The 60948-nt window shown below is 31.9% G+C and overlaps 1 protein-coding gene across 3 annotated transcripts; it reads left to right on the top strand.

The window, feature by feature from the left end:
* Nucleotides 1-213: 213 nt before the first annotated feature.
* LOC127738221 (cohesin subunit SA-1-like) lies at nt 214-49728 on the top strand. Of its 3 annotated transcripts, none has more exons than XM_052249398.1 (30): nt 214-293; nt 15628-15732; nt 16514-16598; nt 17196-17345; nt 17862-18035; nt 18594-18798; nt 22769-22920; nt 24104-24177; nt 25447-25570; nt 26534-26632; nt 28358-28437; nt 28853-29075; nt 29342-29456; nt 29688-29791; nt 34248-34337; nt 35680-35769; nt 36559-36618; nt 38111-38254; nt 38986-39056; nt 39794-39881; nt 40249-40329; nt 40702-40948; nt 42286-42419; nt 42944-43045; nt 43551-43619; nt 45301-45377; nt 46351-46482; nt 47139-47311; nt 47792-47963; nt 48734-49728. In XM_052249398.1, the coding sequence occupies exons 2-30, from the start codon at nt 15656-15658 to the stop codon at nt 48741-48743; spliced, it is 3402 nt and encodes a 1133-aa protein (XP_052105358.1). In that variant the 5' UTR covers nt 214-293; nt 15628-15655; the 3' UTR covers nt 48744-49728. The 3 variants fall into 3 exon arrangements, with proteins under 3 accessions (XP_052105358.1, XP_052105357.1, XP_052105359.1); XM_052249397.1 differs by having other exon boundaries at nt 220-293; nt 15619-15732; XM_052249399.1 differs by lacking the exon at nt 214-293 and adding an exon at nt 336-360.
* The last annotated feature ends 11220 nt before the right edge of the window (nt 49729-60948 follow it).

Raw genomic sequence — 60948 nt, 5'->3', positions numbered from 1 at the left:
GACTAAACGACGCCATGTTTGTTATGTGACTCTGCCGTCTAAACTACCTATCAAAAAAGAAGAGGTGGAAGAGAGCCAGAAGATCTTCCCTATTTAAAAAAACAGAAATGGACCTCTTCTGGCTCACTACCGAAGAACAAAAAAACACGCCCAATGTTTCCCTGGGATAGTAGTCAAAGGGGAATAACTCGGATGTATTTTTCAAGGGAAGTAATCTTTTTCTGATCACGTGATCATTGTTTATACCGAAGGAAACCCGCCAACCTGCAGATGAAACTGATGGAAGATTGATGGTAATATCAGCTTCACAAAGCATTGTCGTGGTATTTTTTTCAAAGGAAATTAAATCTTCAACCTTTGGTAAAATGCACATTGTATAGGATAGATATGTGCTTAGCTGAGAGTGTTTTAGATGTGATAATGATATTTTTCTTTGTTCGTGTCATTAATCACTGTGTTTTTAAACATTCCTTATCTGTTCTGTAACATATAATGTCACACCTGTAGTCAACGTAAAATACTGTCTAAATGAAGCATTATTTTTAGGATATGACCCAAATTGTCTCGAAAGCATACCGTTTTTTATTGGTGTAAGGGAGACAACTCCAAAAATGTTAGGTAATCAAAGTAGACCGGGTCTATTTATTTTTTATTTCAGTTTAGGTAATGACTTAAACAGTCTGTAGGACGACACTTTTAGGGCACTCTTAGCATAGATATAGAGGCACTGTAATAGATAAGGATTAAATTAAATATACCTGACTCCATTTTCAGAAAACGACATCTGTAACAAACATAAACTTTTAGCTACCGCTTTACAAGCAGAACCAAATACAATGAAAGTCCCAACTATGTATTGGCTTCCGAAGCTACACAAAACACCTTACAAATATAGATTCATTTTGTCTTCAAGCCATTGTTCCACTACTAAATTGTCTATTCTTCTTACCAGTACACTTGGTACAATCAAAAACCTGATAATAAATTGTTCAAATAAGGCCTTCGAAAATAGTGGAATTAATTACTTTTGGAGTGTCAAGAACTCGTTGGAAGTACTTGATAAATTGCATGCATATATTGGTGATTTTGAATCTGTTCAAAGTTTTGATTTTTCTACCCTATATACCACATTGCCTCACATTCTCATTAAGAAAAAATTCACACACCTAATTAAATGGGCATTTAAAAAGTCAGAATGTGAATATATACACTACAGCTCACGTGGATTTTGCTATTTCCACGTGCCCACCACGGGCGTGGGCATTGAGTGGGCACTCTCTGTCCACGCGTGTCCACGTGCCCACGTTGTCCACGCGTTGCCGTGGACATTTGCCCACGCGTGTCCACGGGTATACGAGTGGGCGGAAGTGAATCGATCCATGTCTATTATATGTTTTATATGAGTCAGTAAGAAGCTTTAAATATAAAAAAGAAGATGTGGTATGATTGGCAATGATCGAGACAACTCTTTACAAGGGACTAAATTTGACAAATAAATATTAAAAAACGAGCTGTGTTTTGGCATGGGTATTTCAACTATCTGTTATTATAATGAAGAATCCTAATTTAAATATAAATTAAGTTATGTTTATGATGACATGATCTTCCTCCATCGATACTTATTGGTGTATGCATAATGTTACAATCGTAGCGTTAACTTGTGTCAGATATACAATCGTAGAATTTATAATTAATCCTAGGATATTTTATTGAAAGACATAAACATATATTCAGAAGATTTATTTTTTTAATTAATAATCACAGTAAGACAATTAATTTTCACCTTTAAAATTGACCTGATTTAGATATGGAAGCTGTTCGGAGATGCAGCTTAAATGATTATTTATAAATAAATCTTTTGACCAATCATAATGAACCAGTTGAACCTAGATCCTCAAATTCCATACCCTTTATGAGGTTGTTTGTAGCGTATGTTAAGCAGTTTCTAGATCCCCATGGTGTTGTTAAAAATAACTACTGTGTGTCGATTTGTGTAGTTCAGGTAATACACGAAGATCGACTACAATTCAAACGTAAACGAAGTGTAACGGGCTATTGTCAAGTATCCGGTTATTCACCTGTAGTGCTAGACAAGTAATGCGAGTGGTATGAGGGATCTGAATTAAAGTGAAAAGCAAAAAAAAAGTATTTGGTGATTAGGAGGGGGAGGGGGGTTGTGTGTTACTGTAGAAATATATGATCATATGGGTTAATTGAAAAAAAAATTGAAAAAAATAGTCACATCTTAAAACTCGTGAAATTGACAATAAGGGATGTTCAGTAACAATTATAAGAACACCATTGGATGATTTTGTTTTCCCCGTAGGAGATGGGGATGAAAGTAATTTCTGATTGATAAGTTCCATTTTCAGCAATTTTAAGTTTCACTTATTCTATTAACCTTTATAATATCTTCTATTTCAGCTTACTTATAACGGGCGCATGCCCCCCAGACCCGGCGGGTAAGTCGGGGTCTGGAGAACCCCTGGCTATTTTTTTTAGAAGGGTGTTGCAGAAACACAATTAAAGGCATTTCTAGCATTAAAGGGCCGGGACAATTTTTATGAGATGGGAATTATATGCTGTTAATGTGAGAGACTTTCGACCATCGTTACAGCATCCTGTTACAATGATTTTTTTTTAATTTTGGTTAGTTTAAAATAACTGTATCCCTAAAAGGTGGGGATTCTACGCCCTGCCCTGTGTCCAAGCTAAATATTCAGTGGAATCGTGACAATCACCATAAAACTATTCTTCCGTGTATGACCCTGTTTCCACTCCGGGACGGGGTGTATTTTCATTTTGACAATAAATTGATCTAATATGCAATATTTCATTTTCCTTTGCAGATACGTACTGTGGTTGTAACTTGTACGATGTACAGTTTATGACATATAAATAAGTATAGTTTGAACAGAGAACATTTACCATCTGCGTTATGGGGCAGTTCTTACACATGATTTTCGTGAGGTTATCCTTGACCTACAAATACATGTATATATCCTGATTAATTCTCGAGAAAGTATTTAAAAAAATGACTTTCTTAAGATTATCAAAAGAATTCATCACAAACAAGAAACTGACTGTGTTCTTTACATGCCACATATGAGAATGTAAGGGGGGAGGGGTAGAAGAATAGAGAATAATGTGGAAAATTAGAGAATAGAGAGGTGCTTAAATATACTAAGATACACGACTTTTTATTAGTTGATACTAACTAGCTGTAAATAAAAACGAGTTCATTCAAATCTGCACGTGTCGTTTTGTTGTTAGAAATGAGGGATTAATGAATCACGTCCGGTTTGTGTTTTTGTTTTGCATTTTTTTTATAGTTTGTTCTTATGTTGTGCTGTAACGCCACTTTCCTAGGTATGGGGAAAGTTCATCGTTCACAGACATGTTTAACCCCCCCCCCCCCCCAAGCCCATTACGCATTCTTTATGTGTCTGCCCCAAATTAAGAGCCTGCAGTTCATGTTGTTGGTTCAGGTCTTTTGTACATTGTTTTGTTATAAGGTAGGATGTTGAATTTCTCAATTGAATTGTTTCATATTTTTCATGTCGTGGCAGCCGACTAAACGGTATGGGTTTTTCTCATTGCTGAAGGCCGTACAGCTTTCTATCTTTGCTTAAATCCACTGCATGTGAACTTTGGTTGATAGTTGTCTCATTGACAATCTTACCCCATCTACTTATTTTTACATTTGTGACAATGCTTGACGTTTCATAGGCAAACTTAAATTATCCAGACAAATCTTTGAGTTTTATTTACACGTAGAAACACGAGAATAATTCAACATCAAAAACTTTATGACGAAATATGAAACGTTTGTGTACATTACATGCCACAAATGAGGTTGTGGATGGGGGTTTACAGAATAGAGATTAAGGAAGCTAAATAAAAAAAAACAAGGAATAGAATAGAGAATACAATAGAGAATAAAGAGGTGCTAAATATAAAGATAGAGAATGATGGATAACAGAAAAAAAAGATGAGAGATAAAAGATGAGCAACGTGTTCAGCGACTGACAATCTGCGCTATGAATGCTATTTCAAACGGTCGTGTTTTAAGTACCTGTCTCAACTAATACATTTCTACTGAAGCCAATTACCTACTTAATCAGTCGTAACTAATCCCTACTAATAAAATTATGATTGCTATCTGTTTTATTACTTTGTTTACCTTGAATTTAAAAGTTCAAATACTGAATTTAAATGTTCCATTTTTTTATGACTCTAGTCACCTTACAATAAACAATTAAAGTAGCGTTGGTTATTTGTTAAAATTTTACCTTTCATTAAACAGTAACTACAAAGCTTTCGGAGTTTTTGTGTGTGAAATAATAAAAAAAAAAAAAACCCTTGTAAGATTGACGAATTATTTTTTTTTGTAGAACCTCATTAAATCTATTGTTCGCATCATATTTTAAACAAAACGAAATTCTAAATTATTGACAACATCAATTGAGAATAATTTAGTATTTTAATTCGCTGTAAATGTATGGTCCTACATTAAAATCAAATTAATATTTATTATTTGTGTGCATATTTTTTAAATGGAACTTAACTTTGCAAGTCCAAAGAACTGTTGAATATTTTAAGGATGCACTTACTTGAAATTAAAAAAATAAGGAATTTTAAATTAATAACTGAAGTCAAAAGATTATAACTTGAGGAACAAAATAAGTTAAAAATGTGGATATTTTACGGAGCTCCTTTCCGAGATATTTGAGTTTAAAAAAAATGCGAGAAAAGGCTGACTCTGTGTTTTTACCTTATTAGCATTGCTATTATTTGGGTCTCAAATCGAAAGAAAATAAATAAAAAATCTGCTTTAATTCTGGTAACTGACCTTTTATGAGCCATTGAAGTCTTTTATGAAAAGAAAAAAATGGTTTTAAGGGGCAAAATATTTTACCCTGTATCGTAGGAAAAATGCACAGGAGTCCGAACATCTGACACAATTTCCAAAACCTCACCCAAACTGAAACTAGCCATTTCGTTATAAAAAAAATCATATGCATCATTTTTTTTTAATTTGATGTTTCATATGAATTTAATAAGTTTACCAAAATTGACCATCTCGTTCTACAACTTCCGGATATAATGCATGCATTAATGTAGATGCATGTAAGGCATTCAGATTATTTAATTTTGCACCTGTGGTATAGTCAGTAGATAAGTACATTGTATCAAGACTGAAAGCTTTAAAGAGGTTAGCTTATCAAAACATGAAATTGAAATTATTTACAGTATGACATACGCATCTTATGCATTAACATGCAAGTCGTTTGATTTTACGTTATTTTCTCTGTTATTTGTTTAATCTGCAATTAACTAAACTGAAGACTGGTCATAATTAACGGAAGTCGGAACAAAGGCAAACATTCTAGTAGAAAAAAAAAACCTCCCATTTCTCCCCCAAAAACAACCAACAATAAAAAACTGAAATAATCAAATGCAGACATAAAAAAGGTGAGCAATTTAAATGAAAATGCTTTTTCGAAATAATTAGCTTTTAATTATTATCATCATCACCAACATCAGAAGTTCTTTTTAAATGGCTTGCTAATAATATCATTTTAGTTGCACACGCTTTTTATGATAGTGACTCTGTCCAAGCGTGAAATACTAATTTCATTCAATTGACGCAGGTGAACTATTATGTACTGCGCATGCCACGTATACACAAATCAATAAATCAGGTAACTTTGTATTACAAAGCTTTGAAACATAAAATTGACCTAAATAAAAGAGTTCAACGATTCCCTTGAGCATGGAACAGAAAACATTGTCGTGAATTGGGTTATTATTAATATACTAAACAATGCTTGTTAGATCAACAATAATTTGTTAGTATTCAATCATGTTAAAAAGTAATCAAACAATCAACAAAATGGAACACAACGAAAGACAATGAACGTAAATTTTATTAGAAAAAATATAAAGTAAAAAAATCAAAAAAATCGGTGGTTTGATTCCCACCTCTTGTGTTGACCCTCTGTACCTGAAAAATAAAAATAACGGCAGTTTAAGCTATAGAAATCTTAAACAGGAAATGAATGTTGTTAATAAAAAGTCGTAAATTTGCATCGGATTCGCGTCCGATATTGTGCCCACGGACGTCCACGAGAACGCGTGGACTTCCGGTCCACGCTGCCAATGTCCACGGCCGTCCACGCGACGGAGTGGGCGACACGCCCACGGTGGGCATCGGGCGTGGGCAAACGCGTGGACGCCCGTGGTGGGCACGTGGAAAAAGCAAAATCCACGTGGCCTGTTGTGTATGTTCAAACTCTTTTAGGTCATTTTTTAGTAGCAATAAACAAAAAAACTATGTCAATTGGACATGCTTTGATACTATATATGCCCTTGAATTTTTACTAGATAACATTTTTGTTCGCTTTGGAGATTCCGTATATCGTCAGGTTATCGGAATTCCAATGGGGACTAACTGTGCACCACTTATTGCGGACCTTTTTTTGTATTGCTATGAGTTACAATTTATGACAAAAATCAGTAAAGACCCATCGAAACAACATCTGATACACAAATTTAATAATACTTTTAGATATTTGGATGATATTTTGGCTCTCAATAATGACGACTTCAGTATGTATACTAAAGAAATTTATCCTGTTGAACTTACTTTAAATAAAGCTAATACTAACAATGACCACTGCCCTTTCCTCGATCTTGATATCTATATCATTAACGGAAAGCTTAATACTAAAATATATGATAACAGACTACACGAATGAATTTTATTTTTACAGGACATTCGGTCTGGTAAACAACCTAGCTTTACCAGACCGAATGAAATTTTACCAGACCAATTTTTTTTACATCTAATTCAATTGTATATTATCCGACAAAATACAACAATCTTATGACTTGTTGTGCCCTACTCCTCTCCAAAATGCACAAAAACAAAATCATGTGACAAGAGTGTATATTTTGATGAAAGTTGTGCACAATTGCTTGAATGCATTTCACTGATAAAGAAAATTAATGTCACATTTTATTGGATTTTGACATGAAAATTATTTGTGAACTAAAAATAATTTTGAGTTTTTGTATAAAATATTTCCTGTATCTTCTTTCATTTTCATATATCTTTTGGTTTTCAATTCTAGTGTTTATATTTCATAGCTGTATTTTGTGAACCTGCTTGGATTTTTTTTTTATGTTTCTATTGTATTTGATCGGCAAACCTGGAAATTGACCTTATCCGTTCCCGGAATCTGATCCGGTATTGTTTATATTTCCGGTTGATGGATGCCATTGTTGTTTTTGTCAGTCAGATATGTTTTTATTCGGATTTACACATTACGTGTATGCAATTTTCGGCATAAAGCTAGTGGTTGAACAAAATAAACATCGCTGTCATGAATAATAAAGATGAGAATGAATTTTGAGATCGTTTGGGAATTTTGCTCCCAATATTGGGAAAAATGTAGGGTTTTTAAAAAAATCCACGAAAAAAACAACACCGGACATTCGGACCGGAATTCAACAAAATTTTACCAGACCGATCCATTATTCACCAGATTTGTCCGACGGTCCGACGTATTTCGTGTAGTCTGCTGATAAAAGAGATGATTTTTCATTTCCTATCGTTAATTATCCATTTTTAGATGGTGACGTTCCCTTGTCACCATCTTACGGTGTTTATATATCTCAACTTGTACGATTCGCTCGTGTATGTAACAATGTTTTAGATTTTAACCAGAGAAATTTATGTATTACTGAAAAATTATTACACCAGGGTTTTCGATATCACAAACTAGTCAAAACATTTACTAAATTTTATCATCGGTATAAGGACATCATTCGTAAATATAGCTCAACATGCAGACTTCTTATACGTTCAGGTTTTTTATGGAAATATTCTTTATAAAGCACAAAAATGTCAGTATTCACCTCTGAAACTAACAAAACCTTTAAATAGACTTATTAAGAAGGGATATAGTTACGATACTGTTGTCAGGTCATTAAAGATTGCATATTTTGGCGTTAATATTGATTCACTTATAGGGTCTTTGCATCGGCACTAAACACATTTATTTAAAAACCAGTTGTTGGCATGACACGGGTTATGTTCTTCTCATATATGTTATGATGGTATGATACTAAACCCCTAACGGGAAGGATTGTGCCTGATATTCATATGATGAAGACATAATCTTTCAATCAGTTTAATTGAAGTCTGGAGCTGGCATGTCAGTTAACTGCTAGTAGTCTGTTGTTATTTATGTATTATTGTCATTTTGTTTATTTTCTTTGGTTACATCTTCTGACATCAGACTCGGACTTCTCTTGAACTGAATTTTAATGTGCGTATTGTTATGCGTTTACTTTTCTACATTGGCTAGAGGTATAGGGGGAGGGTTGAGATCTCATAAACATGTTTAACCCCGCCGCATTTTTGCGCCTGTCCCAAGTCAGGAGCCTCTAGCCTTTGTTAGTCTTGTATTATTTTTAATTTCAGTTTCTTGTGTACAATTTGGAGTTTAGTATGGCGTTCATTATCACTGAACTAGTATATATATTTGTTTAGGGGCCAGCTGAAGGACGCCTCCGGGTGCAGGAATTTCTCGCTGCATTGAAGACCTGTTGGTGGCCTTCTGCTGTTGTCTGTTCTGTGGTCGGGTTGTTGTCTCTTTGACACATTCCCCATTTCCATTCTCAATTTTATCATTGTTTTATAATGTTATACTTATTGGTAAGAAATGAAGATATGTATATTACTACTATGTTGTTAATTTAATTCCTTTTAGTAATAAAATTATTACTTCTAGACTCAACTAATAGAACCTTGATCATGTTCATAAAAAGGATCTCCTGTAGTTGGTGATCGCAATACTGGTATACCAGTATTGTCGACAATACTGGTATAAAAATTTTGTACCAGTATTGTAACTTTTAAAAAAAAAACAGCAATACTGGTACATTACTGATATACCAGTATTGTAGTTGTATTGTTCACTATACTTTAAGGTGTATAATGAAAAATGAATTTTAAGCAAAATTAGATATTGAAGATCAAAGGGAGATTAAATGAACTCAAAAAGATTATAGAGGATAATTGTGAAATCAATTAACAACCAGTTAAAAATAATTACTATACTTGTACAAATAAACAAAAGATTATTGTAATTAACTCATCTTATTCAAACAATTGTTAATTATATTTTAATACATGTATAGTAAGATCATATGCATTAATTTGTCTTTATTTTCTTATTAATCTTTCACAATAAACATGATAAAAGATATCAATATCCATTAGACATAAAAAGTTGCTTAATAGGGGAACCTGATTATAATCAAATTAACTAGTTTGTCTACATGAATGTTAAGGGTAGTTAAAGCAGTTGATTCAGAACCGCATGGGCAATACAATTTGTAGCAGATATATCTACTGGTACAAATACTCAAATACTAATACTAGACAAGCACTCCTACAGTAACATAGAAGAAAGTAAAGAGTTTGTTAAAATGCTGAGACAGTACGGTTCCCTTAAGAAAAAAACATCAGAAGATTTAAAACTTTCTTTGATTACAATTACAGTGTACCATCAATGGCATCATCAGTTAAACATACAATCATTCCATATAAAATTGTCATGTCATATGTTAGTATCATTATGCATATATATGTGACACCTTTAATAAAAGATTAATTACCTATATGTATTGTTTATTTTAAAAAAACACAATACTGGAATACAATACTGGTACAAAATTTTTATACTAGTATTGTGCACAATACTAGTATACCAGTATTGCGATCACCAACTACAGGAGATCCCATAAAAAATTTGTGCAACTGCCTCATTTCAATCAATTACTCCAGTTATCAAGTTTAATACTGGACCACTGAGTCTGGTTGTGTAAGGATGTGTTGTGAAAGTGGACTATGCATGACCAAGAGAATTTGCAATGCATTGTTTTTTAGATGCACAAAAGAAGTGCTAAATACCTTTTGGATCTTGCATGTTTAATCCAATCAAAGCTACCTTGGCTCATAACTGTACAAATAGTTTTAGGATATTCAAAGATTTGTATAGCAAGATTTACTATACATATAATTTCTTCTGCTTTTCATCTTTTTTGTATGTGACAATGATGTGTGTTTTTTTAATTTTTTTATTGAAACGTCGTTGGATTTTTCGTACTACTACTACTCAAAACTATATTCTCAACTTCAATTTTATTAAGATAACAACAGTATGAAGGCCGTCGTTAATTCACATTCAAATTCCGACGTCTTGACTGACCGAATAGTATAAATAGAAAATATAAACAAACATCGGATTGTTTACGTAAACAGTGGTAATTTTCATCCTGTGCATCGTAAAATTATAACTCAAACGATCGCCTAGTTCCCTTTTAAATTGTCTATATTTTACGTTCGTTGAGGTATAAATCGATGTTGTCCCTATTAGATTCAAACTTGAATCGTTTTTGTACTCTTGTTTCAAAACTCTGCAAACATAATAACGAAATTCAATAAAATGTCAGCCATTAAAATTTTGATTTTCTTCCAAGGGAAATAATTCGAAATGGACTTGCTAAAAGATGACTTGCAGAACGGATATTAAAATTACGGCGGGGCGTTCTAAAATATGACGGAAAATGGGCATGGCGCCAAATTTTTTTCCTAAAAAGGGCAGGGCGTCAAGAAAATATGGCAGGGCGCCATTGCACGTCAAAACAACCTGCAGGAAACACTATCCACTTCCATATATAACAAATTTGTCACTGAAAACACATTTGACATCAGTGGAGCTGAGCAATCAATTTTTTGATATATCCATGAATTTTAAAATATATGTATTTTCTTTAATATTTATCTAATAAATATTGGCAAAGGTATTCCATAAAAACCTAAATACCATTAATATTTAGTTTTTTCAAAACAGACCCAGGGCGAACGTGTAATTAGGGCAAACAGACCCGATACCTAACATGATCTACATAAATAGAATTCAAATGCATTTTATGTTTTAGAAAATTAAATATTAATTAAGTGATGAAAAAAAGTGTACAGCGGAATCCAGTTTTTAGTTATTTCAAACATAAAATGCATTTCAATTTTTTAATCTAGGTCATGCTATGCCTCAAAACTTTTCCAGATGCACAGGGTTTTTTGTAATCAAAGAATATTTTTAGGTGCAAAGACAGCCTTTTTAATCATAAGGTCCACATGAATATTTATCAAATATTTTGCTTAATATAACCATAGATGTATAAACTTATAGATACTCAAAATATGCCCCATTGAGCACCCTTTGGACAAAAAAAATATATGTCTGTTTACGGTTACCCAAACCCCCCTAATATGAGCACCAACTGCAAGTAATTTTTATGCCTCACATAGGGGCATTATGTTTTTTGATCTGTGCGTCTGTTCATTCTTCCGTCCGTCTGTCCCGCTTCAGGTTAAATTTTGTGATCAAGGTAGTTTTTGATGAAGTTGAAGTCCAATCCACTTGAAACTTAGTACACATGTTCCCTACGGTATGATCTTTTTAATTTTAATGCTAAATTAGAGTTTTGACCCCAATTTCACGGTCCACTGAACATAGAAAATGATAGTGCGAGTGGGGCATCCATGTACTTTGGACACATGCTTGTTATTTCTGTCGTAAAGTGAAAAATTAACTGAACTTGTGTCAAAATAAATAAGCATTTTAATATATTAAAAACAAAGCTGATTGTAGTAAGGCATTAATCATAACAATCAACATATAAGACCAGGATACAAACCAAATGAGTGTAGACTGCCCGGCCTACTAGACTGTGTCTGGTGTGCAGTGTATGATGAGACTTTGGCATTGATGAAAACTAGAACCTAAGTCCTGTGACTAGACATAAAATTGAGAATGGAAATGGGGAATATGTCAAAGAGACAACAACCCGACCAAAGAGCAGATAACAGCCGAAGGCCACCAATGGGTCTTCAACGCAGCAAGAAAATCCCGCACCCGGAGGTGGTCCTCAGCTGGCCCCTAAATAAAATTGTGTACTAGTTCAGTGAAAATGGACGTCACACTAAACTCCAAAACATATAAAGGAACTAAAATTAAAAAAACATACAAGACTAACAAAGGACAGAGGCTCCTGACTTGTGACAGGCGCAAAAATGTGGCGGGTTAAAAATGTTTTGTGAGATCTCAACCCTCCCCTATACCTCTAGCCAATGTAGAATAAAGAAACACATAGCAATACGCACAGTAAAACTGAGTTTAAAAGAAGTCAGAGTCAGATGTCAGAATAGGTAAATAAAGAAACTAAGCAAAATGACAATGATACATAAATTAACAAAGGACTACTAGCAGTTACTGACATGCCAGCTCCAGACCTCAATTAAACTGATTGAAAGATTATGTCTTCATCATATGAAAATCAGGTACAATCCCTCCCATTAGGGGTTTAGTATCATACCATCATAAAATATATGAGAAGAACATAACCCGTATCATGCCAACAACTGGTTTTAGAATAAATGTGTTTATTTTCGATGCAAAGACCCTATGAGTGAATCAATATTAATACCAAAATATGCAATCCTTAATGATCTGACAACAGTATCGTAACTATATCCCTTCCGAATAAGTCTGTTTAAAGGTTTGGTTAGCTTTTGGGGTGAATGCCGACATTTTTGTGCTTTGTAAAGAATATTACTATAAAATATTGGATGTGAAATACCTGAACGTATAAGATGTCTGCATGTTGATTTATATTTACGAATGATGTCCTTGTACCGATGATAAAATTTAGTAAATGTTTTTACTAGTTTGTGATATCGAAAACCCTGGTGTAATAATTTTTCAGTAATACAGAGATTTCTTTCGTTGAAATCAAATACGTTGTTACATACAAGAGCAAATTGAACAAGTTGAGATATATAAACACCATAAGATGGTGACAAGGGAACGTCACCATCTAAAAATGGATAATTAACAATAGACATGACTAGATTCACTTGTTCTCGACTCATAATGCAAAATGCAAAAAAGGTTAATATAAACATGGTAAAGGGTTTTTTTTTGACAAGTTACAATTCCATTCGGACAAGTAAGTTTTGGTATGTACTTGTCCTATTGGGCAATTTAAAAAAAAAGATATTGTAGAGGCCTGGCATTTTAATTTCAAAATTTCTCAAACGATCACTGTTTGCAGCTCGTTTCGTCATTCGAACGTATTTTCGTCACATTTTATATAACTTTTCCATCAAAATCTTTCGACAATTTCGATTATGAAAATGAAACTTTCTTCAAAACGTTCAAAAATATTTTCACGAGTCAAACAGGTGCTTTCTTTATCATGTTCTGCGCATGCGTGAACGTATTCTTATAAATTTAATAGACACCATAACGTAAAATATGAAATCATTTAGTATCAAATTAAACGAGAGACACAAATATATTTCTTACTGAGCAACTTAATTCAAAAATTTATAATTTCCAGCCTTTTTGATAAAGACGAACCAATCCGTAGATGAATCCGGATTCATTCTAAATTTATTACCCTTTGGTCATTTCCTGTTCTCATTTCATTTAAAAATCGAAAGTAAATGTGATCTATTCTTGATAAATTAAAAATATTCAGTCATTTTGATCATTCCAAGTTTATAAAAAATGATTTCCAAATATTGATTTGAATGTTTCAGGGATAATGATTATGCAGTGAAATAACTGTTACAATTTCATTTATGCTGTGATTCCTGGTTTTAAAAAAAGAGGAACCCAACTTTTGTTGATCAGGAATGTCCCCTGAAAAAACTGAAGTGAAATTGTGAACTAGGTTTCCGGATCCTTGTTCTAATCTTCATATTTAAGCATCACATTAGTCAAATCATGCAATAACTGCCTACATTTGTAGCATGCCTAAGGCCTTCAAAGATCCTTGAAGGACTTCGGCATATGTATAGCTAGTAATATACATCCTTGGTCCCTTACTGTTACCCAAAATAAGGTTAATTTTCATCTCGCGTAAAAGTGACTAAAGCCCTCAAACTCCTAGCTGAAACTCCTGCTGTGTACATAAAAAGAGACAATGTTTGACATGCCAGTTTTGAATTATCAATCAGCATGCTAAAGTGCCAGTTTTCATGATTGGCTCCCTGCCCTTTTGAAATCCTACCTGGAACACTGTTCCTAATACATCCCAATGTTCACAATCGTGAATATGACAGCTGTTTTAAGGAAACTAGCGACCGTGTGATGAAATAAACACTTTGCTCTCATATTTTCCCCCTAACCAATAACCAAGGAAAATAATCCAATCATTATAAAAAGTCTGCCCATGGACAACTCGGACCATGGCAAGACAGACCACACAATTCAAAATCATGTCATAAAAATAAAATGGAAATACCAAACAACCTACCCTAAAATTTTTTATGATGTGAATATAAATAGCAACACACTGAGTGTGGTGTCATATTGTGCAGATGATATTTTCTGACAAATTACTGTCATAAGTAAATATATATTATCAAGCAATTGTCTTGTCAGCCAATAATACATGTGCATTTCCTGTCTCATGTAAAAAGATGAAAGTGCCTCAAAGCAAAAAATACAACAAATGTAGAGTAAGGCTATAAAATTTGTTTTGATTGAAATTTAAATGGTGAATATTGGTCAATAAATGAGAAAGCTAAAGCTGTTGTTGAAAGAATAAACTAGAGAATTCACAGTAATTAGACTTAACAAGTACATGTATACTATATTCAATTAATATAGCACTTGCATTGGTTGCATTCAGGGAAATACATGTAACACCTAAATGACAACTTGACAAGAGGTGAACTTATGCCAACTAATGGTCGAACTGAGAGGAATTTTTCTAACTTTTTTATTGAAAATCATCATTGTGGCATTGTATTTAATGAACGAAATATCTTGGCCCAGAAAGAATTAACTTTACATTTTTAGTAGTGTTTTAAAATCTGCATTAACAAGAAGATTTTTGTAAAGACTTGTATAATTGTTACTCCCCAGAAGTATGAAGCTTGTTTGACAATTTGACAGCAAATTTCTTGTTTGAATATGCACTACATGTACATGTTATGATGTACATGTACAATGTAGTAGCCAATCTACCATTGATCCTTTCAATATTTCATTTTCTAACAAAAACTTTCAAGACTTGTTGCATCTAAATCTTCTTGCCCTAATGTTATCTTATTTAAATGGCAAATTAGGTTAAGAAGATACAACAAATCTTAACATTTCCTTGCACTATTTTGTCATGGAGACTGAAATAATAAGTCATATAGCATCGACAGCAATTGCCAATTAAGACTATTAACACCAAGGGTGACATATTCATAGTAAATTAAGTGGGAGATAAAATTTCAGTGAATGTCATCTGCTTTTGATATTTGGTCGGTACTTCATCTAAGGATTTATCTATGATATAACAATATGCACATGTGGAATGTTTTTGATTGAAAATCCTCTTGACAGTTTTCAATCTCTCAAAAATCATTTTGTTCAAAAGGAAAAACTCTCAAAATTCTCAAAAGTGATAAATATGTCTAGGACTTTCCATTGAAAGGAACCAAAATTTGCATAATTTTAATTTAAGAATTATTTACTACAATTCTATTAGGTAGTGAACAACATCATCACAGAACAAAATGGTAGGACGACCCAGAAAAGCAAAAGTAGATGCAGAGGCCAGATCCATGGCTGAGCCATCTTCAGAAATCTCATTGTAAGTATTCATAACAATAAAAAAGAAATATGCAGCAGATAGAAATAGAAAAACAGCAAGTAAGCCAAACAAGGCATTTATGGCAAAGAAAGAACACAAACTGATTCTCCCCTTCGACGTCTTCACTTAAACCTACTCACAGCCTTTCGACCAATTCTTCCCCATCCTATCAACTCATAGAACCCCAAACTTGTCTGTATTTATGATTGCAACAACCATTCCTTTATAGTCCAGCAGTTATGCTGTTGGTTAGACAAATATTGGCAATTTTCCTGTCCACATGGGGGTTAACAAAAAATATGTGATCCAATATTTTGCAGCAAAAATGATATCAAAATGTTTACACTTTTTTGGTCCCCATTTTTTGTTCCCGCGGTCTTTTGCTTTATAAATTCACGATTAATTATGTAGAAAACCGTTATATTCTGTGAAAACATTACCACTATGGATTTGTTTTTACTGGGCATGTGTAAAATACAGGACACAGAGTATAAAATGGAACAGGTTTTTACCCAGGTTATTTTCCAGATTTTACCAATAACAGATTTTCCTCAGTTTTTGTGTTGGTCTGAATGGTTTTTGGTCCGTCAGATGAAGCATTGCTGCCTGTAAATATTTCAACTTTTTTTTTATCCATACTGAACATAGTACAGTGAGGTGAGCATTCTTTGAACCTCTATGTCCATGTCAAACACTTTATTTATAATATTCTAATATATTTAAATTGCAAACTGATAAAGTGTGTTTGATTACCGTGCAATATTTGATTATTTGAATATAGACCAGAGAATGATGATGACAGTGACTTTGAAGAACCACCAGTAGTAACAAAAGGAAGAAAAAGACAGAAAAGAGGAGATGGACCAGTAAGTTTGAACACAAATACAAACAAAAATAAGTCAATAAGGTCGAAATCATCAGTGATTACTTGTACTTGTTATTATCCTTTAATGATGAAATTTACACATATTTTGTATTTTTATGCCAAAACTATAGTACTATGTAGAAAGAGAGAAACTAAATAGAAAAACAAGATCTACGAATAATTCATCAGATGACTCCTTATATGATTAATATCATGAATGATGATTTTTACCAAATTTTGTGGGAACAATATAGTAGATAGAGAAAACTGTAAATAGCCAAAATGATCAGCATAATAATATCTACAGATCAGTTGATTACTTGTATGAGTTATTGCCCTTGAATGATAGCTTTTACCAGGTTATGTGCTTTTTTGCCAGAAACCATAGGAAATATTCTTATCGCATTGTATAAATATAATATATAAATATTAATAAAAAATGTCAGGTAAGCAATACAGGCTACTTCAAGTCCCTATTTTTTTCTTTTAAATACTAGTTTTTGGCGCCATTATAGTTGTTTTTCTGCATTTGTTTGCATTTAGCTTTATATGTGTATACATGATGTTTTCTGTTTATATAATGAATAATTCTTAACAGGCACCAAAAAGAGGCGGTGGAGGAGGTGGAAGAGGACGGGGAAGGAAGAAAAGTGGAGGAGGAGGAGGAGTAGGAGGGGGAGATGATGACACTGACTCAGGAACTGGATCTATATTTGATGTAGTTAAAGGAGGAAGATCTTCATTACAGGTATTGACATGAAGTTGATCAATATTTTACTTAGTAACAAGGGGGCAGATATCTTCCATTACATGTATTGACAGAAAGTGGATCAATATTTTACTTAGTAACAAGGTGGCATATATTTTCCATTTCTGGCATTGACAGGAAGTAGATCAATATATAACACAGTTGAATAAGGGGATTATCTCTACAGGTATTGATGGGAAATGGAACAATATTTTAATTAATAAACAAATTTTATCTACAGGATCATCATATTAAGGTCTTTTGATTTCTCAAAAAATAACTTCAGCAACTTAAGTTATCCTACTATGTTAGATGATTATTGGTAATGGGATTTAACAAAACGTGATCACAGCACATTTGCATGGACTCAAATATTTTACATTTATATATACATGGTAAATTGTCCGAATAATTTCAGGTATTTCTGTTAGATTTTAGACACTTGTAGTTGACTTTTTATTCATGTGTAGTGTCTTGGTTATTACAGGTGCATGTTATTTGTGTTTTATTTTTTAGAGTCTTGTTGATGACTGGATAGAATCCTACAAGAATGACAGAGATTCAGCACTACTTGAATTGATACAGTTCTTCATCCAGGGATCTGGTTGTAAAGGGAAGATAACTCCATACATGTATGCTAACCAGGAACATGCAGAAATAATTCGAAGAATGACAGAAGAGTTTGATGAGGTAAAATCACATACCATATTGTTGTGACACTCCCTCCTTTATTGTCATTTGATGATATGTTCTAGATTTTTTTTGAATGAATAATGATTTTATTTGTATACAAACAGAACAAAACCTGGACTTTTTATCCTGATACTTTCCTTTCATATGATAAAAAGCATTGTATTAAGGATATAAAACATATTTATGGACAAATAATGGTATAACTATTTAACTAGTGTGATCAATTTTGTATTATTATTTTACACACCGATATTATATTAAGGGCCTCAGTGGCCGAGTGGTCCAAGTAATCTCTTATGTATCACTTGCCTGTTAACACTAAGGTTGTGAGTTCGAATCCCTCATGTGGCTGGCGAGCTTGACTACAATCTTAATGGACTAGGATTGTCAGTTTTCCAACCCAAGGTCAATGGTTCTCTCCGGGCACTCTGGATTCATCCACCAAAACAAAATGATGGCCAAGAAATGGTACAATAGTGCTGAAAGTGACTAAACACCAATAAATCAATCAATCAATGTTTGTTTTGTAATGATTTCTGGTTTTCTATTATGTAGGAAAGTGGAGACTATCCATTGATAATGTCAGGACCAATATGGAAAAGATTCCGTTCTAATTTCTGTGAATTTGTACAAGTATTAGTGAGACAGTGTCAATACAGTATTATCTATGATCAGTACATGATGGACAATATAATATCCTTGTTGACTGGTTTGACAGATTCACAAGTCAGAGCTTTCCGTCACACAAGTACTTTAGCAGGTAAGGATACTATTATAAATACCACATGCAGTCTACAGTTAACTAACAAAAGTTTAAAAACAAAATGTGGATTATCTACAACACTTAAGAAATGAATTAGTAGATTTTTCAGGGGAAAATGTGGCTTAAACTAGTACTGAAAGCGATATAGTATATATTGTACAGGTTGTTCATGTATTTGTATTTTGTCTCTTACAGACATACACTTTCTATTTATTTATATGCAAATGCATTTTTGAATGCCGAAACTTTGATCATGCTGCATATGTAAAATTATTTGAATTCTGATTTGCTAACAAATGAACATATAGCCTTTTTAATGGACTGAATTAATCACTGACAGTTACACATGCTGAAATGATCAACCTATAGTATTAATAATTGTCCACCTCACTAAAACATAGTTATTTCTGGTACTTGCAATGAAAAAAAACCCAACTATGTGGTATAAGGGGACAACATCAGCTCTCCTTTTTATCAGAAATAGATTGTATCTGAATTGCTAGATTTTTGTCGAGCCTGCGACGTGGCAGAAAGCTCGACATAGGGATAGTGATCCGGCAACGGCGTTGGCTAACTTCTTAAAAGCTTTATATTTTCCAAGGTGGAAGACCTGGATGCTTCATACTTTGTATATAGACGCCTTATGTTATGAAGTTTCCGTCTGTCATATGTCCATTGTCCTTGACCTCATTTTCATGGTTCAGTGACTACTTGAAATAAAAGATAGGATTTTTTGTAATGTTAATTTCTCTCTTATTATGAGTAATACATGTAGGATAACTATATTTAATATGTGCATATCTTGCAAGGTCCTCATGCCCGTCAGACAGTTTTCATCTGACCTCAACCTCATTTCAAGGATCAGTGAACAAGGTTAAGTTTTCGTGGTCACGTCCATATATATATCAGATACTATATTATAGTATAAGCAATAGGTCTTCTATATTTGGTTTATGGAATGATTGTAAGGTGTACATGTCCAACTTTCAGGTGTCATCTGACCTTGACCTCATTTTTATGGTTCAGTGGTTAAAGTTAAGTTTTTGTGTTATGGTCTTTTTTTCTTAAACTATAACCAATAGGTCAACTACATTTGTTGAATGGAATGATTGTAAGGTGTATATATCTGTCTGGTAGGTATGATCTGACCTTGACCTCATTTTCATGGTTCATTGGTCAATGTTAAGTTTTTTTCTTAGATACTATAAGCAATAGGTCAACTATATTTAATGCATAGATTGATTGTAAGGTGTACATGTCTGTCTGGCATGGTTTATCTGACCTTGACCTTATTTTCATGGTTCATTGGTCAATGTTTAGTTTTCCTGTTTAAGCCTGTTTCTAAAAACTATAAGCAATAGGTCAACGATATTTGGTGTATTGAATGATTGTAAGGTGTACATGTATTTCCGGTTTGGTTTAGGCCAAAATAAAAAGATGGTATGTTTGCCCAAACGCGACCGACCCAAAAAAAACCCGCCGACTCAAAATCTTTTTTTGCCGTTTTTTTGAAGAATTTTTTTTTCCGATCTTTTTCGTGTCCGCTCCGTCATCGTATAAAACTTAATGTTCGTCGTCTTTGTGTTTGAAAGTAACTGTGAATAAGATTAAAGGAAAGCGTGTAAGAGACGCAGTTAATCGATATTCGATGTTCTCGGTTTTTATCTTCTGATTTAACCAACGGTTACTTCTGCTTTGGCGCCGGCTACTTCAAAATTGTCAAAAATAATATGTTCACAAAGTTTTCATTTTTTTACCAAGTCGATGAAACATTGATAAACATTGAAGAACAGAGATTTAAGCATTTTACAGTGTGAAGCAGATTATTTAATAAAAAGACAACTTTTTATCACTTCATTCACTTCCGGTACTTGTTACACGAGATCGTACATCAATCTAACTTTCGGCGACAAAATAAGTTTGTTACTTCATTTGAACGTGATAAAAATTGCCTCCAGTAAATGTTTAATCCATTTATTGCATTAAAAACGTTATATTCCTTTCCAAATAGCTTGTCAAACATCGTTTATTTTTGTAAATTTTCATCGTCCGCCATTAACTGTTTTCTAACTACGGATCGGAAACGGACCAGCTATGACCGAAATCCGTATTTTTACAATAATAACTACGGACGCATGAATGGAACAGCTGACAAGGAAATTGGTCCCAAATGGAAAAATTGCGCATTCCACACGCATTAACAGACTATTTGTTAGATTTACTTGATTAATGTATATAATTCCATATATATGGATTGTTTCAAAATATTGATTAAACTTGCTTAATTAACTCTGGGACTATAATACTAATACCAATATATATGGCCCAGCTTATCTTTGTATATCTTTTGATGAGAAACACTGAATTTCATAAACATGATAAACAAGATAGTTTTTTAATTGAATTGTGATTTATATATTATAATTTTTTTATCTTTTGTCATAAAAAAAAAATCTTTTTAGTGCTAGATATTTAGTTGGTAGTTTCTCACAAGAACCTAAACTTAAATAACTTTGAATTTGAACTTTTACTTTAATTGTATACTCAGATATGAATTGAACAATATAAAAAGAACATTATTTACATATGACCCTTTGTTTTATAAGTAGTAAAAACCAAACATTGTAGCACAGTGTGAAAAGGAGCACTTCTCCCTATCAGTTTCAAAAAGAGAAGTCACTTCTCCCTATGATTCTGAAGTAGTGTGAGCCCTGCATGATTATGCATTTAAGGATGTACTTAGGTCAGGTTTTGGAATTTCTGTCAGATGTTTGGACTCTGGTTTTTTCCTACGATACAGGGTAAAATATTTTGCCCCATGACCCCCATTTTTTTTCCATATATAATACTTCAATTAATAGCTCATAAAAGGTCATATACCAAAATTTAAGCAGATTGTAGATTTCTTCTCTTTCCATTAGTTTGCTTCTTAACTTAAATGCTCTTGAAGTCTTCTGACTTATAGTATCAATTTTAAATTCTACATTTTTCTAATTTCACCAAAGTACATCCTTAAAGAGTTCACCTTTTTGCCTGCAACAGTCCAATTCATCATCTGATTTATTGTAATAAGTATGTGAAATTATTAATACTGAGAAATAAAAAAAAATGTCTATGGGTTCGAATTATTTGAATAATTGCATGTCTACAGTTGAACTAAAAATATTTTCAACTAATAAGATCAAATTTGAATCTTTTCCTGAATGATCACCATGTCTTACAGAGTCATCCTTCATCATTTTCCTCAAACAACTTCAACTACTTGTTAGCTGAAAGTCTTGTTATAGTGATAATAATATTTATGTGATCAACTTTATAGAAAATATGTGACCATCTTGCTGCTCATTTACCTTATCATCATTAAAAAAAATGGTGTTTGATTAGGACTAAATGAGAATTCAGGAGCCCCCAGAATGCAGGATTTTTGCACCATTTTAGAAAAAAAACCCTCGCCGTGATGGGCAACGAGCAAGCTCGTTGCACCAACAATCCTTGCCTGCTACTTTAATTATTAATCCTGCTACTTCAAAACCTAGTGACATCCCTGTAAAGAAGTAAAACATGTGAAAATGGCAGACAGTTTTTCATGGCTTTTGATTGTCTCTACAAAGGTTTGACGGAAAAAAAAGATATACTGTTTTAATATTTTCATGCAAATTCTGATAAAAAAAAAGAATTTGCCTACCTACCTACCCACACCCAGTCATCATGGGTCGGGTTTGGGCAAACTGAAATATTTTTAATTGCGGCCTTATCTGACCTTGACCTCATTTTCTTGGATCATGTTAATTTTATGTGATACTTTTAGTAAAGCTTTATATTTAGGACTATCAACATAAAATCAATGGTCAGTAAAGAAGCCAAGACATTTCAGCGTGTGCACTCTTTGTTTCCTTCATGCATGGATTTAGTATGGAAAGAAAATATGTTTTAATTAAAAATGATGTGACTTGTTGTTTTCTTATAGCAATGAAATTGATGACAGCATTAGTAGATGTGGCTTTGAATTTAAGTATCAATTTGGACAATACACAGAGACAGTATGAAGCAGAGAGACAAAAACAACAGATGAAGAGAGCTAATGACAGACTTGACATGTTGCTGACAAGAAGACAAGAGGTGTGAATCATTCTAGAGCTTATAATTCACAAACTGTTTAATGGGTATAAAATGGAACCATGTAATGACCATATTTATTAATTAATCTGGTTCTAAGAAACTTGATATTTCAAAATTGATGTTTGAGTTTGGTGTTTAAAATAAGAACTGATTTTTGAATTTTAGATTTTTTTATCTTAAAATTGATGCTAGAAAAGACATTTGATACATGGTTTAGAATTGAATATTGGAGAGAAAAAAATGATTTCAAAGTAAATACTAGAGAGAAGTTCAAATTTATAAATATATGCATTGTGTAAATAAGTCGTGATTTTTTTGTCTATTCTCTATATGTTAGCAAGGAGATTTATTTTCCTGATACAGCTATGCAGTTGAAGTACAAAATTTATTATACATGGCCTAAAATGGCATTTTCTTTTCTTTTAATAAAAAAAACAAACAAAAAAACACTTTGATTAAAGGAATTAACTCAACAACGATGGCTGAGTGGTCTAAGTACTACAGTATCACTAGCCTATCAACATTGAGGTTGTAAGCTTGAACCCAGCATATTGCGTGTGTGTTTGACTCCAATTTTGATTGACTAGGTTTGTCAATTTTCCTGGGGGAAGGTCAGTGGTTCACTCCTGTCACTCTGGCTTCCTCCACCAATAACAACTGACCGTTACGATATCACCTGTAAAGCTGATGTGGCATTAAACACCACCAATAATCAATCAATCAATGACTCATAGTATGTCAAATCGCAGTTAATCCTGATAAAAAACAAATATTTAATTGGAGAAGTATATAGGTATTAACCTTTGATTTGTATTGGAGGAGATGCATATACCAGATATCAGAAGTGTACAAATTATGCATCATAATGCAAAAAAAATAGTATGTTAAATAGTAGTTGCAAAAGACTTGTGATAAAAGTTAATTGTGATAAAACAAATATCAAATTGGAGGAGAAGCATATAAACATATCAAGCCTTTATTTGTATTGGTTGAGAAGCAAATACAAAATGACAAAAGTGTATCGTAATGCAAAAAAAAAACAGTTCATAAAGAATTTAAAAGTTTGGATTGTAATTAGAATTAGAAGTATCCTCCTAGTGTAGCATGAACAATTCTTTGTATTTTTAGTGAAATCTTATCAGTTCCTCTATGTTATTTGATATATCTCACATATTTTTTTCAGCTGGAAGAAAATCAGGCAGAAATCAGAAACATGTTGACATATATATTCAGAGGAGTTTTTGTTCACAGATATAGGTAACAATTTTATATCAGACTTGGTAGCAAAAGTTCTAAATTATATATTAGAATGGTCCATCAAACAAAAGTTTGAGAAACTGACTTTAGCAAAGCTACTGAATAAATGTAGATTCTACCAATGCAATTGGTAAGATACAATATCTCTCCACTTGAAACATTTAATTTTCAAAACTATGATTTTTTTTAAGTGATATTTTTCTCTATTGTTGTTTAGAAATGAAAAAAGGTATTTTGTTTTTTTCAAAATTGTATAAGACATGTTAACCTGACATTCATAAATTGTACAGAATTTATACCCCGTCCTTGGGCGACAGGGGCATTAAGTGTTACCCTTGACCGTCCGTCTTTCCATTCTACCGTCTGTCCCATTTTCATTTCAAAGCTTGAGCTGGGGCATTTGTGTCTTCAGACACATTCTTCTTTTATTTTATTGAGTGCCATTTTTGTCTCGCCTAGCGAGACATGGGGATTGCTTTTCCAGCGAGGGCTGTGATGACGACGTCAACAATTGTTAAGTTTTCATGCTTAAGTTAGTTTGATAGGAACTACTTGTGATAGATCATTGATATTTTGTATGAAGATGCATTACTATCAGTACATATCAGTTTAACAACAATTTTGAGGCCCTGCCCCCTAGGCCATGGTCCAAATTAATTAGCAATTTTAAATGTTAAGTTTGCTGCTTAAGTTAGATTGATAGGAACTACTTGTGATAGATCAATGATATTTTGTATGAAGTTGCATTACTATCAGTACATATCAGTTTGACAACTATTTTAAGACCCTGCCCCCTAGGTCATGGTCCAGTGACTTTTAATCAATTAACAAATTTCAATGTTAAGTTTTATGATTACGTTAGTTTGATAGGAACTACTTACAATAGACAACATTTTCTTTAAAGTTACATTGCTGTCTGTACATTTCTTTTTCTCAACCATTTAGTGGGTCTACCCACTAGTTGGTCCAGCGACTTTGAATTAATTAGCAATGTTGCTGTCTATCAGATTGTCTTTTTGTCTAAACATGTGTTCATGAAATTTTTGTAAGTCAATTACATTTAGATGGAGGAATTAATTATTGAGCAATAGCTCACAGTGCATTATGTTTTTATCAAAGTTGAGTGGAATAACCCACCTGCCATATTTGTATATCACATGAAATTTTATGTATGGAAAAGGAGAACAATGTATATTTTATTTATTTTAAATTGCTATTTAGTTTGAATACAATTTATATGCTTTAATATCATGTGTATATATTTTTCAGAGATACCCAGCCAGAAATCAGATCTATTTGTATGACAGAAATTGGTGTATGGATGAAGAAATATCCAAATATGTTTTTGGATGATGCATATCTAAAATATGTAGGATGGACATTGTATGATAAGGTAACCCTGTAGACTGTTTGAAAAGTTAATAGAAATTTGTCCTTCCAGTTTTTATTTTTAATAAAAAAAACTGTGTGTTAAGGTAGATGGGGTGTCTTTTTCTGAGCATCCCTTCTGGGCATGTTGCAAAAATACTTATTTGGTTTTATTTGATTTTTCAAGAAAATAAGTCTCGTGACCCCCTATTATTATTTAATATTTCAGAACTATTTATGATAAGCAATTCTTTCGTTTAATGTTTCCTCAATAAAGAATGCTTAAGTTTCCCCTATATATATATATAATAGCTAATTTTGTTAATTTCAGTGTATTTTAACTAATAAAAAGAAGGTGTGTGACCCCAAGTTTTTACATTATAATTTGAAAGAACATTGACCCAGAAGTCTTTTACAGAAGTTTAAGAAAAATCTATCGTCGAACATGTAGACACCCCAGCTACCTTAATCATTTTTCCATGGATGACTAAAGTTTTGGTGAAATTTAAAATATACCTTTTTAGGTAAGGGTTGACTCATATCTATTTTTTTCAAAAAATTATTTTTTGCAATGACAATTTCAGCTAAAAGGAGGAGGTTTGGCCCATGAAATTGCAAAAATAGTGAAATTACTCTAGGCTTTCAAACTAAAGTTAATTTTATTGATTAATGAAGAAGTTAATGTAATCATGGCACTTTTCTGCTGAAAGGTCCCTTTGTGATATTAATATGATGTCATAAACATGTTGAAATTGGCATATTTGACCTAAAATTACCATTTTATACATAATTTTTTGGACAAAATAGATATGAAAAACAGCCTTAACCTAATATCAGACTAGGTTTTACATTCCATTAGAAGTATTTTCATGAGTTTTTATGATGGCATGAAAATTATTACATTTTTCAATTTAATTATCAGATGGTATTTAGTGAGCTTTCTGTAGTGACAAATATATAATATTTTATTACTTTGCATTAATTGTAGATTGGTGATGTAAGACAGTGTTGTTTGAGAGCGTTGTATCCATTGTATGAAACAGAAGATTTGTCACCTAAACTAGAGTTGTTTACGAACAGATTTAAGGTGGGAAAATTTGAAGTTTATAATTTAATATACAATTATTAGTTACACCCCATGCATTGAAATTATAGTTGTTACATGTATAAATGTTTTTGACCTTTGACTACTCCCAATAGTCTTCACTTTTTTGACAATTTTGGGTTAGAAATACACAAATTTGGGTTTGCTGTTAGTGATGGGAAGAACTTCATTTTGGTTTAATTCAGTGAATTTTCAGTCACATCGATTAATAGACGTAAATTTCTGTAAAACTTTTAGTTTTGAATGAAATTGAGACAATATACTAAGGGGGCATTCAAAACTCATATAATTTTAAGGGAAACTGACAAAAGCCATAGAAAGTTAGACGACAAAAGAAAAACACCTCCACAAAACACTACATAGAAAAACGAAAGAATGAACATGAACCCCCACCAAAAAACTGAGGACGATCTCAGGTTCATAAGAGTAACATTGACTTTGTTGCATGTTTGAAAGGGTATCTTCAACTCTCTTAACCATAGACTTTAATCAAGATGAAACTTTTACATAATCTTTCTTAAATAAACTATTCTGGAGAACTTTCTTTATTCTTTTACAAGTAATTTTTAGCTCACCTGGTCTGAAGGGCCAAGTGAGCTTTTCTCATCACTTGGCGTCCGTCGTCGTTAGCTTTTTACAAAAATCTTCTCCTCTGAAACCACTGGGCCAAATTTAACCAAACTTGGCCACAATCATCATTAGGGTATCTAGTTTTAAAAATGTGTCCGATGACCCCGCCAACGAACCAAGATGGCCGCCATGGCTAAAAATAGAACATAGGGGTAAAATGTAGATTTTGGCTTATATCTCTGAAACCAAAGCATTTAGAGTAAATCTGACATAAAACTGATTATCAGGTCAAGAGCTATCTGCCCTGAAATTTTCTGACAAATCTGACAACCTGTTGTTGGGTTGCTGCCCCTGAATTGGTAATTTTAAGGAAATTTTGCAGTTTTTGGTTATTATCTTAAATATTATTATATTTAGAGATAAACTGTAAACAGCAATAATGTTCAGCAAAGTAAGATCTACAAATAAGTTGTCATGACCAAAATTGTCAGTCGACCCCTTAAGGAGTTATTGCCCTTAATAGTCAATTTTTTGTAAATTTTTGTAATCTTTTACAAAAATCTTCTTTTCTGAAACTACTGAGACAAATTTAACCATACTTGGCCATAATCATTATTAGGGTATCTAGTTTAAAAAATTTGTCTGATGACCCCGCCTTCCAACCATCATGGCCGACTTGGTTAAAAATAGAACATAGGGGTAAAATGCAGTTTATATCTCTGAAACTAAAGCATTTAGAGCAAATCTGACAGGTGGCAAAAATGTTCATCAGATTTGGATTTATCTGCCCTGAAATTTTCAGACGAATTCGACAACCCGTTGTTGGGTTGCTGCCTCTGAGTTAGTAATTTTACAAAAAATTTTCAGTTTTTTGTTATTATCTTAGATATCATTATAATATCTAATATCTAATACTATTAATTATGATTTTAACCTTATTTTACATGATTTCAAAGCATCAGTAAATACAGGTGAGCAACACAGGCTCTTGAGAGCCTCTAGTTAGTGTTTTTCATTGCAAAACATGGACTTTGCCTTGACTTTTTATCAGATAATTTCACAGAAATTCTAGTGCTATTTAAAACTTTTCTGTTACATTGCAAAGGAAAATAATGATTATTACTTTTCTCTATAAAGGATCGTATTGTTGAAATGACATTAGATAAAGAATATGACGTAGCTGTACAAGGAATCAGATTAGTCATCAGCATATTAAGGTAAGTTGATTTAACAAATAAATGTTTTCAGTTGCATAGTCAGAGATATAGGATATTGGTATTCATGATTTGTCTATTACTATTTCCTATTTATGCATGGGATTTGGCTTCCAGTACAATAATCTCTAATTGCATAATATCCCAAACTATGAAGTATTCATAGTAGAGGTATATAATTTATTTCACATTCAGTCTGTCACACATCTTGGATTATAAAGCAAATGGTTCATATTTTATAAGTGAAGTCATCTGTATAATAATCACCTGTTTTGCAAAGCAAACGATTTTACACATAAAAAACAATAATGATTAGCCTTCATTAATGTAACATTTTATGATGATACTTAAGAAATACATTTATGTATTGCTGTTATGTAATTTCAACTATAAACTGTAATTGCACTCTTATTTTCAGATATAATGACACAATATTAAGTGACAAAGACTGTGAAAATGTGTACGAATTAGTGTACTCTTCAAATAGACAAGTTGCCCAGGCTGCTGGAGAGTTTCTCAATACAAAGTTGTTTTTGAGGGATGACGAAGGACCAAAGACATTGAAAATTCACAAGGGAAAGAAACAAAGTCTGAATGCACCATTGATTAGAGATTTAGTTCAGTTCTTTATCGAGAGTGAGGTAACCCAGCAGTTTGTTAGTTTATATTGTACCTTTGATAATATTAGATTATTATTTACCTTTTGTATTTTAAGGTTAAGGAAATCAGGTTTGTACAACAAAGAAAACTCAAGCTCTCATGATCTCATCATGAGTAAACCATAAGTTAATATCAGCAATGTATAGAAGGAGTATATCTGTGTTAACTATTTTTTAGGGAATTTTGCCCCTTGGAAATAGAAATTATATGGTAATTTGTTCTCACAAATCAATGTTTATTTTTACAGTTACATGAACATGCAGCATACTTAGTGGACAGTTTATGGGATATCAATGACATGATGAAAGACTGGGATTGCATGACTGATTTATTATTAGATGAACCACAGAAAGGAGAAGAACGTGAGTCGAAAGTCTATTTATAGAATCAAATGATTTCATTGGTGTTATTTTACAAACAAAATAGAGAAATTGTCAATTAAAGAATAGATTCAGAATTTAAAAAAATTACAAACAGAATTGTATCAAAGTGATGAATTAAAAGCACCTGATACTTTACAATCTCAAATTGTCCTCTGAAAATTTACAGACCTTGGTATTTAATCTGAATGATACATTGTATTTATTTGACAGCATTGGATGACCGACAAGAAACCAGTTTGATAGAAATAATGGTGTGTTGTGTCAAGCAGGCAGCAACGGGTGAATCTCCAGTAGGCAGGGGACATAATAGAAAGGTAAAGATAAACAATGTTAAAGGAAAGATATTTTTTTATAGAAAACAGTGTTTGCACTTCCATCAAAGAGTTGCTTGTATAAGATTTTTGAATGTTTTGGAGAACTTTTTCACTTGCGATTTACAGAAGAGCATTGTATTTGTTGATTACCATATTTACAAGTTAAAAAGAGTTATAACAAATTTGTAAAAGTTTTTTTCTTACACATTTTGTGCTAAACCATGAATATTTAGTAAATAAAGACTGAAAGAAAACAGGTTTATTCCTCTTACATAATTAAATTTTATAAAGAACCAAAAGAGTTGTTTAGTGCATACTTTTTTTTATACATTCAGTAGAATTTGTGTTGTATGTGTATATTTTTTTTATCGAAACAGTAGATTTCTTTTTGACTGTACAATATTCCTTTCATCTACATTGTATTTACAACATATAATTTGTTTGAATACTCATAACACAGAAATGTACTAATGTAAATGTTGCAATTGAAATTGTTTTAAAAAAATTAGAAATTGTTATTGGAAAAACATATTTGATGGCTATTAGAAGTTTAAAGTTGAGAGTAGTCATATTTTAAAAAGACATAAGTGCCTAGGCTTGGAATAAGGTACATTATCGTTTATATGAACGCTTAGGCTTGAAATAAATAATCCTGAATATTAAAGATTAAAAATTCTAGTATCAAACTCCATGGTATTAGAAATAATAGAGGCTTAAAATATATAAGAGAATTTAAATTTCGAGGAAAGATTCCCAAAATACAAATGTGACTGTTAAAAGTAAAATCTATAGGACAAAAATCAAATAATCAAAATGGCAATAACCAGCATACAGTTATTTAGATATGCATATAAGATACATAAAAGCAAAAAATATAAAAGAGAGGCGAAAGATACCTAAGGGACATTCAAACTCATAAGTCGAAAATAAACTGACAATGCCATGGCAAAAAAGAGAAGGACCAATGACAAACAACAGTATACAAAACAACATATAAAACTAACGACTGAGCAACACAAACCCCACCCAAAACTCGGGAGATCTCAGGAGCTCCACATGTGGCTCCTGTCGTGTTGCTCATGTAAGTACAAATCCAGTGATAAGTCTAATTAGGTAGTTCACATTTTGGGTAGAGAGGACGGCTTGTTGTTACGACAATTGGAACATATCTGTCGTCTTCTGTGACACAGATATTTCATAACGGTCAACCAACTTATGATGGGGTCCATGGTATAACGTGTGGACAATATTAACTCAAATTAAAAAAAGGAGTAATATTAGTGTTGTTAAAGGGTAAACATAACCTAGACAACCATTTTAGTGCTCATTTATCAAAGGTAATTTGTAAATATCTAATAGGTCACATGCAGTATAAGAACATTAAATGCATAGGAGACATTGGAGGCACTTTTTAGCTCACCGGGGCCTGAAGGGCCCCATGTGAGCTTATGCCATCACTTGGCGTCCGTCATTGTCTGTCGTCGTAAACTATTTCAAAAATCTTCTCCTCTGAAACTACTGGGCCAAATACCTTCAAACTTTAACTAAATGTTCCTTAGGGTATCTAGTTTATAAATTGTATCCGTAGTTTTGATCCATCAACAAACATGGCCGCCATGGCTAAAAATAGAACATAGGGGTCAAATGCAGTTTTTGGCTTATATCTCAAAAACTAAAGCTTTTAGAGCAAATCTGACATGGTGTAAAATTGTTCAATTGGTCAAGATCTATCAGCTCTGAAATTTTCAGACGAATCGAACAACCCATTGTTGGGTTGCTGCCACCGAATTGGTAGTTTTAACAAAATTTTGCAGTTTTTTGTTATTATTTTGAATATTATTATAGATATATATAAACTGTAAGCAGCAATTATGTTCAGCAAAGTAAGATCTACAAAAAAGTTAATATGACCATACTTGTCAATTGACCCCTTAAGAAGTAATTGCCCTTTAAAGACAATTTTACTCAATTTGTTCATCAAGTTTGCTAACATTTATAAATCTTCTCCTCTGAAACTACTGGGCCAAATACCTTCAAACTTTAACTAAATGTTCCTTAGGGTATCTTGTTAATAAATTGTATCCGAAGTTTGTAACCATCGACAAACATGGCCGCCATGGCTAAAAATAGAACATAAGGGTCAAATGCAGTTTTTGGCTTATATCTCAAAAACTAAATCTTTTAGAGCGAATGTGACCGGGGTAAAATTGTTTAATTGGTCAAGATCTATCGGCCCTGAAATTTTCAGACGAATCGAACAACCCATTGTTGGGTTGCTGCCACCGAATTGGTAGTTTTAACAAAATTTTGCAGTTTTTGTCGAGCCTGAAAGCTCGACATAGGGATAGTGATCCGGCGGCGGCGGCATTAGCTAACTTCTTAAAAGCTTTATATTTTAGAAGATGGAAGACCTGGATGCTTCATACTTTGTATATAGATGCCTCATGTTACGAAGTTTCCGTCAGTCACATGTCCAATGTCCTTGACCTCATTTTCATGGTTCAGCGACTACTTGAAAAAAAAGTTCAGATTTTTTGGAATGTTAAATTCTCTCTTATTATAAGTAATAGGATAACTATATTTGATATGTGTGTACCTTGCAAGGTCCTCATGCCCGTCAGATAGTTTTCACTTGACCTCGACCTCATTTCATGGATCAGTGAACAAGGTTAAGTTTTTGTGGTCAAGTCCATATCTGAGATACTATAAGCAATAGGTCTACTATATTTGGTGTATGTAATGATAGTAAGGGGTACATGTCTAACTGGCAGGTGTCATCTGACCTTGACCTCATTTTCATGGTTCAGTGGTCATAGTTTAGTTTTTGTGTTTTGGTCTGTTTTTCTAATACTGTATGCAATAGGTCAACTGTATTTGGTGTATGGAAATATTGTACGATGTTCATGTCAGTCTGGCAAGTTTTATTTGACCTTGACCTCATTTTCACGGTTCATTGCTCAATGTTAAGTTTTTGTGTTTTGGTTTGTTTTTCTAATACTGTGTGCAGTAGGTCAACTATATTTAGTGTATGGAAATATTTTACGATGTACATGTCAGTCTGGCATGTTTTATTTGACCTTGACCTCATTTTCAAGGTTCATTGTTAAATGTTAAGTTTTTGTGTTTTGGTCTGTTTTCCTAATACTGTATGCAGTAGGTCAACTATATTTGGTGTATGGAAATATTTAATGATGTACATGTCAGTCTGGCAGATTTTATTTGACCTTGACCTCATTTTCATGGTTCATTGCTTATGTTACGTTTTTGTGTTTTGGTCTGTTTTTCTTACACTTTAAGCAATAGGTCAACTATATTTGGTGTATGGAATGATTGTAAGGTGTACATGTCTAGCTGGCAGGTGTCATTTGACCTTGACCTCATTTTCATGGTTCAGTGGTCAAAGTTAAGATTTTGAGTTTTGGTCTTTTTTTCTAATACTATATGCAATAGGTCAACTATATTTGGTGTATGGAAATATTTTATGGTCTTTCTGTCAGTCGCACAGTTTTTATTTGACCTTGACCTCATTTTCACAGTTCATTGCTCAGTGTTAAGTTTTTGTGTTTTGATCTGTTTTTCTTAAACTATAAGCAATAGGTCAACTATATTTGTTGTATGGAAGAATTGTTAGCTGTACATGCCTGCCTAGCATGGTTCATCTGACATTGACCTCATTTCCATGGTTCATTGGTCAATGTTTAGTTTTCTTGGTTAATGTTAAGTTTAAGTGACAGTTGTAAGAAAGCTTTATATTTAGGACTATCAACATAATATCAATGATTAGTAAAGAAGGCGAGACATTTCAGCGTGTGCACTCTTGTTTGTTATTATTTTGAATATTATTATAGATATATATAAACTGTAAGCAGCAATAATGTTCAGCAAAGTAAGATCTACAAAAAAGTTAAGTGACCATAATTGTCAATTGACCCCTTAAGGAGTTATTGCCCTTTAAAGACAATTTTACACAATTTGTTCATCAAGTTTGCTAACATTTAAAAATCTTCTCTGATGAAATACAGGTGAGCGATTCAGGCTCTTGAGAGCCTCTTGTTTTAAACCCCAACCTCCCATTTAAAGTTTTCATTTTACTCGTAATTCTTACAAATTTCTAAGGAAAATTCAACCACCCACAAATAATTAATTTGAGTGATGTCCATCCCCCACCACCATTGTAATTAATTGTTGCAATAGTCCTTGGAATATTTTGTTCAGAAAGGAAAAGGGACTCCATGAGTTATTTACTGCCATATCATGAAAATTTGGAAAATATATTCTTAATCTCACAATATGAACAAGTATTTGTTGATCAAGATGGGTTTATCAGATGACATTTAAACAATGTTTTATTAAGACTCTACTGCTTATATAGTTCTTTCTATTACTATGATAATTTGCAGTATAGATGGTCATCAAAGTTTATTGTGAGATAACATGATACATATTTTCTTGACAGTTAACTGCTAAAGAAACAAAGAATGTTTCTGAAGACAAGACAAGATTAACAGAACATTTTATCTCCACATTACCACAGTTACTTCTAAAGGTAAGCTCTCCATGTAACCATAGTTACTTCTTAAGGTAAGATCTCCATGTAACCATAATTACTTCTTAAGGTAAGATCTCCATCTAACCATAGTTACTAAGGAAGGTAAGATCTCCATGTAACCATAGTTACTAAGGAAGATCTCCATGTAACCATAGTTAACCATAGGTATTGTACAGGTATACCTAACAACAAAATTATTTTCATTTACCTGTGTTTACAGTTATTGCAAATGGATGGTATTTTTGTTCGAGCATATTGTTTTTCTTTAATTGTTTAACATTTCTTACCGATATAACATGTTACTTTTATTATTCTTCCCTTAGTTTATTTATTTTGTATTTACATTGTGTCATAGGTCAAATTTATTTGTTCAGTGTATGTTCAATGGTGTTAATATGTCCTTTGATTGAGTTAAGCTATTTCAGTTGATATTTTATAGTGTGTCTTTCTATGTTGTGATGTTACACTATTGTTTCAGAAAAAGGGTGAAGGTTTGGTACCATTAAAACGTTTAAACCCGCTGCATTTGTTTGGACCTGTCCCAAGTCAAGAATCTGATGTTCAGTAATTGTCGTTTGTTGATGTGGTTCATAAGTGTTTCTCGTTTCTCATTTTTTATATAGATTAGACCGTTGGTTTTCCCGTTTGAATGGTTTTACACTAGTAATTTTTTGGGGCCCTTTATAGCTTACTGTTCGGTGTGAGCCAAGGCTCCGTGTTGAAGACCGTACTGTGACCTATAATGGTTTACTTTTATAAATTTTGACTTGGATGGAGAGTTGTCTCATTGGCACTCATACCACATCTTCTTATATCTAATTACCTATGAAGGAATTTCAATGTTCCATAGTTACTCCTGAAAGTAAGATCTCCATGTAACCATAGTTAATTGTGAAGATAAGATCTCCACATTACCATAGTTACTTCTTGAGGTAAGATCTCCATGTAACCACAGTTTCTTCTGAAGGTTAGATCTCCACATTACCACAAATACTTCTTATGGTAAGGGTACGTACCTTCACGCTATCACAATTACTTCTGCTTTAAAACTTTTTGATAAATATAATTAACATATTCAAGTGCTTTAACCCAATTAGGTAACTGTACCTGTAAATACTTCTTTTTAATCCAATTCATCCTTAATGACATTAAATTTTTATTTTAAGTGTTCAAATTGTTACAAGCATAGCATTTATACAATTAAATTTTAAATCAGATTTGGTTAGTCGTCAAAAAAAAGTTCCATTTTCATAAATTTCAATTTATCTCCATGCCTGGAATTTCAGAACACCCAGGTGTTTTACAAAGCAATACAATATTTATAAAATACATTTTTTAGTATCTGATGGATCCAGAAAAAGTTGCTAACCTACTGCTGGTACCACAGTACTTTGAATTGGACATCTACACAGCTAGTAGACAAGAAAAGGTACAGTAGCTTATATCATAGCAGAAAAGATTTATTGAAAATCTATTATCACATACAACATCACAACATAAGCACTAGAGCTTTAAAACCTCATACAAAATACAGTTATAACAAATTGCTTCTTGAATAAGTATCTTCTATTCAACCATGAATCCTATTGTCTGCAAGCAGGGAATTTGGTATGTATTTCAAAATCATATGATAAGAAAGGGGAAATTCAACAACTTTAAAAGCAACCTTTTTTTTGAAGAATTACAACTATGATTTGAATAAAATTGATGAAAAATAAAATGAAGATGACTTTTTTTCTTTTAATGTGTTGAATGTTCCACAGTTCAAAAAAAAATATTTAGGTTGGCTCGTGTTCTCTGCATAATTATGCTCTGCTTGAAATAGCAGGAGGCAATTTGTCGTCCGGTCTGTGTGTCTGTCCATCTAATAACAACTTCACTGTTTCAAACCAACCTATTTATCTTATTATTTGTCAAGACTTACTGAAGAAATTGCACAAAAGAAAAAGACAATGAATCAGATTTCCTGGCGAAAAACACATGTTACCTGCATCAGATATGGTCTGATTGATCTAAAAAGAACAGTCAAAACTGTCTACAATGGACTTTGCCGGACAGCATGGCAACCATTATTTTAGCATGAAAGCCTGATTTTATGAACTGTAAATTAAAAAACTAAATGTTACATTTAAATCAGGAAAGTCCACAAGTGGAGGTACCTAATTTGCTTTAATAGTATTGACAAATTTCTAATCATAATCTGTAATATATTTTTCAGAATTTAGAAGCTTTATTGAGGTATTTACATGAAGTTGTAGAGAAACATACTGACACAGAGGTAATTAGAAATTGTGTATTTGTTATGACAAACAACTTATTTTAATGATTAAGCTTTAGTTACTTTTATTTGTTATTAGTCCCCTACCGATGAAGTCGAAGGGGACTTTAGGTTTGCACTCTGTCCGTCTGTCCATCCGTCAGTCCGACAAATCAGTTTTCCACACTTTATTTCTTTGTGCTTGAAGACATTGATTTGATAATGGGTATATAGTTTTATCATGACAATGTACAGATCAAGTTCGAATTTTGTTCCAGTCTGATGATTTTGTGCAGAGTTATGGTCCTTGGACTTGAACAGTTCACTCAAATAATCAGTTTTCCGCACTTTTTTTCGTCATGCTGGAAGATATTGATTTGATAATAGGTATATATACAATATATGTACATTGTTGGAAAATATAAAATATATTTGTATGAGCTTTAGAAACAGGACGAAAAGCGAGGCTTGCTGAGCTTTTCTCCTGTTTCGCAGCGAGTACAAATAAATTTTATATTTTCCGACAATGTACATATATTGTTTTTATCCTGAAATTTACACTCAACACTTGAAACTGTAGTTGTTAAAATCTAAATCATTGTCTCTAATTTTTCAAAGAAATCGACATAGTTTAAAACATGGACCGCGAAGAAGAAATCGACATAGTTTAAACGTGGACCGCGAAGAGGACCCCAAAATGAACTGGTACGCAAAAAGAAATATCCACATTACCGCTTCCTCAACATGGAAGAGGGGTAACAGGAGACTTTATTTGTACAAGTTCAAATAAAGCAAAAATTTATTTGTGTACCTGATCTTTGTACAATAGTTGGCTGATTGCAGGATAAAAAGTTTTATCATGACAAGTTACAGATCAAGTTCAAATTTTGTACCGGTCTGATGATTTTGTGCAGAGTTATGGTCCTTGGACATGAAAAGTTCACTCAAATAATCAGTTTTCTGCACTTTTTTTCGTCATGCTGGAAGATATTGATTTGATAATAGGTATATAGTTTTATCATGACAAGTTACAGATCAAGTTCGAATTTTGTTCCAGTCTAATAATTTAGTGCAGAGTTATGGTGCTTGGACTTAAAAAATTCACTTAAATAATCAGTTTTCCACACTTATTGTCGTCATGCTTGAAGATATTGACTTGATATTTGTTATATATATTTAGTTTACACCATGACAAGTTACAGATCAAGTTAGCATTGTGTTCCAGTACAATAAATTTTTAACCGGTTGGGGACTATGTATTGCCATGCAATACTCTCAGAATGCTTGTTTATGCTGTTTTTTTTCAACAATTTTGCCCAATGTTCAGAGCATTATTCAAAAGATGCAGCTTCAAGCTGACTTTCAATTTCATATGCAAATAACATTAAACTACAAATATAATGAGGAGAAAATTTGTTTTCTGAAATAATGTATCTGCAAGTGTCTTCCATGTTCAATTGTTCATACTGTATGAAAATGGTTAATTTTATTTAATACTCACCCTTTCTATTAGGTTTTAGAAGCCTGTTCTAAGTGCTATGAATGTTTATGTTGTGAGGAATATGCTATTGCTGGTAAATGTGATGTAGCCAGGAAAACTTTAATTGATAGTTTGGTTGTTAAATTTAAAGAGGCAATGCAAGATTTCTTTGCAGAGGTAAGTATATTTACTACACCTGATCCCCCCCCCCCCAAAAAAAAAAAAATGATGCAACTGTCAGAATTTACAATGTGAACATTTCCGGTCAGAATTTGATGGTAGATTATTGTGTATGTCCTTGTTGAGGGCATTATTGTTGATTTATACCATGATATGTTATAAAGATTGTTATCATTGATATACATTCTTCAATGCCTTCTTCAAGTTGTTTCTTTGAATTAAAATTGATATTCTGCAATGCACAAATATAATGGTTCAGTTTCAAAAAATAAATTGAAAATACAACTTGCTAACCATACCTGTTGTTTGAGGTTAATACCTGCAATCAATTGTGTTTTAATTTGCCTAAAACAGTTCAAGCACAAGAAATGTTTAAATGAAGTTGATTGCATTTCTTTTTGTTAATCATAATAATAAAGGTGTCACTGTTTTTTTTTTTTTAAGATTCACATTGGAACAAATTAAATGTAATTTATGCATTGAGGTAAAAGTCTCAATTTGGAAATCTGATTTGGAGTAATATTGTAGGATATAATTGAATTTCAAAGGTTTTATTTATAGACTAGTGAAAAATTGATCTGTTGTCATAAAAATGGGAGAATATTGAAATTTGCACTCTGCTGTGATTCCTCTGGAGTTCTGAATGAGGAAATTTATAAATGAGTACATTTGGTAATACATATTATCTGAATGTACATATATATCCTGAAGTGGTTTATTATATACAGGGAGAAGAACCAGATGAAGATGAGATATTTGCGTTGACAGCCAGTTTGAAGAGGATTTATGCATTTTACAGGTATATTCTATTGTAACAAATTTGTGTAGGGATGATACAGTTTGACCATTCATCAATGACATGTTAAAAATTGTATACCATTGAATTTTGTATTGACTTACAAATAGCTGATTGTAAATCTGTCAAAAAAGAGCATAATTGTGTAGAGATGACATATATAAATAATCATTGAAATTTAAAGAAAAAATCAACCTTGAATTGCCTTTCTACAAAATCTGTGCAATGAGTTTTGTGTAAAATTATATTTTATTATTACTTTGGCTTTTCATAGGTGTTTTTACAATGCACATAAACCAACTACGTGTACTTAACGAATTTGAATATTATATCAAAGTTTTTTTCAGAAATTTCAATGTCCTTAAAATTTAATTTTTAAAGAAAATTTGTAAGAAAAAGATTTAAAGAAATAATAATTGAAGTCTAATTGTTTAACTTAATTACTAATAAACTAATTAACTAATTATGGTAATTTTTCGTGAATTTTATTTATTTAATTATTAATATATAATGTATAGTTGTATGAAAAAATTTCTGAGAAAATTTCAGAGATCATCCATTTATGTACCTCATGTCTTTGTTTTATAAACTATTAAAATATATAAAAATTGCATGTTTCACTTAATTGTTACATTGTCTTGACAGTAAAAAACATATCAAAGAAAAAAACTAACACAAAATCAATAGGTTACAAGAAAATGTGTCATTACTGTGACATTGAATTTGATATTTATTTACAGTTGTCATAATCTGACCAGTTGGGACTTGTGGGATGATATTTTCAGCATAATCAAGAATGGAAATGAAAATCAAACTATTCCAGAAGAGGTATCTATTAATTAGTCTAAGTCTAGTCGTAAATATGAAGTATTGATGTAAAAATAAGGAGAAGTGGAATGATTTGCTAATCAGACAACTATCCACCAAAGTTCAAATGAAGTGGATGTAAAGCAATTATAGGCAAAAGTATGGCCTTCAACAATGAGAAAAACCTGAACGACTGGTTCAGCTTTAAAAGGCCCTGACATGAAAAATGCATCACATTTCAATTGAGAAAACGAACGGCTTAAGGTCTGTTAATGTCTCATTAATTAGCAACACAGATCTTGCTTGATAGTAATGTGTAAAAAAAACCAACTGACAGATTATGTGCCATAAGCGACATTTGGAGTTGTTTTGGTTTTTTTCTTTCCAGATTGTAAGTAAAGCTATGTCATCAGCTTCCATGTCAGTATTATGGTATCTTCAGAAGTTAGATGAGAATAATCCCAGTAAGGTAAGATTATAATCAATTGTTAAGATTGTTAAGTAAACAGAAATCTAAACTCAGTTTATGTATTAAATGATATGCATGGGTGATTATTGAGCCTGAACTTTTTCTAGATCCTGTCATTAAAACTGGTAATTGCTGCATCTCAGATATAAAGATGCAAGAATAGATTCACTGATTTTTAGTCAGAATAATATGTTGTTATGTTTCAATATATTTTGCCACAGAGCTTTTATTAGCTAGAATAATGTTAAATATTTATTTGTTATTCGAAGGTTAAAAATTAATTTAAAAATGTAAAAATTAAAAACCAAGTTGAAAATATTTTTGTCATTTATAAGTTGAAAATAGAAACATTTGTTCTTGTATTTATTGCAGGAAGAGATGAAGGCATTGCGGAAACGGTTAAATGACCTGTTGAAGTACTGTCATGAGTTGATGTATCATCCTAAAGATAGAGTGAATGAAGAGGCATTTATAACAATCTGTGACTTGTTAATTGTGTTCAGTAAAAACATGGGTAACAATGACATGATGAAACCATTAGTCTATGAACCAGACAAGAATCTACAACAACAACTTAGTAATTTTCTCACAGATAAAGTTTTTGTAGATGATGAAGATGGTAGGTGTTTGTGGTGTTTTTTTAAATTTTGTAGTTCAAATAATCAATAATAGACCATAGGATATAAAGTACTGTTGTTGAATAATATACCAAAAACTATTAGGGGGGTATCGTTTGTGAGCGATAGTTCACAGTTCAACTTGTTTCACTATATTTCTCATATGATCACATTATAAAAACTGCAGCTGTAAGTTCCAGCACAAATATAGATTTATCTCAGGAATTCTAAATGTCTCTGAACATCTTAATGCAGTAAATAACCAGCCTTTACTGGACCAAACAATGTCTTATTTGTCTTTTACATATTTTATTGTCTAAAATGTGGTCTCATAGTAATATGCTTGCCTAAATTGCAGGAAGTTAAGGGTTTGAACATTTACTATAAGGGCTATTCCATTAAAAAGGAGGTACTAGAGTCGGAAGGCAATTTTTAAGTACCCCCATGACCAAGAGGAATGTACCATGTATCTTAACACCAACCAACAGGAAGTCATTTCATATTATACAAGAACCAACTGGAATATAACTTATTTTATTCTAATTTACCACAACAAACAGGAATTGTTATTTAAACATTATAGTTGCTGAACATTTTAGAGGGGTGGACAGGGTTAAGGGAACCTGGGAATGAGGGGGAGGGAAATGGGAGTTCAGGGGGAGGAAACTGGGAGTGGAGGGGGAGGGAACTGGGTATTGAGGGGGGAGGGAAGTGGGAATCATTGACCCCCCTGTCCACCCCCTCATTTTAAGAGGAAAGTGGGAATCATTGACCCCTCTGTCCACCCCCTCATTTTATGTACAAATAGGAAATATTCAAATGACATCTACATCTTATCATCCTGAAAGTGATAGTAACAAGCAGGCAGTAATCACCTATTGATCAATCATTTATCAATCATTTGTAATTATTTTAGATAGTCCTTCGCTTTTGTTATTAAATCTTTTACCTTTATTTAACCTAGCTAAAATAATAGTGAACTTTTGCCAGTGTCTGACAAACCTTTGTCATCATTGTATTTATATTCCAACTCACAGACTGAATGGTTTAGCAATAATCCTGTATCCCTGTCCACTCATCTCTTCATGTCTTTCATTATTTAAGTGATTTTCATATTTCCTTTTTAGGTACTGGCTCTTAGTAGATAATTAAATAGTTTTATCTTTTCCAAACTGACTGAGGACGGATTTTTTTTTTTACAAATTACTCTGCTCCTGTATTAAGAAATGCAGATGATATTCAGATATGCAAGGCTGTTACTTCCTGTTTGATGAATTTTTATTGTATTCCATGGTGTGCGAAATTCATGCATTGTTTCTAGTTGAATATTTATTTGCAGATGATGTTGATGAAAATGTAAAGATAGAAGAATTGCACAAGAGAAGAAACTTTCTTGCTTGTTTCTGTAAACTTATTGTCTACAATATTGTTGGGATCAGGGTGGCTGCTGATATGTTTAAACATTACATGAAGGTATTGTATAAACTGTTTTCATTCTTTCTCTTCTGTTCATTTGTTATGGTTTAAGTTTTTAACATTATATATTTTATTTTTACAACTGCAAATATATTGGGTAAATACATATATAGACAATGCCAAAAATATTTAAAGTAAAAACAAAGAATATTTGAATCACATGACATTGTCTTGTCAACTCAACATCATGAGAAGGCCCTATTGAAATGATTGAAAAATTATATGAAATGTGCAAAAAAAATCTTCAGTACCAAAATTCCAAATTATTAACAATGATGGACGATGCAAAGCATATATCAAACATATAGTTCCTGACTAGGATAGGCATAGTTTAATGGATATGATAGATTCTGTTACAAGTTATTACTTATGAAAAATATAAGAGAGAAGAAACTTCTTGCCTGGTTTCTGAAAACTTGTTGCCACAATTTTGTTATGATCAGAGGCTTTGAAAAATGATATCATAATCTGACTTAAAAAAAAGTATGGTACATGAAGTTCTAATATTTCTTCCATTGCAGTTTTACAATGACTATGGAGACATAATTAAAGCTACTTTAAGTAAAGCCAGAGAGATCAACAAAGTAACCACAGCCAAAACATTAGCCCTTAGTTTGACACAGGTATGTTGCTCTTGCTAATATTACATCATATTTACACTTTCTAAGATAGTTTGGTAAGATTTATAAAGAAGACAGAACATAATACAATTTATACTTATATTTTTTTGAATTTATCTTTAAGCATGCAGATTTGGTGAATGTAGATTTATTGAATTAATTAAAATTTCAAATGTTTTTGTATAAGAAAAAAAAATTTAAAACAAAATATACAATAAATATGACCACAAAACATGATGGAATCATATCAATCTGTTTCCATGAGTACATACAGAAATATATGAATTTTACATACACATAGCTTGATATTTAATGTCCAAGGATTATTTAAAGATTTAATTGATTACAATATACTTAACTGGCCATTTTTTTTTATTTCAATAGATTAGTGTGTTTCAATAAAAGGTACATATTTGCAAGATTTGTAAAATGTATAAATTTACTATAATATACAACTTAGAATCTTTACAGTAACTAAAAACTCAACATCATTAAATTATTTTTTCAGTTATACAGAGAACAGTTTGCAGATGGCAGTCCCATTGATAGATCGTCAGACTCCTTCCAATCATTAAAGGTTGGCATATGTATTCAATTATTCTTGTTTCAAGATAAAACAATATTTTATCAATTTAAATATTGTATGTCTATTAAATAAAGTTTAAACAAATATTACTGGAAAAATGTATAAGTAAAAAAGAAGGAACATTCATTGTGTTTCCCTGAGCAAATAATGGACTCTTCAATCGGCAGGGTATATCATTTTGTAATCTGACATTACCTCTGGTTTTATTGTCGAGCCTGCGACTTTTGTCGCAGAAAGCTCGACATAGGGATAGCGATCCGGCGGCGGCGGCTACGGCGGCGGCGGCGGCGGCGGCGTTAGCTAACTTCTTAAAAGCTTTATATTTTAGAAGGTGGAAGGTCTGGATGCTTCATACTTTGTATATGGATGCCTCATGTTACGAAGTTTCCGTCAGTCACATGTCCAATGTCCTTGACCTCATTTTCATGGTTCAGTGACTACTTGAAAAAAAAGTTAAGATTTTTTGTAATGTTAGATTCTCTCTTATTATAAGTAATAAGATAACTATATTTGGTATGTGCGTACCTTGCAAGGTCCTCATGCCCGTCAGACAGTTTTCACTTGACCTCGACCTCATTTCATGGATCAGTGAACAAGGTTAAGTTTTGGTGGTCAAGTCCATATCTCAGATACTATAAGCAATAGGTCTAGTATATTCGGTGTATGGAAGGACTGTAAGGTGTACATGTCCAACTGGCAGGTGTCATCTGACCTTGACCTCATTTTCATGGTTCAGTGGTTATAGTTAAGTTTTTGTGTTTTGGTCTGTTTTTCTTATACTGCATGCCATAGGTCTACTATATTTGGTGTATGGAATGATTGTAAGGTGTACATGTCTAGCGGGCAGATGTCATTTGACCTTGACCTCATTTTCATGGTTCAGTGGTCAAAGTTAAGTTTTTGAGTTTTGGTCTTTTTTTCTAATACTATGTGCAATAGTTCAACTATATTTGGTATGTGCGTACCTTGCAAGGTCCTCATGCCCGTCAGACAGTTTTCACTTGACCTCGACCTCATTTCATGGATCAATGAACAAGGTTAAGTTTTGGTGGTCAAGTCCATATCTCAGATACTATAAGCAATAGGTCTAGTATATTCAGTGTATGGAAGGACTGTAAGGTGTACATGTCCAACTGGCAGGTGTCATCTGACCTTGACCTCATTTTCATGGTTCAGTGGTTATAGTTAAGTTTTTGTGTTTTGGTCTGTTTTTCTTATACTGTATGCAATAGTTCAACTATATTTGGTGTATGGAAATATTTTATGATCTATTTGGCAGTCACGCAGGTTTTATTTGACCTTGACCTCATTTTCAAGGTTCATTGCTCAGTGTTAAGTTTTTGTGTTTTGGTCTGTTTTTCTTAAACTATAAGCAATAGGTCAACTCTATTTGTTGTATGGAAGAGTTGTTAGCTGTACATGCCTGCCTAGCATGGTTCATCTGACCTTGACCTCATTTTCATGGTTCATTGGTCAATGTTTAGTTTACTTGGTTAATGTTAAGTTTATGTGACAGTTGTAATAAAGCTTTATATTTAGGACTATCAACATAATATCAATGATTAGTAAAGAAGGCGAGACATTTCAGCGTGTGCACTCTTGTTTTGAGTAATATCTAGTGTCTTATGCTACATTTTAACATGTTCATGACACATATTGGTAAATATTACAGGAATTAGCTAGAAGATTTGCACTTTCTTTTGGTTTGGATGCTGTCAAGAACAGAGAAGCTGTAGCTGCAATGCACAAGTAAGTGTGTATTACTGATTTAATTAACTGTGATGGAATTTGTTCTGAATAGCTTCATAATTGATTTATTTTAAAGTCAACAAGGATTTACTTTTCGCTTGTTGAGTTCAACTTTAAAAACATATTATGGGATACTATTAAGTAATTTAGAAATCAGTATCACAATCTACTAACATCAACCTTTTTAAAAAATGAATTATCCAGTTATAAAACTCTTTAGGACTATGCCTTATAAGGTCAAAATTTTAAAGTATAAACAAAAATGTGTTTTTCGAAATTTTACACATAGTATCTTATGAATTTCATAAAAACAACTATGATTAGAAGTAAATTTTACATTTAGGATATTTTTCTCCTTTTTGGAGAAAATTAATCCTAAACAAAATAAAATTGATTTGAAATTTTACAATATCTAGCGTTCAATACAAAACTTGCACAATGGTAAACTATAAGTAAACATTTGTGTGAAAGTACATGTCTGTTTTATCTACATATTGTTTATCTTTATATTACTTACTTTTGTTTTGTGATGGTTTTTTATGCCTCTAGCAACATGTTTTCTGGTCTGTCCGTCTGTCCGTCCTGTATCAGGTTAATTTTAAGGTAGTTGAAATTTAATATACATGTTCATTATGTTTAGAATTTTTAAATTTATATGCCAAATTATGGTTTTGACTAAAATTTCATGGTTCACTGAACTTGTAAATGTGATAGTGTGAGTGGGGCGTGGTGTCATTTAAACACGTTTTGTTTGTTTCTATGCTGAAGTATTAAAAAAAAATGTAAATGAAAAAAAAATCTGAGTTATACCAAGTGGCAAAAAGTGTTTCCCTAAATTTCTGTTACCAGTTATAGTGTGTTTTAAAAATGAATACTGACAATAACACAACTTTTTATGCTTGCTAATTTTTAGCCATCTAAAATTTTGAAGAAAACCACTCAGATGTTATTTAATGAAATTGTTTGATTACAGGGAAGGTATCCTGTTTAGTTTATCTCGACCAGATGATCATAGAGATCATTCAGGACCACCACCATATCTTACGTTTTTAGAAATCTTGTCAGAATTTACAAACAAACTGATGAAACCAGACAGAAGAGTTGTGTAAGTAGAATATATGTGTATTTTAATTGATTTCAGTGAAAGTAGGTGTACATTATTAATAGATGTGCTGACATCTCTTTCACAAAAAAACAACAACACAAGTGTAATAAAAACAATAATATACAATTCAGTATCATAGTAACTGAAAGCAGATTCAAAGTACATTTTGTACTTAAACCTTCACTGATGCCAAAACAAAAGTACAATCAAAATAAGTAATGTACAGTATCAAAAAATTATCATAGTTATTAATTGAAATTCGAAAGACTTAAACCTTCACAAACGCAATCAATAAGTGTTTTCATTCTATCCAGAAACTTCACATGTTCATTATCTCTCTTAAAAATACTTGTACAGCTTTAGAACTCATGAGAGGAATACTATTCAAAAACTGTTTTAATGTAATGATGTGGTTACATAAAAACATTGTTATTGTGGCAAATATTAATTCTGTGTTTTTATTTTTTTTTTTACCAAAAATCTTGTGAGGTAGAGTAAATATTATATATGCATGTATAATTGAATGATAAACCTAAATAACATTATATTGTTGGTGATATCATTAGCACACATTGGCTATAAACAAACAAGCTTAGGTATGGAGTCTTTACTTTAAAACTGAAGTATTTGTTTTGAAAACTTTGTTTTCATTTCAGCTTGGCATACTTAGATAAAAATTTACCTGATGGAGGTATATCTAGTACTGAGGACTGGCAGTCATTGATAGCTTATAGAAATAGTTTACTACAGGGAGAGAGTGAAGTCCATCCTGTCACCTTAAAGCAAGCTTCAGCTCGTAGATATGGCAAGCGCAAACAGACGCAGGATGGTAATTTGATTAATGCATTGCAAAAAACTTGTGTTTGTGGAATTCCTACTACGAATTTTGATTTTTAGTGTTGAAAAGTGTATATGGTGCATCTTGGGTCTCTATAAATTTTTTATTTTTTAATTAATTGTTCTTAAATGTGATAATTTTTTATTCCCAATATTTGGTTTCCAACATATCTGACAAGAAATATATTTTTGAAATGCACATATGGCGCATCAAATTTTGTGCAGTATTTGTAATTTTATATTATTATCACTGGGTTGTTGCCCTGGCTTGTGGACAATTTAAATTTTATGCACTGCTGATTTATTTATTTCTAGTTTAAATATGTTTACAATTTTACATTTATATATCATTCTCTGCAACTTCATAGTCAGAATATGCTTACAAGTCAGTGGGGAGGGGCTATGTGCAGGGAAAACCTACATATTTTGGAGGAATGTGGATTTGGAGCTAATGGTAATGTAATATTTCTAGTTTCAGATCACGATTCTAATACAGGTGATTGGCAGGATCATTCAGCTATGACACCTGCACCAGGTATAGGTGGTCCTCAGTTGACATCAACTGCTGTTAAGAGAAGAAGGATGGACGAGGAAAGTCTTGGAGGGGCTTCTGAACCTGGATCTGAACAAGATTTTGAAGGATCGTAAGTACCAAGAATTTTCAGCTTTACTTATTTTTCAAAAATATTTTTTTGTTTTTTTTAAGTTTATTATTATTCTATTTCATTTGGGTTTATTTTGCTTTCATTGTTAGTTCTGTTTGCCTCATTTAAATGTAACCTGTTGGTATGGAGTTATCCACAAGAAGTAGCTCACTGACCTAAATTTATACTTTATATTGACATATTAGGTCAACAACTGATAATTTCCTAAGTAACCTACAATCGTAACTAAGGATGCATAAGGCAGTTAAGCATCATCCAAAAAAATGAAGGTCATTGACCTACCATTTATGCTTCATTGTCTTGTACAAAGTTTTAAATTTGAATTCATTTACAAGATTTTAAGTGACCTACAATCATGATTTGATGTATAAAATGATTCACTCCTCCTGATTTATCATCATATTTGACATCCAAGTTCATTGCATATACTTAATGACCACCATTTTTAATGTTTAAATGCTAAAGTTAAATTTCACTTCTGGTTTGATTTTGATTTGAGATATATAAAGTTTATCGAACCAATTTAGAAATGATACAAATTATGTTATTTTAGATTACTTAGGTTTGCTGTTATAGGAGTTTCATCCCTGGAGCAACTTAAAAGTTTAAAAATAGATGTTTGTGATGTCAGGGACACTAGAATGCTGGTTTAGTCTAATGTTTTAATTATGTTTTTAATTTATTTTAATTTGTATTTAGTTCATTCTTTTTGTTTTATTTGTCTTTTTGTTATTTTTATTTACTTTTAGACTTTGGTGATAATTGGCAGCTTAGACATTTGTTACACCAAGAACGCAGTGAAGTGTCACAGCTACATTTTGATGATTCACTTTTTAAAAAATGTCAGAAGAGGAAATATTTTCTAGATTTACTTACCTTAAATACAGCAAGTTAAGCACATCAGATGACAAAAGAAGAAGAAATTTGACTTACAAATGAAACTAAAAATCTGTTTATGTTGTAAAAATCAAAAATGTACATATTGTAAACTAGTGTACATTACATAGAAATATATTGATAATGTGTAGAAATTATAAAAGAGAGATCTGAGGGTTTATGATGAACCAGCTGTCAAAGCAGGAATTTAAATGTACAGACAAATTATACTATGTTGCTACATTCAAATCTAGTTTTGTATTAAATCATCTTAAAGTACAATACTCGGAAATTTTTTTACGTAACAGTGAAATATTTAAAGTGTCATATTTGTTGTTGGAAATCACTAAATATCAGATATGTATTGATGATGAATTAAAAATGGCACATCATTGATTTAAATATCATCTAACTACATTATTTCGATTGCATAATTCATTGAATTAAAACATCAGTTTCAGTTCACATTAAGTTACTCATGCAAAGCCTAAGGTTTATTTCATTTCAATTGTTTGTTAATAATGTATTTTAGATATTCTATTTTAAAAGAGCAATTCCTAATACTTTTCTTTTATTACAAGTGTAATTTTAAGGTGCTAATATTTTTAATAGTTAATGGTTTAATCATTTTAAACCATTTGCTGGGGATTTCTCCACAAGAGTTTAAGTACTTTCAATTAAAGCAAAGATCTGATTTGAATGTTTAGTTAGTATAAATTATATTTTGATTCATTTTAAGATTTACTATATCTGATAAACAGTCATTATGAATTCTTGTAAAGGGAATTCAAACTTATATAGTTTACTTTGCGTAAAAATGTGGAAAAAAAATGAAGCCTAAAAAGGAAAATAAAAAATATGAAGATTTTATTTTCTTACTGTTTAATTAACTACCATTACAATAGACAACAATATTTTCTGTAAAGTTACATTTCTGTCTATACATCTCAGTTTGTTGACCATTTAGAGGCCTTGTCCACTAGTTCATGGTCCAGCGACTTTTAATTAATTAGTAATGTTGCTGTCCATCAGATTGTCTTTCTCTGAAATTTTGTCATGTTGTTGGGTGTGTTGTTTTGGTGGTAGAGGGTTATCATTAGCTCCAAATTTATCTTGAATCTTCAGATTACATTGTTATGCCATTATTGACAAATGAGGTCTGTAATCTTAGATTTTATAGTTTGAAGCCATTAAATTTACGTATCATATGTCAATATGCAGCATTATACATGCAGGCCTAAAAGTGTTATCCTTGCATCAAAATGTCTTACAGTACTACTCTTCACCTTATAAACTTTGTCCTCTATTAAATGTGTCTTTATGTTTCTGGTGTAATTAAGACATCGATGTTGTATATAGTGTCCTCTCAGTATGTGAAATATATCTTCGTGTGTCAATGTTATTTTTGTGTCTTTTGTACTGGAAGTCACATATATCTTATCATGGATATTTAGAAGTATACAACATTTGTATTTTGTCAGAAAACGTAATTTATTTTTAGTTTTTTACAAATTAGATGTAACTCATGGATTGGATATTTTTGGTCTGCTATGCAGCAAATACATATTATATATACATAATACATTTTCTGACAATGTAATTCATATGATTACAAATCCCCTGAGGTACTTTACAAACTATAAGCAAAGAGACAGAGTGCTTTAATTGCTGTTTTGTGTCTCAAAGTGACAGTTAGGCCTCCAAAATGGATCTTAAAGTTCAAGACAGCTACTAGTAAAGGTTTAGGTGGCAAACTTTGCTATTAAAATGTCGCTTACTCTACATCTGTATGTTGAACACAGATGCTGGGTAAAACCAAATAACTAAATTATATTTGTCTCACCTGATGTGCAAAATGTGACATAGGGAGGCCAATCCTGCTGCAGCATTGGAGTTATCTTTTCTTCTATAACGCTTTATATTTAAAGAGGTAGAAGACCAAGATACTTGATATCTAGGATACAGATACCTTATGTTACCAAGTTTTCCATCTGAGACATTTGTTTTTGACCTCATTGTTATGATTCAGCAGCTGTTTGAAAATATAGGAATTTTTATCATGGTGTTTACCTTTGGAGACAGCAGGTCTAGTAACAGCTCCACTCTGTCCATCTGTCTGTCCGAAGGAGCTTGGGTAGAAAAAAAAAGTGTAACAAAAATACTGAACTCCCAAGGCAAATTCAAAAAAGGGAAGTCCATAAAAACTGACAAAATCAAATGCTATCAATCAAAGGAACAAGCGAAAAACAACTATCATATTCCTGACTTAGTACAGGGGGTTAAACCTTGTTTTATAGCTAGCTAAACCTCCCACTTGTATGACAGTTGTTTATAGTTAAGTTATATTGACAAAATTGTGTGAGCAACCCAAACAGACATTAACCGTTGATGTGACAATAATTGGGAAACAGCAGCAAAAACTTTTTAAACAAACATTACAGACATGCAACTCAAACAAACATAGAATTAAATCTAAACAAAGACGCCAACCAACAAAAAAAGTTTGACAATTACATAATCTAAAAAAGTGTTTGTTAGTACATACTGTATATAGTATGCACTTTCTTAAGAAGGTAGAAATTAAGTAAATATGAACACAAGGGTAAACAAAATAAAAACAACACTGTAAAAACCCTTTGTGTCCAAATCTCACCTCGGGACCCAGCTGCACCTGGAATGTCCAAGAGATAAAATTGGATGGCGGGATGCATAAATATCCTGTCACTTCAAAAATCATACTACCAAATGAAACATAATAGCACTAAGACAAATAACGGAGAAACTAAAGTAAAACAAAAAGGTACACAACATCAGCACCTAAAGTCTATAACTCAAGACCATATTGTATTATTTATGAAGAAGAAAACTTTTTTGAAAACTTTTGTCAAAGTTTTCTTGGATTCTATGAAAGGGAATGATTTGATATTTGGTCTGCACCTTGATAATGTTGAGTTGTAGCGAATTATCAATTTTTACATCCATCATGCATTCACTTCCTGTTTGTAACTTTACAAATAAGTCATTGTACAAGGAAATTTTTTTCAAATTTTTCATGGCTGCTATTAAAGGAAATGATTTAATATTGGATTGCATCTTGATAGTGTTCAGTTGTTGTGAGTAAGCAATTTTTACATCTGACATTTAGCCATTTACTGTTTGGAATTTTACAACACTCATTGCACAAAAAAAACTTTCATCCAAAGTTTTCTTGTCTTCTATGAAGGGGAATGGTTTGATGTTTGGTTTGCAGCTTGATAATGTTGAGTTGTAGGGATAAAGAAATTTTTACATTCACTCTGCAGCCACAAGATGTTTTGAAACTTGTTGTAAAAGGAAAATTTTCATCAAAGTTTTCTTGGCTTCAATAAAAGGAAATGATAAGTTATGCTCCAATATACATGTTACCTCAATCAATTGCATGCACCTAAAAAAGGTCCAGACTTGAACTTTTTACACTTATTATAAGTTATAGGACAACTATATTTGGTATAATTCAATCATTGCAAGGGCACATGTCTCTCTAACAGGGTTCACCTGACCTCATTTCATGGATTAATGATCAAGGTAAACTTTTCCTGTTTAGGTCTGTATATCAATTTCCATAAGCTATAAGTCAACTATATTTGGTGTATGGAATGGTTGTCAGGTATACATATCCAACTGGTAGTGCTCATCTGACCTTGACCTCTGTTTCATAGTTTGTTGGTCAATGTTAAGTTTTACTTGGTTATGTCAGTTTTTCAAATTACTATGAGCAATAATTCAACTATATTTTGTGGTTTGAATTATTGCAAGATGTACATATCAATCTGGCATCTCACCTTGACTTCATTTTCACGGTTCAGCGGTCAATGCGAAGTTTTAAATGGCTAGGTCTTTATCTCATATACCATCAGCTGTAAGTCAACAATATTTGGTGTATGGAATGATTGTTAAGTATACATGTCAGTCTTGCAGGGTTCATCTGACCTTGATCTCATTTTCACAGTTCATTGGTCAATGTTGTTTTTGTGGTTAGGTCAGTTTCTCAAGTACTAGAAGCAGTGGGTCAACTGTATTTGGTTTATTGAATGATTGTAAAGGGTTCATCTGACCTTGACCTCATTTTCATGGATCTTTGGATATTTAAAAGTTTTCATGGTTATGTCAGATTTTCAAATTACCAGAAGCAATAAATCAACTTATTTGGTGAATGGAATGATTTCATATTGTACATGTCAGTGTGGCAGGTTTCATCTTACCTTTACCTCATTTTCATAGATTATTGATGATCTGAAGATTTTGGTTTTTAGTAAATCCTTTATCTTTCAACATGATTTCAATCATGGTCTGTAAAGCACTGAGACATTTTAGCATGTGCTTTCTTGTTTAACATTTAATGTCATAATTTGCATGATAATCTCATTGTTAAATACAAAACATGCACAATACAACTATTTTGACAACCCTGAGGCACATAAAAATATTTGTAGTTTGGCAGGAAACTAAACAAAAGAAGACTATACTAAGGGCCGTAAGGGGTAATAAAAAAAGAAAAATAGGAAAATAATTTGGATGCATAATAATTTTAAAAACACACAGACTGAAGGAGAAAAAGTGAAGTAATATACATATGAGAATTTTATCTCAAGAATAAATATGTCAGAACTGTGAAATATGAGAGTAACTATTTATTGTTTTTATCAGGCAAAACTATATAATCTAAACAAAATTGCTAGCTTCTGTATCGCTTTCCAAAAAACACAAAAAAAATGTAGACACAAGAACGAGCTATGACATTTGCAGAAATTTGTCAATGTTATCTACACAGGAAAAGTTACTGTGTGTATGAGGGAGATTCTGCCCTACTTTTTACACATTCATCAAAAGATATGATATATCTAAAGTTAGAAAGAACAATTTTTTTTCAACTGGTTTAACATTGATAGGTGAATAGAAGTTTAACAAAGTGAATGTTATTATGTTTTTCTGTACAGTGGAAATGTTCAACAGATGACGCAGATGTCCTGGTTAAATGCACAGAAGAGAGAACATCTAGAAGCTACATACCATAGAATGAAACAGACAGCTAACATGTATGTATAGAGTAACACATACTGGTTTTACTATAGGATTTGAATACAGTTATCAACTTACATAAAGTACAGTTAATTTGAAGTATTGAGAAATGGAGAAAAGATAGAGATAGTTTGTTTCGGCCAGGGCTTTTTAATTTGTGGTTTACAGATTTTAAAGATAAAAGATTGGGTTGTTCAGATGAGATAAAAAAAAATCTTCCTATAAAGCATACATTTTATTGCTTTACTGTGTATTTTATCTTTATAACAAATAAGTTACTCGTTATTATGTTAAAATTTATTTCTGATCATTTTGGATATATTGGGAATGGGGGTTATTAAATTTGTGAGCGTTTCTCATATTTAGTCTAAATATTTCATGAAAAATAATAAAACTAAACATCAGCTGCAATTGAATTAAGAACAATTTTTTGTATTTTTATCTCAGCAAGCCACATAGCTTAAAAAATAAAAGAAGGAACTTAAAATTTGATGGTCTTTGTTTTGATGTCGCATGTCTCCAAAAACAACAAAATTGTGCACATAGTTTTATGCTGTTGAAGTGAACCTATAAAATGTTGAAGGTTAAATACCAAACTTTACTCCTATTTGTTGTTCATACAGTCATTTTTTTTCCATTTGATATGACTTTTCAGCAATTGTGGGACACAGTAGTTATATATTTTTTAATTGAATTTCATTTTGACCTTATTTAAATTCCGATTATCGGGAATGTTGCTACAGGTTTCGGTTCTAAGACTGGATTCCCTAAAATTTACTAAATGTTGATTGTGCATCTTCAGTACCACTCAATTATTTTTTGTTTTAACCACAGATCTTAATTGTAAATTGTTGTATTCTGATTTATTATTTTTAAAGACAAAAAAAAAAAAATTGTGATTTTATGAGTACCAATTTCTTTGAAACATGTTAAAAAAGATAAATATCTGACCAGGATGAACACATTATATTTCAAACATATAAGAATTCTCTAGGCATCATGTTTCAATATTAATTGCTTTCATTTCAAATAACCATGGTTTCAAAGTGACATACCTACCACTAACTTTGTGAAAACAAATTTGCCACAAAAAAGTACATATACAGTATTAAAATTTAGGATTATAAAACCATATCAAAAATAAAGAATAAAGCTTATACATGTTAATTTTAGACAACCATTAGAAAGTGAGGGTAGTGAGGAGAGAAGTATAGGAGAGTTTGAAAGTCCTCCACAACTTTTACATCAACAATATCAGCAGTATCAGCAAGGATATTATGATAACAGTTCACAGAACATTGAAGATGGTTCAGTAAGTAATGTCTACAGTATGTCATTGTAGTGTTGGACAATTTTCTGTGGGACTTATTTACTCTCACCCTTTTTCTTAACTTATGAATAAACCCTAAGGGTATCTTTGGTACATAAATATGTATACCATCACTTGATCTGTCTGTTAGACCATACTGAGGAGCATTCATTTATTCTAACAGGATGATCAATTATGTATTGGTATTCATGTCTCCTCTTTTGGAAAAATTCCACAATATTTTTTTTTTAGCCTGCAACATTTTGTTTCGGAAACAAGACATAAGGATCCAACGTTCTGTTGTTGAAGTCAACATTAAAATAATCAATAACTTTCATGGAATATTATAAAACTAGGAAAGAACCTTCCTCAAAATCAAGAAATAGCATCTGAAGGAAAAAATCAATTAAAAAAAAAAAAAAAAAACTAAAAATTCTGGATTTTACTGATAAATGGACTTAGGTTTTTGGCAGTCAGCATTACACTTTTTCTCTGAAAGTATCAATAGCAGGCAAGACTGTGGAACCCATTACATTTTTTTTTTAATTATTATTGTGTTACATAAAGATGTGCAGCTGTATCCCTATTCCTTTTAACCATACCTTTATACAGAATTGAAAGAAAGATGATGTTCGATGGAAAACTGAGACATCATGGGGCCTCATGATTATGATTATGTTTGTGGCATCCCCTCCAAGCATTAGCAGTTTGAAATAACCAAATACAATAAAACTAGTTATCCAGATTCACCATTCTGTTTACATGTACATTCGATAAAGTTGTTGCATTTCAAACTTTTCTGTTTGACAGCAGCATCCTCAAACTCCACAGATGCCTGCTGCACAGGTATAGTGCTGTTTTGTATGGAATTGTCATGATTGTCTTTTTGTATATCTTAGTATTTTTTCATCTTCAGTTCATAGCTGTCAACTCTCATTCTCACAAAACACTTTGATATTTTCTAATTTCCTGATTTAAATTTATTGCCTGTCTTCCTGCTCAGGAGTTTCATTCTCCCACTATTTAGAAAATGTCACTAATAAGGACATTCAGTTTCTGCTTACCATAAAGTATTGAGCCAGGTTTCCAGGCTAGATAAAAGATTAAAAGTCCATCCTTTAAAGGAAAAAACTCTCTCTAAAGAAAAAAGGTCCCAAGACAATCACAAATCTTTTATTTACAAAATCCTTGATTAGCAGTATAAAGAAACATGATATATTCAAAGCTGAAACAATATTTGTCTTTTTAACCACAGAATATCCCTTGCCATTCACTGTTGCAGAGCACTCCACACAAATATTTTTAAATGTTTTTTGGTGGTAAAATTGCTTCAAATCTGTAAGTTGCATTTTTGGTAAGAGAGAAATATCTTACTTCAGAGGTTTGCTGCATGTTCATACTGCTTTGATATGACAATAAACTTTGAGTTTTTGACTGTTTCATAGGAATACCCATGTAGATTTGCATGTTTGTATTTGTATTTTTCTAATATGTAAAAATCTGCATGTGATGACAAATGTAATTTAAGTGTGTCTGTAATTACCTTAATGACAAGTCACTAAAGAAGATATCTAATGGATTTTACTTGATTATTAGATTGTTATATATTATATGAAGAATACAATTATGGTATGCTGTTATCTGTGCCTCCTACTAGTTCTTGCTTTTACAAATCTTTACCACATGTTATCATTATCTTTTGAAAGCTTCAGGGAGATTTAAGCTGCCTTTCAATTTTGATTATTTTCAAATAAGTTGTTTTAGAGTTATGGGACTTGAATGGCCAAAATTTTGTCAAATTGTCATATTTCTCATGATAACTCAAGTATACTTTCATGAATTCAATTCCATATACAATTTTAACAGACTATTCTGTTCAATTTGTAACAGACATTATGTTACATATAATTATAGATTATCGTTGGTTATCTCAACGAGATTGATTTTCCCGCTTGAGCCGCTACGGCGAAAGTGAGAAAAGCAATCAAGTTGAGATGACCAATGATAATCTGTTTATCGCTATTTTACCTATGAAGACGTTGTTAATGTCCTTGACAATGGCACGTGTTCCCTTAGTTTCTAGCGATAATTTTCATATCACTCGACTCCGTTTTCATATCACTCGACTCCGCTGAGAAAGGAAATTATCAGTCAGCAAGATCAAAGGAAAAATTCTTAAAATAGCGATAATGTCCACTCTCAATGTTTGCGGACAGGTATATCGTGCTCTTGCGGCACAGCATTTTTATTGTTGAATTGTGTATTTTTAGTAGTCTTCTCTTAGCATCCCTCATTCATCAATCCATTTTTGCTTTTATTGATAAAAGAGAACATGGGTAAAATAAAAAATTTCAAAAATGAAACTCTGGTAAAATAGATATCAAACTTGAAGGTAATGATACATTTCTTATCTCCTTAACGAATATGAATAATATTAATGACAAAGGAGAACTTGCTATTAAATGATGAATAAATAATACATTAATGATCTTCTTTAATAATGATGGTTGATGGCACAATTTGCCTATAACCCTGTCTATTTCTAAAAACAGAAAGTTATACTAATTTCGACAAAAGAAAGTTTTGAAAAATCATGTGAAGGAGAAATTGATTAAATAATACATTTATAATCCTCTTTAAGATTGATGGTTGATGAATCCATCCACCTTCAAACATGACCTTGAATATTTGAAATAAGGTGAGTGGATCTAACCTACACTCATGGAGAAGCTGATTATTTTATTATAACCCAAGCACCCCGTTACAAATAATAAGAAATAAAAGTATATATTATAGTGAGAAAAATCCTGAAACCCTAAATTCATCTACATGTATTACTTATTCAATACAGTGCTGTTAAACCTTGACCCAATTGTCAAACCCCATTCCCAAATTCTGCAGTAGCCTGTAAAAAAACTTTTCATGATACATAATTAAATTCAATACAATATATATACTTGTTTAAAAAGGTAGTCTTGAGTACACATAACAAAAAGTAGTGTTTCAAAGCTCAAAATTTTTCTGGATTTATCTTCATTTGAAAAATTTAAAGCCACAATATTTGAGACCCATGGATGACTGATGGAGAGAAATATATCTACAAAGTTTCTAAATGAATACTGTAAATTCAGAAATTATTGCGTGCATTTACTATTGTGATTTTTCAAGAACGGACAAAATTGTGAGATTAATTATTGCAATATCATGAAAATCTTTATACAGATAATATATGTAACAGACATCAGAATGTGAGTTCTTATTATTGCGATAGTCACCCAGTCGCATTATTAGCATTAATAAAAACATTGCAATAATTTCTGAATTTACAGTAGCCAAAACCACATATTATAAAATGTTAAATATATGTAAGGTATAACAAGCAGTTTCAAATAAAATTAGAATTATTATAAATATCCAACACATAACAGGATATGCCTTGTTTATGGGTTGTTTTCATGGATTACTTTCTAGAAGGCTTAAAGAATAACTGTCCTTGCTTGCAGATCTGATTGATTGATTGCTTGATTGTTGGTGTTTAGCACCACTTATAACACACTTGGCTATATTAGTGGAGGAAGCTGGAGAACAGGTAATTACAGCCACTTCGGCAGGAAAATTGGCAATCCTAGTCAATTAAGATCTGTCAACATGGTGTATAATTTGGATATATCTGGGGAAGTGGGATATAATCTTGGAAGGTTTGATCACATTATTGTTTTATTCTATGTTTATTTCTTTTTATTTACAGTCTGACATGAGCCATCCTGGATTTTAGAGACAAGTTCAACCAATGTATCAAGTCATGTTGAGTTGCTTTTTTTTTCTATGTATTGACGTGAAGTTCCTTTTTCTATGTATTGACGTGAAGTTCCCTTTTCTATGTATTGACGTGAAGTTCCATGTATTTATTTATTGATCATGTTTATTGTTGTTTGTATTAATGGTGTATATATATTCAAAATGATATAAAAATGTATGAGCTGATATATTTCTTGCAAGCCTAAGATTTAATTCTAAGAAATGCCTTTTATGTTGGTTTTTTTAATAGTTATTTCCCACAAGTATACCAACTAAAACTTAGTATTTTGTTGAATTCTTATTGGTTTAATTTACAATCTTATTTTGAATTTTACTGAATTGAGTGTTTTTTAAGGATGTACTTAGGTGAAATTAAAAAAATCTAGAATTTAAGATTGATACTATAAATCAGAAGAACATTAGTTAGGAACAAAATAAGCTTGATAGGTTATGGAGCTCCTTTTCGAGATATTTCTTTTTTTTTTAAATGGCAGGAAAAGACTGACTCAGACATTTACCTTATATTTGCATTGGTATTATTTGGGTCTCAAATCAAAAGAAAAGAAATCTAGAATCTGGGTAAATGACCTTTTATGAGCTATTGAAGTCTTGTATGAAAAGAAAAATGGGTGTTATGGGGCAAAATATTTTACCCTATATCGTAGGAAAAAAACCAAGGAGTCCGAACATCTGACAAAAATTCCTAAGCTTGACCTAAGTACATCCTTAAGTAATCTTTGCCCCTTGGAAATGACAATTTTCTCAATGCTTCTTCTTTAAGGTTTTTAGGATAAATGTTTTTTTTCTCTGAATATATATTAATTTTCAAATTATTTGAAGTGGCTTTAAGATTATCTGTTTTGAAATCAAATTTATCTTCTTAAATTTGTAATAAGTTAGAACAAGGAGGGATTATATTTACACACATTGTTTGGGATAGACATTTTTTTTTTCTCCTATTATATTCTCCACTAACTTTGCATAATTCTTCTTTCAATTTTCAATTACTTAACTAAAATAATCACAAACATTACAACAATTTGTTAGAAGATAAACTAGTTCAAAGAATTCTGTATTCTGGTGAAATTGATGTCATGGGAAATAAGAAAAATTTAATTAAATGTCATATAATCAAAACACCCATTGGGCACAAAAGGATTGTTTCCACAAAAGTAGACCAATCATGATTAAATATATCAGTAAATAGTTGCGGATAATTTAGAAAAAAGTTAACTAATTAAAATTTGTAAGTTAATAGATTGGTATTTTTTGCCTCCAGGCTTGGCAGTGGGAGTGTGAACATTCTCATTGCTTGAAACTTTTGTAAAACGTAATACTCTGCTGGACCACTGGCTTAATAAATACAATACTACATTCATCTTAAGGGTGCTTATTTGAAAATCTTTTTTAGAGCATGACCCCAATTCGCAGTTTCAGAATCTAATGCATTCTGGGTAATATTTTCATAAGCGTACACCAAAACGTTGTGATTGGTTTAAAACGTTCTAAACAATGGAAATTCAACCAATGACGTAATGCTATTTTCATTTTGGTGTACAACAATGAGACTACCCATATTGCTTTAGATTCTGAAAAGGCGTATTATTAAAACAAGAGACATAATCAGTAAAAAAATCATTAAAAACTCCTGAAATATTCTGCTAAAATCATGTAGCTTACAAATTGTTGGAAAGTGCTATACTAATGAACTTTGTATAAGAAAAATGACCTTAACACCCCCCCCCCTCTCTCAGTATTAAATAACCCCATGATTATTCTTGAGAGCATTTTTCCTTATTGAATCATGTTGTGCACAGGAAAAAAAGGTGTTTGAAAAAACACTCTTTGGAATTAATAGCACTAGTTTCTTTAGCTAGTATAACATATTTAAGATCTAATGCATATTAAATTATTATCTTGTTT

Source organism: Mytilus californianus, unplaced genomic scaffold (genome assembly GCF_021869535.1).
Source record: "Mytilus californianus isolate M0D057914Y unplaced genomic scaffold, xbMytCali1.0.p SCAF_4, whole genome shotgun sequence".
Taxonomy (NCBI): domain Eukaryota; kingdom Metazoa; phylum Mollusca; class Bivalvia; order Mytilida; family Mytilidae; genus Mytilus; species Mytilus californianus.
Note: the sequence above shows the minus strand (reverse complement) of the source record. Positions and strands in the feature narration are given on the sequence as shown.

Bases quoted from the DNA above. Each gene is read 5' to 3' on its own strand.
- LOC127738221 (XM_052249398.1), top strand. From the start codon at position 15,656: ATGGTAGGACGACCCAGAAAAGCAAAAGTAGATGCAGAGGCCAGATCC. The intron at 38,255-38,985 runs GTAAGTATATTT...TATTATATACAG, and splicing joins TGCAAGATTTCTTTGCAGAG to GGAGAAGAACCAGATGAAGA. The intron at 40,330-40,701 runs GTAAGATTATAA...TATTTATTGCAG, and splicing joins ATGAGAATAATCCCAGTAAG to GAAGAGATGAAGGCATTGCG.